The sequence below is a fragment of the Psittacula echo genome (genome assembly GCF_963264785.1).
Source record: "Psittacula echo genome assembly, chromosome: 6".
NCBI lineage: Eukaryota > Metazoa > Chordata > Aves > Psittaciformes > Psittacidae > Psittacula > Psittacula echo.
This window is the reverse complement of record NC_137743.1, coordinates 34587118-34659206: the sequence shown is the minus strand read 5'-3', so window position 1 is coordinate 34659206 and position 72089 is coordinate 34587118. Positions and strand designations below refer to the sequence as shown.

At 37.3% G+C, this 72089-nt stretch overlaps 1 protein-coding gene across 1 annotated transcript; it reads left to right on the top strand.

The window, feature by feature from the left end:
* Nucleotides 1-30660: 30660 nt before the first annotated feature.
* On the top strand, nucleotides 30661-70882 carry DARS1 (aspartyl-tRNA synthetase 1). The gene is made up of 16 exons (XM_080621255.1): nucleotides 30661-30811; nucleotides 31997-32054; nucleotides 38102-38194; nucleotides 43000-43102; nucleotides 50106-50208; nucleotides 51398-51478; nucleotides 51999-52058; nucleotides 60425-60536; nucleotides 62545-62679; nucleotides 63856-64003; nucleotides 64908-65054; nucleotides 66059-66101; nucleotides 66773-66853; nucleotides 67506-67617; nucleotides 68445-68516; nucleotides 70234-70882. The coding sequence occupies exons 1-16, from the start codon at nucleotides 30740-30742 to the stop codon at nucleotides 70323-70325; spliced, it is 1512 nt and encodes a 503-aa protein (XP_080477381.1). The 5' UTR covers nucleotides 30661-30739; the 3' UTR covers nucleotides 70326-70882.
* Nucleotides 70883-72089: the final 1207 nt, after the last annotated feature.

Genomic DNA, 72089 nt, shown 5'->3' with positions numbered 1-72089 from the left:
AAAAAGGTGGCATTCAAAGTCTACAGCAGGAAGCAGTCCCCCAGCTTTTCAAGTATATACTTTTGGAAGAAACTCAAGCAAAATAATCTTTTGATTTAACTGACAATAATGATTTACCCTGAACAAAAAAGGAATTTTGAGAGATTTTGCCAGGATGAAAGGTTGAGTAGGAACTAACATGGTTTAAATTTCTACCATTACTTCTGGAAGAAGTATAAGGCATAATTAATACTGTTGTTCATAAAAAGAAGTCAACAAGTTTGCAGCTCAAACAGGTCTCCCAACGAAGGATGTAAACCCATTTTATCTTCACATTCAGAATCCACAACCAGAATATTAGGAACATTGGGATTACAGGAAGGAAGAACACAGACTATTAATCTTTTAGGAAGACACATGGCAGAAAAAGCTGCCAGAAAACCAACTAATGGAGATTCTTTCAGTTTTTCAAATTCAGAAAATCATCTACAATTATGTTGCCCAGAGTCCTTGGCTAAGACTGGACCTGGCTAAACCCCATACAGAGAACACAGCATTCTGGGAATATAGATGTCTATTAGATATCCTTCATAACAGCTGAAAGGAGTCCAGGTCCTACCAGAGAAGAACCAGCATGCAAAAAATGTAAGATCAATTGGCATACGACCTTAAGGTGCAGGTGGAGATAGTGTGAAGGCAAGTCTGGAAACTAAGGTAAGGTTTTGCATGCCTCCTTGAAGATCTGGGAAAAAATCAGGAATAGAATAGTTTTGGCCAACCCTAGCTTATTGTAGTTAGTTTGTTTGCATTGTGCTTTATCTTCCAGATGATCATCACACAGAGCTGAAGATCTGAGATACTTTCCCCCTCAGCAGCTGGAATATGCATAATAAGAAACCAAAAGACAGTCCAAGTCTGCCAAAGAAAGAATGGCTTTTCTTTTAGGAGGGAAAGGAGAAGGGAAGGAGATCACTTTCAAGTAACCCACAAATCCTGGAAGAAGACTTTGAGAATTGTTCCACAGCTCTCATTTGCAATTCATCAGATTTCAGCAGCACAGGTTGCACGGTGAGGTGTCTAAGATTCTTGAAAGAATAGTCAAGGCATCCTGGTATTGAACAAGTCAGTTTCAATGTCAAAACATTTACAGGCAGAGAAAAGGGGATCCCAAGCTATTTTTGCATGTTAATCAAAATGTGTCAGTGGTACTATCTGTTGTTACTATTATAACTCCTCATAAAAAGGTGAAAAGTATTACAAATTTCATAGTAAACCTCTATTGTAGACTGCTATGCTCAGGGAAGACCTTGTGTCAATAGACTGTCCAAATGCCAGAGCCAAGAGAAGTGTACATAGCTGATGACCTAGGCAGTGACTGAAGATAACAAAACATTCCTTTGCTAACAGTGTGTGGTTTTCCACTACCTAATGAAAAATATTGACTCCTAGCAATGTTGTGTTCATCATGTCCACTGGAGGTGCACAGTTCAAAGTCATATTTATACGCTTGGAATGAAAACTTTCAAGTGAAGGGAATGGTTCCCAAAGCTTAGTATGTCTTCTGTGACATGAAAGAACAAGCCTCCACCTTTTGAAGGATAGATCCCAACATTTGGAATTGATTCCAGGCACATAAGATCTGGTAGAAATAAAATCAAAATGGGTTGCAGACCACATCATGGTCTGCACTTCGGAAGAGACTGATATATGTTGACCATGAGTCTTAAAGAGTTCTGAAGTGCAAAATAGACTGTGGAGTCTGTAAAACATTTCACTTGCCAGCTACCAAGTTAAGGATAGAAAATAACTTAGTATGAGCAACTGCCACTGCAAGAACCTCTGATACTGACTGTCAAGGTAGTAGAAATACTGAACTGCACAATCCTGTGCAAGCAGTGATACTGGACTGCAACAAAGTGAAGACATTTCTTATTAAATGGGTTACAATGTGGAAATAAATTAAGAGAGAAAAGTGAGTTAACCCTTTGAAATAATATTATTATCATTACTGTTCTGAGCATGAATTTGATAACAGCATTCAACAAAAATCTGAGATGGCTCCCTAACCTCTTTTCCTCTTTTGATTCTAGAAAATAAATACTGTATATTTACTATATATATATCTTTGATATAAAAAAGAAGACATTCTGTGACTCCTAGACTATATGAGCAGCTACCTTATTTGGAGGATTTACTGTGAAGGCAACAACTGTGGAGCATACAGATTCAAGTAAATACGGTGGAAAAACAGGCTATATTTTACATATCTTACATGAGATAGTGGAAGAAGTTACAACATTTGAGAATCAGATTATAAATGTATCCCTTCAAAATTCCATAAATGTATTTTTGAGAATTTGATCTGCCATGGGATTGTCCAAATAAAAGCAGTCTGGCATGGGAAACTGTGTGGGTAGAGCAATATAGGGAAGGTAAAAAACGAAACATTTTAGCATGAAGCTACAATTAAAAAAATGAAAACAACTGGAATTGCCGAAAAGGGAAACATCAGTATCACAGCAAACAGAATAGGGACAAAAAAAAAACCAAAAACCAAAACAACCTAGTATCACTGTTTTTTTCTTTACTTTTTATTATGCCCTTAGAAAAGATTACCCAAGCACTTTTTCTGCTGACAGTCAAGCATTATATAATTAGACATAGTCAAGTAAATCTGATATGTGAAAATACAATGAGATTTTCTTCCTCTTTCAGCAACTTATTCCAGCCAACTGAATACCCACATTGAGGAAGGAACACTGCATATTGCTAATATGCACAGATTTCAGGTCTGAGTGTCTATTTCAGTCACTAATTTAGAACTGTGAAGAGACCTGCATTTCTCTAACTCCAAATCTGGACTTGTAATGCCATGTAAGTCATAACATGCTATTTTATTTTTTGCAGTAGATAGTTAAATAAATTATTTTAAATAAAAGCAGAACCAATATGTTGATTTCTTTTACATAGCTTTCAAATATAGCATTCTACAGAACAGAAATAGAAAATTAATATACGAGTAATAATTAGCTGGTCAGCAAATGAAGGAATATTCATATTATCAGTATTCAGAATTGAACTCTTCTTGCAACATCTTTGTTACAATGGCCATTTGCCGATGTTAGAGAAACAGTTCTTGTTTCACAGTACAACCTTGTGATGAGTTGCATTTGGCAAAATTTACAACTACGGAATTAAGAAAAATGAGCACTTCTTGCTTGAGAGAAATCTTAGTGAGCATGACAAAATTAATAGTTTCAGCTAAATTATCAGGTGAAATATAACAAGCTAAAACCACTATGAATACCACAAACCAATTTATATTCACTAAGATTTTGTCTACAGTCTGTTCTGTAGCTGAGACTAACAGGTTTTCTAGACTTTTTTGGCAATGAAAACAACGTCTGTATGGCAGATGTCTGGTGAAAGAGAGACAAAAGCAATGTGATAGAAGTAATCATATGCCAGATGTCCAGAGCAAGCAATTATCCAAAATAAAGTTGAGTGGAGATCCAAATCTTGAGACACTGGTTACCCTTAGCCGCTTATACCCTATCAATACTGACAGAGGTGAGACTAGTATGAATTTTAAAATTACAACCTTCTATGTAGGTCAGTAGCTTTCCTCTCATAAGAAGTATCCTACGGCAATCACTCCAAAGGTTGCTGTCGTTCAGTGGCAGCTGATCAAAATACATTTCTGTACAGAAACTTTCAGATTTTTCCTCAAAAGGTCAAACTCTTTTACATAAGGAAAAAGTAATTTTATGCTCAAAATCCAGTATTATATAATACAGTGCAGGAAAAAAAAATTAATAATTCCTTACTGAAAATGTAGTGCTTAAGGACTGTCAGTTGGTTTAGTGCTTAGTTTCTTGATGAGAACAAATAGAAATACAGGAAATTCCATTTAACCATAAAAAAGAAACATTTTTCACTGTGAATGTGGTAACAAAGTGGAACAGGCTGCACAGGGAAGTATCACAGGCTTCATCCTTGGAGATATTCAAAACCCAACTGAACACAGCCCTGGGCAGCCTGCTGTATCTGACACTGTTTGAGCAGGGACTTTGGATTAGAAAATCTCCAGAGGTCCCTTCCAGCATGAACCATTTTGTGATTCTGTGAATACAGAAAATACCAGTGTTTAGGAGTTTTCTTTAATTTCCATTTATTATCAGTTCTTTTTCAACAGCATCAGATATCTAAGTGTCATCTCCATATCTTTTTCAGAATTATGGTAGTTTTGATTTCCAAAGTTTTCTGTTTACTACTTATGAAGCCATTCTGTAATTTTAATCTTACTTACACTCTCACTGTTCTGTCCTCTTTTTTCCTTTCCCTCCTTAAATTAACAGAGCACGTAACTGTTCTAATTTATAGTATCTTCAATCTGGAATGATCCCTTCCCTTCCAAATTGCTAAGACAACTTTTTATTTCACCAATCTTTTTGTAAAACTTTACCACATATTTTCTCATAAGCACTTCTTTATATCCTACTTTAGAACACAGTTGCTTACAGAAGTGTATGCTTCAGTTTAAAATCACAGATTATTACTTTAGTATATCTTATACTTTGCTGCTATTATTAAGGAACTGGTGGTTCATGCATCACATGATCCAGAAGAATCCAGTTTGTTCAGAAGAAAACATCTTTTAAAAAATAATGCTTAAACTTCCATTAGCAAAAATCTTAGCTTTCTATCTTTGAATGCCTACTGTAAACTAAGTACATTCAATATGCAATGTTAGGAGTCCATTAGATATACAACCCTTTTATTTTCACAGAAACACTTTTTTCAGAAATGCTTAATGAATTAACACAACACAAGTACAGAATCACAGAATCCCGAGGGTTGGAAGGGACCTCAAAAGATCATCTAGTCCAACCCCCCTGCAAGAGCAGGGTAACCTAGAGTACATCACACAGGAACTTGTCCAGCCGGGCCTTGAATATCTTCAACGTAGGAGTCTCCACAACCCCCCTGGGCAACCTGTTCCAGTGCTCTGTCACTCTCACAGTAAGGAAGTTTTTCCTGATGTTCACATGGAACCTCTTATGCTCCAGTTTACACCCATTACCCCTTGTCCTATCACTGAACATCATTGAGAAAAGCCTAGCTCCATCACCCTGACACTCACCCTTTACATATTTGTAAACACTGATGAGGTCACCCCTCAGTCTCCTCTTCTCCAAGCTAAAGAGACCCAGCTCCCTTAGCCTCTCCTCATAAGGGAGATGTTCCACTCCCTTAATCATCTTAGTTGCCCTGCGCTGGACTCTCTCCAGCAGGTCCCTGTCCTTCTTGAACTGAGGGGCCCAGAACTGGACACAATATTCCAGATGCGGCCTCACCAAGGCAGAGTAGAGGGGGAGGAGAACCTCTCTTGACCTACTAACCACCCCCCTTCTAATGCACCCTAGGATGCCATTGGCCTTCTTGGCCACAAGGGCACATTGCTGGCTCATGGTCTTCCTCCTATCCAGCAGGACCCCCAGGTCCCTCTCCCCTACACTACTCTCTAACAGGTCGTTCCCCAACCTATATTGGAACCTGGGGTTGTTCCTCCCCAGATGCAAGACTCTACACTTGCCCTTGTTGAATTTCATCAAGTTTCTCCCTGCCCAGCTCTCCAGCCGATCCAGGTCTCGCTGGATGGCAGCACAGCCTTCTGGCGTGTCAGCCACTCCTCCCAGCTTAGCGTCATCAGCGAACTTGCTGAGGGTACATTCAGTTCCCTCATCCAGGTCTTACTGTTCTCACCTTCTGCTGATATTAGAAGTTCTGAGCTACAAGAGGAATTGTCCTTTCAAATTATCTACTTTCATATTTACATATTAGACCTGTTCTGCAGGTACAGGTTTGATTAGAATACGTAAATTTCTGGGTTTGTGTATGCAATTATGCTGTGTACAAATGCTAGCATTCACAAATGATTACAAGTGCCATTTTGAAAACTGATTTAGGTATTTGGTTCTTCGTTATGATGTATATTGCCAATCAGACCAGTATCGGTCATTCTATCAATTTCACAATAAAAAATGTATAGTATTAGTAATGTGAGATATAATTTCTTAGTAGATTTTCTGTGGGATTTTTGCCGTAACAAGTGACCAATGCTGATTGTAAGTCTTGTTCTCTGTTTCACAGCAAAATTGTAATTCCATTTTGATAGAACACTTCACAGGCAAAAAGAGAAGCTTTGTAAACACTGACATTCATCATTACTAAAAATAAATTGTACACACTAACAAAGACATTTAATAGTCAGGACTTGCTTGAGAATCGTATTGTTACAGGAAGCACTTCAGTAGGACTCCAATCACATCTTCTTTTGAAATTTTATAAGATCTCTTCTTTTGAAAGCATTTCAGACAAATTTGTTCTGGAAGAAGTATTGATAATACCAAACAACAAACTTTCTACAAAGTTTTATATAATAGTCTTCAAAAAAATAGAGCATGTACCTTTCATATGATATGAAAATCACTGACTTTTTTTGGATGATGTTGCAAATGCAATCAAAGCACATTTAGTTTCATTTTGGTTTGTTAGAACTGCAAAAGAAGAAGGAAGAAACAGCAAATGCAAGGAGATAGAAAACAAGGCAATATAAATAGAAAAAACAGTAACACTTAATGAGATTTGCTTTCATTGAACTGCTGCTGGGTTTCACTTTCAAACTACAGAGTTATCTACTTTCATTTGATTAGAGACAATGCTATGCAATCTGAGTTGCTTTGATTCTCTCACCAAATAAAAGAACAAGCGTGTCACACTTAAAGAGAGAAAATATTCAATTTAAGGAAATGAAAGAACAAAGAAAGAACCTAGTTACTTTAAATACAAACACAAAGATAATTATATGAAATTACAGTCTAGCAAAGATGCTGGTGGAGAATTTCTGTTCTGACACAAGCCCACAAGGAATTACTGAAATTCACAGGATTACTTTAGAAGAGCATAGTTGTGGTTTTGTTTATAGTAAACTCTCTACCTCAATAGATTATGTATTTTTCTTTTTTGCTTCTAAACTTCCCCTTTATTGTGGTTTTCCATCATCACCCTTCAGTCTCCCAGTGACTAATGACTCTTCCATCGCTCTCTGTGCCACAGCAGCATTTGCTAGCTTTTTTCCTTCAAACTGTTCGACAAAATTAGGTAATTTAAATTATCAAAGCAATTATTCACAAACAGAACACAGCTTGACATTTGCTGCTTCTACTCCATGTCTCTTTCTGTCGTTCATTCTCAAAAGCTTATAAATTTCTCCAGCTGAAAACTGCTATAAGATTTTGCCTCTTCCTAGAAGCCTGGCCTGGCTTGTACTTCTGTACTCTCAGATTACTATAGCTACAGCACTGCTACCAATTATGGATATGCTAGAACCATTCCTCTGTCGCATCACGCTATTACATCTTTAAATATGCATTCCTTCACCACCTAGTTATTAATTATGTCTAAGGAAAACTTTCACCTCCAATTCAAGTCTTTAAAAACTGTATACTACAGTTACCTTGCTTTAAATATCTTAGTAAGCAATGACAAAATCTAAAGTGTCCCTACACAGTTAACCAGGACGCAAAAACTGTAGACAGCATGTTCCCACTAGATTTCATGATTCAACATAACTGCTCATTGAGCCTAAACAAAGGAGTCAATTCTCCATCTGAAATGATTGCCAGGGTATGCCATAAACCTATCACATATCTTAGATATGTACAGAAGTAAAATATAAGAACTTACTAAGGACTTCAGAGCAGAATTCAAAATACCAAATATTAATTACAATTGTTTTCCCTGCATGAAGACTACAAATTGTGACCTAGAACTGTGTCGAGTTATTCAGGGTTCAGCCTTGGAGGATAAATGTTCAACTGTAGACTACAGAAGCAGAGTCTTCAGGACCACTCTCTAGCAAACACTGTGGCCACAAATTTGAAACATATCTCATGGAATCGGGTGGTAACTCCATGCAAGCAGCATCTAAGGATCTCTATCTCAAAGCATACCACTTCTAACTGGGATTGCACCATATCTGGCACTACTACTGAATCTGCACTGTGTGTGTCTGAGTTCCCTCCCAAAAAGCAAAAGAATCACTTTGTGAGGCAGAATGAAGCTAACTAGGAAAAAAAAAAGATAATTTCATAAATATGTTTCTAGTAGCAATAATGCTGCAAATAGGATACTCTGTGCATAGAAATTATTTAAGTTGTATAGGGATAGTTCATGGTTTTACTAGACAAAATAACATATTCAGTAGATGCTTTACTTCAGGCCTATATAGGAGTTTATACCCCAGGAAGTCCAGGTGTTATTTCACTAAAGTAATTTGTCTAGTAAAAGATATTACTTCTTTATAAAAGCCTTGACTTACTTCATGTTCTCTTATTTGCTCTTTCCAACTGTTGTAAATTAACCGAGTTCACAATGTGAAGTCTGTGGCTACTTTTAATGCACTAAAGGATAGGTTGTTGACTTCATCTTTCATTTTACTTTTGAATACATTATCTTTTACTGTACCTTTTTCTTTTTTAGTATTTCTACTACTTGAATAGTTCAAGCTCTTTCCTTTGCTAAGCCTATTATCAGTGCTAACATGTTAATTCAAGTATATGTTTTAACGGGACTCCCAGGCCCTAACAACCATTACTTCCTGCATTCATAATAAAATCAGTGTGAGATGGCTATGTTCTCACATATCAAACAAAGCTTCAGGACAGCACAGTTAAATGATTTGCCAACATACAATTTGATACAGCACTAACATTTTCCAAGTCTTTCTCGATTATCCACATAGCTGTTCAGGACATACCAGGTTAAATGCTTATCAGCACTACTAGTGTTTAATTTAAATAACTTGTTCCACATTTTGAAATAACTTTAGTATTTAACTTAAAATAAGAGGTTGAATGATAGAAAGTGTTTTTTTAAACAGTTTACCAAACATTAATGTGTTTCTTTACAACAACATATGGTATAGTCATTGTTTAAAGGCAGGTTCTTAGCAGTACACATCTTTCACTATAGGGATTGAAACTTGGAACCCATCTGCTCATATCTATTACATTCTCAACACAATTTCAAACATTTGCTGAACTGATGACACTTTCAAATATGATACATTTTTTTAACACAGGTGAATAACAAGAACATGATTTCACTTTAACCAAAATAATCTTAAACTGTTGTTGGAGAAAAGAAAAAAGGGAATAAACAGCTGCAGTACTGAATCACATTAAACACAATGACAGGGCTGTGTAATACAGGCTCCATGTTATAAAGCTTTCTTTTTTCCTTTAAACTAAGGAATGTGTAAATGGTAGTCACACTAGCTCAACAGAAAAGCACTTTATAGCACAAGCAAAAATGTGGAGGTGATCTCTTTTATTGGGGAGCTAAAAATATAAAGAAGAGGTCTTTGAGAAATTTTATTTTAATTTATTTTATCAGAGCTTGTAAGCAGTAAAAAATAAAATCAAAGGGTTGCCTGTGTGGTGCCTCTTGGTAAAATAATCAGCTTTGAAGTTATTCTTTGGATAACACAAGACACTGGGTTAAGCAAGGGGCACCTCCTTAGGATTTACTTCCATTTGACACAGCATTGCCAAACATATGTAAATTTTATACCAAACTAAATGTGAAAACATATTATACTAAACAACCTTATAAGCACTATAATTGTTCCCTAAATAACTGTGTGGCTGAGAAAAATACAGAGGAAAACACAGGAGAGTAAAATCAAGGAAAATCTAGGGGGGAAAATATAAAATGAAAGAAAAATGAAATCATTGATCCATCAATACTCTTACACCGGCCAGTCCCCAGCTGGAGTAACAAATTACAGCTCAACAAGTCATCAGCTATGACAACTTAGACAGTAAAGGATCTGTATGCATAATCAGATAATCAGATGTGTTCTAATCTGATAGCCACCATATTTTGATAGTTCATTATGCTCATTTAAAGAAACACATCCCAATTCACAATAACAAAAATGCTCACTATGACCAAAAATCTGTTAACATTTTACCTTTTTATGTTTATTTTCTGTTAATTTACTGATGTTATTGTCTAACATGAGGAAGAAAAAATTTAAAACAGTTGGAAAAAGAAAAAGAAACAAACAGAGAAAAAGAACAACCATAAAATGAGAAAAAATACAGACCTCCTCACGGCAGCAGTATCTTGAGTATGGGATTATAAATATACATACAAACTCAGTCTTTCTACAGAATTTTTAAACTGAATATATTCTACCTGGTACCATAGCTTCCCATAGCAACTTGCAATAAAAACCTGAATATACTGGAATGGCACCTTGATAAAAGCTAAGGCCTTGCCTAAACTTCCTCATAGAAATAAGATATATGTTCAAAGCAGAACAATTACTTAAAAAATCCAGAAATACAAACTCTCTATGTATAAACATTCCAGAATAAACCTACCCAAGAGTGGCAGTAGCAATCCAATCCTCAGAAATTGTTTTAATACAGTTAATAGTTTGTCTCCTGCATAGAATCATAGAATCATAGAATAGTTAGGGTTGGAAAGGACCTTGAGATCATCTAGTTCCAACCCCCCTGCCATGGGCAGGGACAACTCACACTAAACCATGTCACCCAAGGCCTCATCCAACCTGGCCTTGAACACCGCCAAGGATGAAGCATTCACAACTTCCCTGGGCAGCCCATTCCAGTGCCTCACCACCCTCACAGGAAAGAATTTCTTCCTTATATCCAATCTAAACTTCCCCTGTTTAAGATTTAACCCGTTACCCCTTGTCCTATCACTACAGTCCCTAATGAAGGGTCCATCCCCAGCATCCCTATAGGCCCCCTTCAGATACTGGAAAGCTGCTATGAGGTCTCCATGCAGCCTTCTCTTCTCCAGGCTGAACAGCCCCAACTTTCTCAGCCTGTCTTCATATGGGAGGTGCTCCAGTCCCCTGATCATCCTCGTGGCCCTCCCCTGGACTTGTTCCAACAGTTCCATGTCCTTTTTCTGTTGAGGACACCAGACCTGCACACAATACTCCAAGTGAGGTCTCACGAGAGCAGAGTAGAGGGGCAGGATCACCTCCTTTGACCTGCTGGTCAAGCTCCTCTTGATGCAGCCCAGGATACGGTTGGCTTTCTGGGCTGCGAGCGCACACTGCTGGCTCACGTTCATTTTCTCATCTACCAACACCCCCAAGTCCTTCTCTGCAGGGCTGCTCTGAATCTCTTCTCTGCCCAACCTGTAGCCGTGCCTGGGATTGCTCCGACCCAGGCGTAGGACCTTGCACTTGGCTTGGTTAAACTTCATCAGGTTGGCATCAGCCCACCTCACAAGCGTGTCAAGGTCCCTCTGGATGGCATCCCTTCCCTCCGGCGTATCAACCGAACCACACAGCTTGGTGCCATCGGCAAACTTGCTGAGGGTGCACTCAATCCCCCTGTCCATGTCACCAACAAAGATGTTTAACAAGACCAGTCCCAACACCAATCCCTGAGGGACACCACTCGTTACTGGTCTCCAGCCAGACATCGAGCCATTGACCACAATTCTTTGAATGCGGCCATCCAGCCAGTTCTTCAATTCATGGAATTCAATCATGGAATTCAATTCATGGAATTCAGTCATGGAATTCAATTCATGGAATTCAATCATGGAACATTTTGGATTCAAAGGGACCTTAAAGATCATCCAGTTCCAATCTCCCTACCATAAGCATGGATACCTTCCACTGGACCAGGTTGCTCAAAGCCCTGTCCAACCTGGCCTTGAACACTTCCAGGGAAGGGACATCCACAACTTCCCAGGGCAACCTGTTCCTGTACCCCACCATGCTCACAGTGGATTTCTTTCTAATCTAAATCTACCCTCTTTCAGTTTAAAGTAATCCCCCCTTGTGAGGGTCTCACGAGAGCAAAGTGCTCCCTCAGCCTGCTGGCCACTCTCGTTTTTGATGCAGCCCAGCATAGAATTGGCTTTTTGGGCTGCAAGCGCACAATGCCAGATCATGCTGAGCTTCTCATCAACCAACACCCCCAAGTCCTTCTCCTCAGGGCTGTCCTCAATCCATTCTCTACCCTGCCTGCATTTGTGTTTGGAATTACCCCAATCCACATGCAGGACCTTGCGCTTTGCCTTGTTGAACTTTATAGGGTTCACACAGACCCACCTCTCCAGCCTGTCAAGACCCCCCCTGGATGGCATCTCTTCCCTCCAGCAGGCCGACTGCACCACATAACTTAGTGTTGTTGGCAAACTTCCTGAGGATGCACTCAACCCCAATGTCCATGTCACCAAGAAAGATATTTAACAGCACTGGTCCCAGTGCTGACCCCTGAGGAACACCACTCGTCACTGGTCTCCACTTGGACCACGAGCTGTTGACCATAACTCCTTGAGTGTAAACATCCAGTCAATTCCAATTCACCAAGTTGTCCATCTGTCAAATTTATGCCTCCCCAGTTTAGAGACCAGGATGTAATGCAGCACAGTGTCAATGCTTTGCACAGGCACAGGTATATGACCTGAGCTGCCATTTCTTTATCCATCAGTGCTGTAACCCCAGTGTATAAAGCCACCAAATTTGTCAAGCACGATTTGCCCTTAATGAAGCCATGTTGACTGTCACCTCCTTATTTTCCATGTGCCTTAGCACAGTTTCCAGGAGGATCTACTCCATGATCTTGCCAAGCACCAATATGAGACTGATCAGACTATAGTTCCCCAAGTCTTTCTTTTCCCCTTTTTAAAAATGGGTGTTATGTTTCCAGTCAGTGGGAATATCATTGGGCTGCCACAACTTCTCAAACATGATGGTCAGTTGCTTAGCCATTTTCATGTCAGTTCCCTCAGGACCCACAGATGCACTTCATCAGGTCCCATGTACCTGTGCATCTCAAGGTTCCTTAGTGGCCTCGAACCTGATCTCCTACAGCGGGCAGTTCTTCATTCTAGTCCCTGCCTTTGTGACTTGGGTGGTGTGGCTGGAGCACTTGCCAGCAAAGACCAAGGCAAAATGGTCATTGAGTACCTCAGCCTCTTCTGTGTCTCAGTTAACCAGGTCTCCCGTATGTGTGAACCTTCTGAAAAAAAATTACAGCTTCTCCTACACTGTTCAGGTAGCTCAACAAACACCATCTGTTTTTGTTCATTGTTCATTTGGAGGCACTGAACATTTGCAAAAGGTGTGACTTTTTGATGCTGATATGGTCATTATAGTTCCTCCCAATACTTCCATACTATCTCATTACTGAAATTAACAAAACGTAGTTTTTGCTTGCCATGTCTTTATTACCAGTTGACTCTATTTATCATCACAATATAATTACTGGGTGATTATATTAAATTAATTGAAAAATTCTGTTTCTTGATAGCAAATACCAGAGGAAAAAATATATGGAAAATTATTATTTATATTTCTGATGATATTTTGCCACTGGAATATGGTATAGTAGTTCAAATACACCATGGATTTCCAGTAAAGTAATCTCAGAATAAAACAGCATGAAATTCTTCAAATTAATCTAGATGATTTTTAAATGCTATGTAGGAATAATACCATGCCAAAACAAAGGCAAGCATAAGAGGGAGTCAATAAAAAAAAAAAATCTAGGTGTCAAATCATACTTGTGGAATCTGTGGAAACCTCATCAAAATGAAAAAGAGATGTATCAAAAGCATTTTTTGTGATGTCCAAGTGAAATTGAGTAAATGTGCTTGGAAATCTATGGCTTGACAAAACTAAATAGCTCAGTGTGGGTCTGTAGAAGTTAGACTAAAAATTGATAGCACAACCTCCAAAACTCCAGCTGGCAGTTCAGAGCTTAAAAGACATAACAGACCAATCAGAGGAGATTTGTAAAAGATGGAGAGTTTCAGAATTGAACACAGGCTCTCAGCTTTGAATGTTGTCTCTAGACATTGAAGAAGAAAACCACTGATGCACAAAAATATACAGCAGTAAGTATTGCAACTAATCTATTGCAGTAACATTTCCTTCATTTTGATAGTGGATGGGATTATCGAGCTGGGGCAGATCACTGAAGAATTATTTTGTACAATAAAGATCATATGCAATAGAAAAAAATTCAGAATACTTTCAGTCCTCTGCCACAGACCCTTCATCTTTTGATAACATTCAGCTTGTTGAGTGAAGATTTTAATGAAAATAGTATTTCAGAACTTCCTTCCTATGTGAGTATATGTCCTCACCTTAACCTTATTTTAACATTGTTTTTTGTGTGGGCGTTTATTGTATTGTAGAGTATGGCAAATCTGATAAGAGAAAGGCAAAGACTGAGCCCAGTCTTATTGTAGCAGAATGGCTGAAATAATTACATATCCTGGAAAACCTGGGAATTTCTGATCCCACTTTAGACACAGAATGGATACACAGTTTTTGATTACAGAAAATTCTCTTGCAGTCACACACAAAGCCAAACTTCAGTTGTATTCTCTGATGAACAATCAACATGGCTCATTTCCTGGGCTTTGGGAGAAAAACTGTTTCTTGCCCAACCCAGGGAACTGAGAATAACAGGAATGACATGCTTGATGACAGCAGCAACACAGAATCTAAAAACTAACCCAGAAGACTGCACTTTTGAATTAAAGTATCAATGTCTTAGGGACAGCTTACAGGATGTTTGATCCCAAAAGATTAGCTTCTTTCAGTGCCCTATAAGCTACAACTGTAACTGTCACAATTACCCATTACCTGGATAGTTAATTCTCTCCAGACATTCTAACTTGTTTCCAAAAAGATCATTACAGTTATTAAAAGATAACAAAACCTCACTAATTTACGTTCTGGTTTCCAAAGGAAACAAAATTATTTTCTTTACCTATTTTACCATTTTACTATAGCTCTTCTTCATGCCTTATAATGCAAAAAACCCAAAAAAGTCTAACTGTCTGGGTTTGTTATCTCATAGGACAGAATTTGTCAGATATAATGAAAATACTACTCCCAGTTCTTTGAGTATTTTTTGCAAATAAAGTTTCCTCTGCACTCACCATAAAACATCGATCAATTACACAACTGAGAAAAGATATGTGCTGCTTCCAGCTCAGTCGTTCATATCATTCCTGAAATTTAGAAGTGGTTGGCTGCTGCAGAACAGTGGCCTTCACACAAAAGGACTGTATAACAGCATATCCATATTCTTGGAGGGTACATTCAATCCCTAACATCTCATCATTCTCAGGTACAATAATAACTGTCCAATTAATTTGGATATATTAAGCACATTCATACTACTATTCCTAAACATACCTAGAGGACAACCAAAGAAGATTGAACAACTTAGTGTGAGCAGAGTCCCTGGCAGCTTGCACCATAGAAATTGTTCACTGTAGAAAAGTAATTCAAATTTATAATAGATGCATTTGTCTTTCGGAACTTACAGCTCTCCAGAGTTCTTATAATGACCGATCATACTCACATATATTTTCTTTAACCTTTACATTTAAAAAAATAGTCCTATCATCAATAGATTACAGTTTGAAAGAGACTCCCTTTACAGGCAATCTTTTAAAAAATTATTCATAATATACTTTCCTGTGCTTCTGGTAACCGTCAAAAATTGGCTTCATATCAGATGGAACATTGGTCTGATTTAATACAGCATTTCCTGTTTGGGTATTTACCTAATTCCAGTATCTTCTCCAGGGCTTGAGTTTTCACTAAGAAAGCATACTGCAATAGCCTCCAGTGAAGCCTGTTTCAGCACTCATTTCCTGCATCTGATCTTGACTTCTGAGAGAATTAACCATTTAGTTTCATGAGATGCTAACACTTAAAGTGGTCAAGATATCAGTTTCACAACTATTTACTTCGCCTCTCTGATGATAGAATTTAGTTAGAATAATCTGTAAGCTTGTTCCATAAAAGCAAGGACTCCAAATTTCCAAACTGTTACTAATTGAAATTTCTGATAAATATTCCTGCATGTAAAATATGAATACTCCACAGCTATAAATGAGGAGGGAAAGAGACTTGGACAACAAACAATACATTTAAGCTCCTTTAGAAACAGCAAGGCTTCTTAGACTCAGCTCATTAATTTTCCCTGGGAGATATGCAATTGAAATTCAGTGAGAGTTAAACACTTGATTCCCTTAAGTTTTTTAAAATCCCAGATGAAGTGATATTTAACTAATTCCCACACTAATAGAAATCAGTCATTTGGCAAAATGATGCAATCTAATTGTTGGTCACTATAATAGATTCAGCCCCCAGCACGGCATTTAATAGTGTCATTACAGGAGTTCACACGTCCTGTCCTGCGAGGCTAATAGCAACTGAGTTTACTGGCCTGAAAGCCCAGCCACTTGGAACTGAACACAAGGGAAGGAGTTGCAGTGGAGGATGCCTCTCCTTACCTGCAGTTAGGTTGTGTATGCTCATTCAGCTTTCCACAAAGCACTTTTTGCTTTTAGAAGCATACATATTCTACATATTAGAAGTAACATATTCTTTGGGTGTGACCAACCTCACATGTTCTATAAAATCCGTGAAATTAAATCCCTCTCTGACATGTATGAAATAAAATTAGACATCTCTGGAGAGATCTACTCTTGAATAGCAGGAGTTTTTCTCCCCTCTCCTAGTTTGTTTTTCCTCTTTCATTCTTGGCGTCCTCGCTTTCCTGCCAGAAACTTCCAAGCTGCTGAGCTCACTCTGCCCCCTCCTCCTCCCTGTCTGCTTTCTCTCCCAGTCTCTGCCGTGCCGGGTGTCAATGGGCTCTCGCAGCCACTCGGGCGGACAGCATTCCGTTGCCGGGCAACTACCTGAAAAGAAGCACATGCTGCTGCTACACAGACAGAGCTTGCCCGTCTGCTCCAGTGATGCTGTGGCCTAGTTTCTACTTCTCCTGGGTTAGATACAAAAGGGAACATCTCCAGAGTAGAGGGTTAGGGAGTACTGAATTATCTGCACTTTTTTGTTGTTTGTTTTTTCCCCAGTCTCCTGTTTGAGTGCATCCCTTTCCACCTCAGGGCCCCCAGAAGTCATGCGTGTCTAATGCATGTGTTTGGGACTTTTTACTGGGCTTTGCAGAACTCTGACAATTTTCTGTTAGCTTTTGGCTGACTTAATAGTACTTACACAGATCTGTTAAGCTTTCCTGTAGCTCTCCAATAAGGGCAGTTTTGCATGTAAATTCTCAAGGCCATTCATCTTTTCCTACCTGACTTTTTACTCCCTGGGTGTTTGGTTTATGGGGTTTTTTTTAAAGCCTCTTTAGGAATGCAAACATAGCCTCTCTTATTTTCCCTCCTTTCACTTGTGGTTTCCTGAGAACAAAGAACAGCAAACTTAAGAAATTCCTTTGGTTTTTATACAGCCTGAAGAAAGATCACTGCTTTATCCATGGATTTAGTTTTGGAGTGCCTAATCTTCTCAAAAGGCAGGCCCATATGGATTCAGATTTTGTGGTTTGAACTTAGCTCTGCAACCACAATCCTTCACTGTCTATTACAGACAGAATTGTCATTAGGCAAAAAAACAGCAGTCAGAATTAGAAGCAAGCTTCCTTGCTTTTCTTTCTAGCTTCCTTAAATTCATTGTTAGCATGCTTTTAATATGAAGGTTGCTTATGTCAGTTGCCTTCTGTCAGTTCTGGTACCAACTCAGAAGCTCATTCAGCCTGCAAGCAAGCTGGAACCTCAGGGAAAAGCTGCACTGTATTCAGCCTGACAGAGTCTAATATTGCTGTGGTGCTCTGGGTATTCCACTGATCCTCCTCGCACTTCTGGACCAAGTCTGGAGTCCCAGTCCTAATCTACAAATCCCTAATTTGGTTAGTATTCCTCTACTTTAAAGGCAGCCAAGAATCTTCATTCACTGATCCCTAGAGTCAGCACTACATTACAAATTCCTGTCAGCATAGCTATGTCAATACAAACTGTGAAAAACATGCAACTTCCAGCTGACACTGTACCAGTAAATGCCTGATTCAGCTTCCTTTATGCCATCATGCCACCAGGACAGCATATTGGTCAGCTTAGCTTGTGCTTTCAGTAATGTGCTATAATTAAACAGGCAAAATACACAGCGGCATTGGACAAACATGGAAATCACAGACGCTCTGTAACAGGTAAGACCAGGTCCAATGTCTGTGGACACATTATATTAAAGACTTTGCAAGACACAAAAGACCCATAGCTCTGTAGAAGAAAGGTGCCAGCTCAAATGTTTCAATTCTTCCCAATGGCACAGTATGTAGGAGATTTTTTTGCTTATCTCCTACACAAAGGATCAGAACTGTTCAAATGTGTGGTAGCCATAGATCTGCAACACTAAACACAAATGTGGTGAAGTCCCATCCTTTTGGAGCAAAAGGATATTTGGGTCCTTGTGTGTTTCATGTGCTAGGCAATCACCACATTACTTGCAAAACATTTTGAGACCTTCTGTAAAGAAAGGTGCTCTATATGGGCAGAACAACAGTTAGTACTTGCACGAGTCACATATATATACAACTTTCAGTATTATACAACTCCTCAAACATTCCTCCTCCCCAAACACACCCTGTGTAAGATGAAACATGTGGGAATTTCCTCCCTCAAAACCACAACTTAATAACACTTAAAAAGCAGCAAAATGTCTTAGCATTGCATTAAAAATTCACACTCTTATTTGAAGTCAGTTTAAAAGGGAAAATAAGGCCCCATAACTGCTTATGGCCATGGCAAAGCTAATGGAAAAAAAAATAAATTAGGTGATCGGTTGCCAAACAGGTAAAGAACTGATGAATAACAACACGAGACAATTCACCATATGGATACCAATTTCTTCCTGTCCAGAGGCAGTCTATGTGTTTATGTGGTTTTGGATCTTGCATCAATTCAAGATGAAACTATAGTTTGGCCTGTAGCCAGAAAGTGGCAAGTGAAATAATGTTGCAGTACTTGCACTGTGAACAGACAGCTGGCTTCAAAGGGAAATGGACTAATCCTACTTCATTTCCCTTCTTCAGTATGTGTTTAAAGAGCTTTGGTGCACTGAAAGAAATTGAACAGAATTCATCAGTTCCCTTCTAATTCAGCTCATTGCTATTGGGAAGGGAAACAGGTTGGGATTGCAGGATCCTACTCAATTTCCTTTTGAAGCAGTCTTGAAGCCAATTCTGCTCTCACTTGAACACACAGATCTTCACTAATGACGCATGTATTTAAATGCCGTATCTCTACAAGCTGACTAAAGCATAAAGACTATGAAGGTAAGAAGAAATATTAAATAACATATATATATATTTTTTAAAGATACTCTATTTGACTTCGTACCATTGAGCATTTTTGCCTGACAGCATTCCCAAGAAACAAGCTCAGAAAATCAAGCAGGGAACTTCTAGAAAGAGACACAGGAGAAAAGGAAGAAGGAAAAAACCCAAATGAGGAAAGATCACAATGAAGGAAAAGAATAATTTTGTAAATAGATCAAAACGATTTTCTGCTATTCAATGAAAAATTACAGCAAACTAAAACACTGATTGCAATAGCTAAAGCAAGTCCTAGGGATCATTTTTATCTTATTTGGAGGTGGTTTTGGAAATGGAGACATGAAGCTTAATAACTTGTTCTGGACAGAAAATTTTTCTTCCCATGCATAATCACATCTCTCCATTTCTCTCTCCAGAGCTCATGACACATTTTTATGAGCCCTTTCAAGGTTACTGGAAGCAACAGGATCTCAACAATTCCAGGCAATACTCTGTTCAGTTTAAGACCACTGTTTTTGAGACAACAAGCCAGAACCAACACTCTTTCAAAGCAAACCTACAATTAACCACCTAAGCAGAAAGTGGCTTGTGACAAAGCAAGCAAGCAAGTAGAACAGAAGAAAGCTACAGGATTCATGGTGGGACCATGGCTTTGCTTGAATCGAATAAGCACAACATGTAAAAATCACTTTTTCATGCTGTATTGAAGATAAGGAAGTATTATTGCTGTAATGAACTGTCTTTTAAGTTTTAACTGTGATACCTTAAATGGTGAACAGCTTTACGAATGTGGTTTCCATACTAATTACAAATCCACAAGCTTGAAGCAGTATACTGGGTAGAAAATGTGTCATTAAGTTGGAATCAATAAAAAGCCTTTAAAATAGCAACACTCCCTGGAAAACAAAAAACAAAACAAAACAAAACAAAAAAACCATGGGCAATTCCAAACCCCTTTTGTTTTAGAATGTTTTATTGTCTGAAGTTGTAGAGGTGACTGAGAAGTTCTATGGGACATTCTTAAAATTTCATTCCTCACCAGTTAACTGCAGAAATCTAGTACAGACACAATTTATATCCTGCACTAATAGCTTCTCAGCACAAGAAAATGAAGGACAATTAGCCAGCAAGTAATGGCTCAGAGATTCTACAGAGCACAGGACCACCTACAGAGCAAGTTAAAATGAGATCATTTTCCTTTACTCTTCTACCGTCAACTTCAGTTTACAGCTTTAACTTTTATCACTAGACCATAATTTGAAATGTTATTCAATGTAATCTAGAAAAAGTTATACGACATTTAAAACTTCCAAAGGCTGACAGCTTCATACAGAAGCACTGGGATAGACATAGCAATAATAGAGATAATCTGTTCTCTTTGCATGTTCAATTTATTTTCTCACTCCAAAGACAAAGGTTGAATGTCCCATCACTCCTTAGCTGTAGTGAATGGATATTGTACAGGAAGAAATCAGTCACCGCTTGTAGATAACATCACAAAAAAATAAATTCATGAAATGAAGGCATTTCACAGCTCAAATGTTCAAAGTCAAACTAGTTTACTAGACATTTTTCTAATTTTTGTTGTTTAATGTTCTTCAGTTTCAAAGTGCAAGACCATACAAAGATCATACAAAGGCAACTTTAACCCAATCAGTTCAGCAAGTGTAACTACATTTTTTAATCCTTTCCTGTTTGCCACATTTAAGTCTCTGTTATTATTATTCATTTGCTAGTCTGATTACACAAAACGCTTTTCTTTCCTATTCCCTTTACAAAATCTGCATTCTCGTTCTTCCTACCTGCACAGTTTTGCTCTCTTAAAGAACCTTTTCCTTTTTTTCATGCTGTGCATAAATATGACTTAAACTTCACTTTTGTGTCACCTCAGGATTCAAATTTCCCTCCAATTTGATATAAATTATTCTGGATAAAACTATATTCTAAATGTATCCAAGCCTTTCACAGAGAAGAGAATTCTGATTTTCCTGTCAGAAACATTTCAGCTTGCAAAACGTATTTCAGCAAAACCTTCCCTTGATTCTTAATGTAAAGAGCCATAGGTTGCTTTTCTGAAAATAAAGATGAAGTGCAGAATGAGAAGTGTAGTTCAACAACCTAACCAACCATGGAGATAGAGTTACTATTTACAAATGGGAGTTAATGTATGCAAGGAGAATTGTGCTTTTGAAGACATAACAGGAAAATAAAACATCCTTTGATTTACATTACAGGTGTCTCTTGGACTTCAAATGAGAGTGTGAAATACTGAGGAAGAGAGATTAAATACTGTGGCAAGAGGCAGTACACAGTGACAGAGGAACACATGCCCTTACTGCCATTCTTCGACAGGTACAAAATGACCACTTTTGTCTTCAAGCAAGATTTAATACACTGTGGAGACCAACACAGGCTGCCCAGTGGAGGAATGAAAGGGAAAGGAAAGTGATCAGTGAACCAGGAAATACCAAGTCCTTCCACTATGCACTGCACATACTGCAAATGTTGTGCAGACCACCCTGGACAATAAAGGCACTAATATTGTTTGAACAACTCATCCTGCTACTGACGCACCATTACAAAAGGAGAGATAGGGATCATGGATGCCACATAATCTTACGGTGACCTTGGTAATAGGTAGTCTGGAAATACATGATGGTTATTTCAAATTAGAGACAGAGATATACCACCTGTGCTCACCAAGCATACCTCCTAGTCCCAACACCTTTTTTAGACATCACAAGCTAAGAAGAGTTAGATTTTACATGTGCAAATTTATTCTAAGACATTTAACCTTTTGCTTTTCAATATTATCCCATCTCTTTGATTCTTCAAATATAGAATATCACAAGCCGCAAGCAATTCAACATTCCCTCTAATACAGCCTCCTAAGCATGAGGTTCAGAATCCTGACATTACATAAAAAACACACATATTTCTTAGTTCACTGAAAAATATACTTGCCATAGAAATTGTGCCCAACCAGGAAAAATGAGAACACTTCTTTAACAGAAGCCCAGCAGCTAAATTCTAAGCGAAAAAAGGATGTGTCAAAAGCTTCTTCTTCTGTTCAACCTTGTATTAAGCAGTCATCTATTTACCAGGGATTTAGAAAGACTACAGATAGAATATGGCTTATTATTATGCATTGAAAAGTGAACTTTCTGTATGAGAATGTCCTCACTTGCCTCACTGTACCAACTTAAAATATGTGACGTGTAGCTACTGAGAAATCAGGAGAAATCAATCCACTGCAACTATTAGAAAATGTTGTGTTTAACCAGTCCAGCTGGCTGGCTTCTTTGCTTTCTCAACAGTCTTTGTGTAGCTTCCTTGAGTTGTTTTCTAAGGTCTTCCTTTGGCCAGTCATGTTTACAGCACTAGGAAAGGAAGAAACAAAGCAACTGTAAAGCTTGTTAAGAAGTCGTTCATGTGCTATTAAAGGTGATCTTCCCAATTCCAGTTCTATTTGTTATTCTTCCTCTCTGAAGTGGGCCAAATCTTCCAATTTAAAATCTGAGCACTCTTCAACAGTCAGATCTCTGAGAAAAGCATTCAAAGCTAAGTCCTGAGATGTTCTGAACTTCTGTAAAGCTTATTGCCACATTCTAAGAAAGTGACAAAGGATGACTTCTATAGCAGGTTAAAATCCACCAATATATTACAATACAACACAAGTCTAAACAGCCTTCATGCTGGATAAAAAACTGTTAAGTCATAGCAGTGCAGTAAGTATAGTGGTCTCCAGATGGAGAAAACCCAAGACAGACCTCTTCTCATAGTGATTCACAATATAGACAAACATGCCTTCGAAAACAGCTGTACCATACTGCCCAGTGCATCTTCCCCAAATACTCATCAAGGAAAACATTAATCCTTGTCTATGCAGTCTGTCTAGAGAGCATTTCCTATTGTATTTCAAGTAAAGTCAGGCAGAGCTCAGCTAACCTGGATGACTTTGCCTGAAATGGACAGGGGTGTAGTTCAGGGAGTAGTTCAGTCTGAGGGTGTAGCTTCACTCTCAACTTAATTTGTGTAAATGCAGGTTACTGCAGAAGCTAACCTTTAAGACAGTACTGAGGACAGCCAGTCTCTACTAGCTCACTGGTAGAAAAGACCATTGTCCCTGGCTTGCTGTTACATATTCATTGTGAAAAATTTGCAGATTCTCAGATTCTTCATCCACATGATCTTCCCTATTTTTTTTTTTTCTGTACCTTGATCCTTCAAGCAGTAAAACCTTGCACCCAGTTCTTGAATCTAATACTCAGCTTTGCCAACTCTACCTCCTGAAAGAAGGCAGCAGAGGCACTGGCCTTGTGCTAGTGTCTGTCTTCAGTTGACAACTAAAAAAAAGGGCATGCCAGTCTTTATTAGCAGAATACCTACAACGAAGGCAAAACCAATGAAAACCTAGATAACTGATACAGCAAATTGAAAGATATACCTTTTAAGTGTATTTTGCAAGGTATAACATAGCATCTTTCATGTCTTATTTTCCAGTTAGACAGGTTCAAGTCTACAGTTCATGGAATCTGGAATGTAACAACAAAAATATGAAAAACTAACAGACAGACCTGGACAGTCACATAGTTAAATTATATACAGCAGCCAAGCAAAATTAACAGGAATGCCCTCAACAATAAAAAAAAAGAGTAATGTATAAGGGTGTGAGAAAAAGAATCTTCAGAAAAAAAAACACAAACCACCCTGCTGTCCAGTAATGTATTTAGTCATTCTGAATGAAGGACAGTTAAAGCAAAAACCTGTATCATGTAGATTTGCATTTTCATTTGTAAAAAGGAGATGGGATATGCCAGGTTAATCACCCTGTTTATCCGTTTCTCTGGTTCCAGCTGTGAGCCATATACTCATCTTTTTAAGTCTCAAAAAACCAGCAAACTGTAGAGGGGAAACTCCCACAGCAGGATAATGAACTAAAGTAACAGTTGCACTCCCCACAATCTTGAACACCATAAAGTTTATAAATGCCTACAAATTTTGCTCAACAGACAAAAGGAGAAAGGAAGTACAACACTGAAAACTAGCTGCAGTTTGCATAGCATGCAGGTCATACTGGTGTCCCCAGAAGGGTACTGGGCTGTAAGTATGCATGTCATTTAATCACACTAGTTGCTCAGAGTTGAAAATTGGCATCAAATGCTCCCTGATCCCTCTAGAAGAAACTAATAAAACACATTTCTAGAACTCGAGACTGAATCACATCAAAACATGACATGTTAGGTTAAGCAAGGTTAAGTGAGGTGTTCAGAATGAAGGCCCACATCTTAGAAAGACATGATAAACCTGGCATAGTATGTAATGCCACTACCCGAAAATTAAAGAAAACTTAATTTCTAGGTATTTAGGTCTGTAGAAACTAAGTAACTTCAACCCAAAATGCTATATTTATTAATCTGTTTCTGATCAGTTTTAAGATACTATTTCTTACTGACATGTGGGAGCCATCCATAAAGGACCATCAATACAGACATTTAAATTATAAAAGCGTGCTTTGATTTTTTCCCCAAAATGAAAATGACCATCCTCCTCCTGTCCAAAATTCAGGAAAAATACATATAAGCTCAGAACAAATATAAGCAAAGAAAAAAGCCTCTCCAAATGAAATCTTAACAACGAAAATAAAATTAGAAAAAAGGAGTACAATCTTTATAACAGAATTTGCTGAATATCTTTGTTGAAATCCCCAACAAAATAACATTTGATTTTTTCCTATGATGGTGAAAGCAAAGGCTGAAGTCATACCTAATTCAAATCACACCCATCTAGTGAGATGGAACTATCAGTTTACAAGAGAGGTTTGATCCTAACAGTGTTTGCCCAGTAGACCTGGTAGAGAAAAGCTTATGCTATAAAGATGGTGAATGCAGGATGACATCCATTACCTTTTGGCTAAGTACGACTATAACAATGTTTTATTAGTTTATCATTTTTATATGGTAGTGATGACTTTTTTTCTTAGACACAAGGAATTATGTTTTTTATCACTGGCTCATGTCAAATCCAAGTCCTTAAAAGAAATCAGCCCAAAGCAGGTGCACAGATCTGTCAGACCTTGAAATTTGTTTTGAAACCAACCACCTGTTAGTGTAATTGTGTAGCTGTTTTTCCTGGCTTATGGGATTTTAGTTCAGCTGTTGTTCTCATGCTAACGCTTATTTCCTCTAGGAATCAGTCTGTCCATTTTTACTAAGCTACAAATTTCTATGTGACTGTCTTCACCATCTGATTCAAGGTATACATTCAGAATGTCTTGTGTAGCACCCTTAATTAATAACACACTTTGTTTACAAAATAGCTCATCATTGCTGTAGAAAAATGTGTGAAAAATAGTATTTAACATCTGCTGTGTCACATTTAATCATTTTGATGACTCATCTCTGTTTCTTGTTTCAGAGAGCAACAAAGAACATTTACTCTTAGAGGACAGTCTCAAAGATCAGATTTACTGTTGGTGCCTGAGTCACATTCTACTGATAACAGAGCACTGTTCCTCTTGCTGAAGTAAACTGAGTCAGGGTTCCCATTAAAACCTTCTGTTTCTAAAGTTTTATAACTTCACCAGAAGTTGACTGTGGGTTAGAGGTTAGCAAAGATACTCTCAGTTCACAGGAATCTTTACATGAAAGATCTGAAAGAAAAAATCTGTCTACACATGAGATAAAAGTGTAAAAGTTATACTCAGAAGGACAATGGCTTAAGATGCTTTTTGTAAATGAGAAATGGCATGTAAGAAATAACAATGCACTTGCGCTTCAGGGGCCAGCCAGAACTACAGTCTCTTTAATCTCCAGGTTGCTGGTTTTGCACCCTTTGGACATAAGCCACCCCAGAAAAAGAACTGGACACTTGGGTGAGAACAATAGTTGAGCTGTTCACAAAACGTCTCCTGCAACAGTCAGTCCACATCATCCTGCAGCTCCACACTGCCCTCCAGGGAGGCCTGTCAACAAAGTTACAATGTTTCCCTCAGTTTACCTCTGACAGGAGATAATTCCTTAGGAGTAAACACACAAAGTGAGTAAGAAAAATATAGCTGATATAAACATGAAAATATTCATCAGACATTTCATGACATAAAACCAGTAAAAGATAAATTATAAAGATTAAATATTCCATGTGTTCTTATTCATCCAGAGATAACTGCTATCCAAATGACTTTTTCAAGCATCACATAAGGGAAACAATAAACAATTTATGGGTAATAGTTCATAAATATACGCAGCAGTGTATGTCCAATGTGCACAGATATTTCATTGTGTAAGACACGATTACTAGATTTATGCCCGATATGAAATGTGAGTTGTTTGCAGGTATTTAAAATCATTTTGGGACACAATACACGACAAGATATATCCTATTTAAATGTATTGCCCATCCTTGACTGTAAAGCATGTGGTCCTGAGGTTATCAGAAGGAACACTTCTAAAATGCACTGAAAAACTCAGTTGTTATCATTGTTATAACTTAAAAAGACTACACCTTTGTACAGAGATCTGTTAAAAGAAATCCTGCTGCTTATCATAAGCACGTACCAAAGTTCCTGTTTTTTTAGAAGTTTTATTAATTGCAAATGTTGTTTACTAGAGGAAAACTGTGACTGAAGCTCTGAAACAAAGAGAATAGTTGTAACTTTAATCCTTTCAATAAGCCTTTGTTTCCCATTGACTAAAAACTTCCTAAAGGAAGTAGAGCTGCGAAAATCCAGGAAGGAATTAGATTTGCCAAATTCTGTTCCTACTTGGATTTAGATGCAAAGGCTTTGTTACTCATTATACAAATGTTTGAGTAAAAAAAAAAAAAAGAAGGATTAAAAAAATGCATTTTTGCCAAGGTTGAGAATTATTAGTTGAAGAGTATTCCTTATCAAAGAATGCACATTATGAACTTACATAACTTAAAAAAATAAATAATATATTCATCTTTTGGCTGCTGCTTTTTGTTCAGTGGTGTTTCTTTTTTCTCTTTTTCTTATCTGAGGGGAACTTGGATACCAGGCTGATGATTGTACAAAAAAACTAGGTAAGTAAACAAATATGGAAAGAAAAAACCAAACACAACATCTTACTTAAGTTAAGCATGCTTTGCAGCATCCAAAATAAGGGACTTCAAAGTTCAGAGTCCCTCATGACAATGAGTAATTGCACACTGGAAAGTGTACTATTGTGGCAATAAAGCTGAATTCCCTGAAGACCTTTCAGAGACACTACCAGGTTGTTTTGTATTTTTTTCCATATGCTCCTTTCCACTCTGTACCACTTCATGCTCTCCAGGTTTTCACTAGCCAGACATGTGGAGACTAGGTAAACATATTCTTACTTATTCCTTAGGCCTTTTAATTTCTTATCCTAAAATACCTTAAAGGCAATTGCCATCTCCTTCCTACCAACACTGTATAATTTAACCATTCATTTCTTCATCAACAGCACATTAGAAGATTGAAGAATATTTGAGCCACGATTTTTGTAAGGTGCTACATAAGGATAGATAACGGATGGTGATGACTGCTTTCAACAGCTCATGGTTTCAGTGGAAGTGTTGTTTAGCATGTTGTGGCACTCAGCTGTTAAGTAAAACCAGCACTGTAATTTAACAAATGTCAAAGATTTGGCCTAGCTTAGCTGGGCCACTGAGTTGGAAAGGGTATGTTCTGAGTTCCAGTAGCCAACAGCAGGCAATAAAATGGTGTGGTAACATCATATTCAGTCCATATACTGCTAGCTCAAACCATCCAGAAAAGAGGCTGACTGGGAGCGATCTTCAGCCAAAGCACAAGCAAATGCCTCTGGATTCCTAACAACACATATTTACTACTCTGCTGTGGAAATGCCCATGTAGTGTTTGTAATACAAGTAGACATATGACCAAATTTTGGAATAGCTTCGGTTTTCGGATATTACAGGTGCTAATGTCTCAGCTTCAAGGATATACAGATATCATTATTCACAGCGACTTAAAACTTCCCCTAAGATTTTCCTGTTAATAGAGATACATGTAGTACATCTCCAAAATCACTAAAGAGTGTTTTGATTAGATTACAAGAGGAGAAAGGAGAAGAGAGGGAGAGGGAAAGGGAAAGGAGACACCCTCCTCCCCCCCCCCCCCCCCAAGATTTCTGCATTCTACTTTTGTTCACAACTGACAACCCCCTCCCTCCCTTTAAGATGAAAAAGCCAGTTTTAATTTAAATTACAAACTGTTGACCAGGCCTCAGCTTGGCTTTGCAATTCACTATATGCCTGAGGGATAAATTATTTAGCATTAGCACATGGTATGTCATGTCTTGTTACTTAAGTGGAATATGGCTTCCATCCAGCTGTACCCCCGGGGCCCCCCGATTGGCTGCGGGTGATGTCATTTCCATTTGGTAATCCTTCGGGAAGGCCCAGGGGACAGCGCTGGCTGCCCCCTCCCCCAGCAGGTCCCCCAGTCCCTCTGCCTCCTACCCAGGCTCAGTGCTGGCTTTGCTCATACTTACCACTCTAAGGTTCACTGCAGGTACTGCCCCAATTACACGATTATCAATAATAGTGCAATGAAACAGAAGGTGCAGCAGATGAGCTACATCATCTGCACACAGTATTTTGTTTTCTTAACAGAAGATTTGTAATAATCTTTGTGAGATGGATATAGGAAAAAGACTTTTTTTCTGCAGTCTCAAATTAAATGGAAACTTTTGAGAGGTTTATGTAACCAAATATGAAATAACCCGTCAGTAATTCTTTCTACAATTAATTTTTCAATTTTTAATGTATTGCAGAATTTTGTTCAAAAAACCTGTTTCTGCACTGCAAGACAAAGGGATACTGGACAAATGACCTTAGAGCATGAACGCTGGAAAATTCCTCTTCTGAAAGTTTGGCAATGGAATAATTAGCTACATTGGCATTTAAACGGCCATATTTTGTTTTCAGTTAACACCCTCATTATATTAAAAGGGTTTTTCCTGCAGAACCACCTTCAGGTCATTTGCCCCCGAGGAAAGTCATTATGCTACTCACAATGGAAGGCTCCCAGCATAAAAATAGGGGTTACCGGGTTGGTTTGTTTTGATTGAATTTCACAGCAAAGTCAGCGAAATGCCGAGAATTACAGGGCACTCTGTTGTACAGATGGTACTGTCTACTCCGTGGTGAGGCACAAGATTTGCATCTGCCTGCTAGATAAGGTTCAGCAGTGGTTCTGGTCAGCCTTGCGTTCTAAATGACAGGTAACAGAGAAGACTTAACTGACACACTGTACGAAACCCACGTGTTTTATTAGTTACATTACCAATTAAGTATGTTGCATGACACCCGACTGTCAGAAATTTGTTTCATGTGGTGAGGAGGTATGAAAACTGACTGTGATTTCCTTTCTCTGTTACTGGATCTTAGTTCTTTGCAATAGTGTTTTGCATGAGAAAAAAGAATTTTGTGAGAGCTATGTGGTCTTACAGTGAAGCACACAATTCTCTGAGACAGGCACAGAAGGGGAACTTTGCAAGGGGATTCCCACGAGAAGAGATGCTGAACAAATACAGTACAAAGTGCAGCAAAATAAACAACTGTAAGACAGGAAATTAAGAACTCTAATTGGTACCACAAACGGGATTAGTCAAATGTGAAAATTCAAAACTGCTGTTTAAATCAGGACAGCTAACTCCTTCTCATCCTGCACAAAATAAACAATTTACAGTTATAGGACTCAACAGCTGCTTGCAACTTTGATTTCTGCCATTTGAATGCTAGCACCTGCAGTAAGCCCAGACCTCGATACTGTAGCATTGATTTAAACACCCAGCTGGAGGGAAACACCTGGATTTGCACTAACATTCGTTTTCTGCCAGCTACCAGCTCTACTCTGGGTTTTAGCTAATAATAAACACTGGAACTGGCAGTGGTACAGGAGACTAAACCGCTATCAGGCTGAAGACTGGCAAGCCAGATTTGCCAATAAAATAGAACAAAAGTGCACTCTGATTCAGCTACCAAGCTATGCCGAACACATTAGTTAGCCACTTCACAGTCCAGCATGTTAGTTCGGGCCGTTAACATGCCAGACTTCGAAGCAGGGCTAGCGAAGACCGCACTGCCCAGTCTCAGAGCCGCGGCCCAAGGCCAGCACATCTCCACTTTTCCCTTCAGCATTAGAGCAGGACTGGAGTCGCTGAGGCCATCAGGGCGGCTATACTTCCGTGGGAAAAGCCATTTCGAGTGCCTCCCGCCTTCAAAGCAGAAGGGGCGGGTCAACAAGCAGCAGCCCTCCCCACCACAGGGAGGGACGGAGGTAAGCAACCGACATCTCCCGACCCTGAGGCACTTCGCGCCACGCCCAGCACCACTGCCTCAGAGACACGCCCGAAACGAAGGTTCAACTCTCGCGATAGGCGGCGCGGGGAAGGCCCGGTGTTCTCACGCTGCTGCTTCCAACTCTCGCGGGAGTTTGGTGCGCGGAAGCGGTGTGGCGCACGGGCTTATGCCGTGTCGTGCCGTGCTTTGCTGTGCTTGAAAGTCCGTGCCGTCTGCAGCAGGATGCCAAGTGCCGCTGGTCGCGGCCAGGGCCAGGACCAGCGCCCGGAGAGCGACGAGTCGTCGTCGGCTGATGTGCGTCTCCGCAGGGAGGGGGCGGGCGCGGCGTTGAGGCTGTGCGCCCCGAGAGGGAAGGGGTAGGGTCCGACCTAGCGTGGGGCTGAGGCCGGCGCGGAGGCAGCAGACAGCAGCGTCCCCTGCGGGGTGAGGAGGCCAGGCCTTGGGGTGCCTGGCCCGGCCCCAGGGCAGAGCTGCCTTTTGCTTTTGCCCTCCTGTCCGCCTTCCCCTTCGCAGGTCCCAGCCAGTTAGTGATCTGCTGAAGTGTTCTGCCTCTCTCCGTCACACGGCGTTTGCAGAGTCTTGCTGGAATCTTGTTTCCGCGTGTGCGGGTGGAGGAGGCCCCGCCTGAGCGCTAAGAAGCAGCACAGCCCTGTCCCTGTGCCCTTCCTACTACGGGACTGTGCTGCTGCTCCATAGCAGGCTACTGTTGCATGTGCACCGGTGGCGCCTGTTGGCCTCGCAGGTGTTTCTGTCTTGCGCTTGAAGATCGCGGATCAGTACTGAAAAAAACCCCAAGCATCAGTTCATTTTGTTTCGATTTTGCTTGCTGTTGAAAGGCCAAAAATTGCATCAGCAGTAAGGAATTCTGAGTAAAGATGGCTTCTGTAAAATTATACATGGGCTGTAATTCAACAAAAGCAGAGAAGTGAAGACCGCCTAAAATATTTAGAATTACCTTAGGTTCATATATTGAATAGAATAAAATAAATAAACTATAGCGTCTTTTGTTTTAAATGAGCGTGCTTAGTTGGAAAACGAAAAAAGTGGTCTTTTGATGAAAAGGCTGCATCCCTCCCCCACCCTGTGTCTAGCAGATTTTGTTAGCAGTCAGTCGAGCTTGCTTTGCCTGTCATAATGACGTGATCTGCTGGGTTTCTTAGTGTGCCTGGGTATGGGAAGGAAATACTTAGCAATGGACCTGCTTCTGTAGGACTTGAATTTTTTTCAGGGGGTAGGCTCTATATAGGACTATTCACAGTAACTTCTGTGTAGCAAATCACGATCTTAATGTTTGCTGTTGTTGGAAATTTTTTTTCTTACATGGCACAATTCTGTTGCTTATCTCAGAGTCTAAAGCACAATTTCTAGACTTTATTGTTATGGCTAATTGTTTTGTATTGTCTCAGTTAGCTTTGTAATGATTTTCTTTCATCTTTTTGTGTATGCTTCTTTGATATATGTTTCTCACCTCCATTTTAGGATTATGCTAAGGAAAGATATGGAGTGTCCTCAATGATACAATCTCAAGAGAAACCAGGTCAGTTAAAAAACAAGAAAAGTTTTTTAAAAAGGGGGGAGGAGAGAAGGAAAGTTATGTACTTGGTATCTTCCGTACTTGTTTGATAAATAATTTATCATACGTTTTCATTCAAATCTTGCTGCCATTTCCTTTATTTGAATGCATTTGGCACATGTGAGGCTGTCTTTGGAGTGCTATGTCCAGTTTTGGGCTCTCTGGTGCCGGGAAAATGTGAACATTTTGGAACCAGTCCAGTCAAGAGCTACCAGATTGTGCAGGGGACTAGGGCACAGGATCTCTGAGGTGAGGCTGAGGGAACTGGGCTTGTTCAGCCTGAAGAAGAGGAGGCTGTGGAGTGATCTTATTACTGTTTAAAGATACTTAATGGAGGGTGTAGAGAAGACAAAGCCAGACTCTTTGAAGTTGTGTGGTAACTGGACAGGAGGTGATGGGCACAGGCGGGAACACAGGAAATTCCAGTTACGTAGAAGGAAAAAAAATTTGAGTGTGGTTGGATATTGAATCTGGGTCCAGAGAGGTTACAGACTCTCAGTCTTTGCTATGCCTGGAACATGCCCTACGCAGCTTGTCAGCTATTGTCTCTGTCCATTACTGCAGGCTTGACTCTTCTTGCCTTAGATGATAATTATTTGTAATGTACCAAGTCTGAGAAGTAATTTTTTTTCTTTGGTTGGGGTAAGTTCTGCTATGGCTTGCTGCAACCATGCTCTGAGTAGGATAGCTGTCTGCTTATGTCACCTTCATTAGTCCTGCATATGAGCACCTAACTATTCTATGATTCTATGATTATTCACACCACTATGGATTCAGGAAATCCTTATTTTCTACTAATGGGGAATTGGGATTCAGAAAGACTTGTTAGATAGAGAACATTCTCATCCCAAGAAATACTAATCTTCTTATTATTCAGTGTATGAAACAGGCGAGGGAAGGTCATAGATTGGCTTCTTGTAACTTCTTCATAATGAAATGTAAAAAATGAGCATCATCTGTGATTGGGTTTTGTTTTTGTTTTTTTTTTTTCTCTCTTCTCTCTGAATTGTTGTTTTGCTTGACCTTCCTTAGGAAGGGAATTGCAGAATGTAGGGAAGAGGAGGAGACACAAAAGCTATCATAGGTGGAAACCAACTGAAGGAGAACATTATGTCAGGAGTGTAACAGGACAAGAAGATCACTAGAGACTGTATTAATAGTCATTATTGAATAAAATACATATTAGCTATGAAAGAAAGGGAACTAAAGTTGAAATCGCAATGTAAGCCAGCCAAACTGCTGGCGTCTGTGGTCTCGCTGGTGCTGGGTCTTCTGCTGATCTGTGTCAACATGCCAATAATGACAGTTTGTTTAGCCAGCCTAGCAAAGTGAAAGAGGCTGGCTGGGGGTATGATGACTGCTGGAAGGGGGCAGGAATACAGCCATCCGTAGTTACATGCAACCACATAACAGTCCATAAATTGGTGTGCAGTTGCAACCTAAAAGGTATACTATTAAGGAAAATTGATAACTCCAAGTTGGCATCTGACTGGTTAACCTGCATTGCTGACTGCAGGCTGAAAAATTGTCCTGTTGGATCTCTGTTCCCTGCACTCTTCTGTGATAGCGTTTGGATCACCAGAGTTTCAGCAAGCTGTTTCCTCTGCCACTTTCACACCCTGTAGCAGACAACTATGTGAGAGACCAAAGCTGGCAGATTGAGATGATGGATCAAATCCTAGTCTCATGGAGAAAGTGCCCCTCCAGTTGTCTCACAGTCAAAAGAAACATTCAAAAATACCGTGGAGAAAAAAAGAATATGTTGAGAAGGAAAATTGGTGAAAGCTACAGAAAATTATATGAGAATGGCAGAGTGCTGTGTTCAGATCTGTTGTCCTCTTGACACTAGATCCTTGTTTAAGAAAAAAAAAAAAGTCTTAGCCAGTGTATGGGTAAGATTGAATAGGTTTTTCATTAAAATACAACTTAAAACACTCTTGCTATTCCATTTTTTAGAAGATTATTATCTAGAACACCGGAATTAGGTAACATTGAACACCAAAATACTTCTAACGAAGAAGTTCAGGATCAGGCTAGTCCCTTTCTTGATACTAATGCTCTCTTAGTTAAAGATTCAGTAGTTCCTGCCAGGGAGAGCTCTTATCAAAAGGCTCACGGGAGGATGAAGTCATCACTCATCATTAGTAGTGTGTATATGCTTTTCCCCAAAGTATTCTGCTTGCATTGAGTGTCTTGGAGGAACTACTGCCTGGGGCAGGAGGTTGCAGGGGAGCACAAATGTGAGTGTTCACACCTGTACTGTGTTTATTTTGTTTGTTTCTGAAGACTGGGGGTACACGCCATTTCTAAGTCAGAATAATGAATTGTGGTATGACACATGCGGCTCCACATACTGTCTGGTAACTGGAGCCAACAGACAATACCACACAGTCGTGGGTCGGAGCTCAGTTGTACCTCTACAGCACTGTTGCTTTTAGGCTTGCTGTGGTAACTGCACTCTCCTGAGGACACTGACGGGACATGGGAAGTTGAAAAGCGTGGAGTGTTCAGAGAAAATTACTCTCTTTCCATGGATAGGCTTATTGTCATTCCACCGTACTCATAGATTCTTGTTCTTCTGCAAGCAAATTAAAACCCTTCACATGTTCACAGAGTTGTTGCATAGATGCTCCACCTTGCTCTACTGATCTCACGCATACTTGTGCCTTCATTCTTCATCTACTTCAGCCTTTCTTCTGCTGATGTTGGCTGCACTATGTGACGTTCTCACTTCCTGTTACGTCATGTCTTTAAATCCTTCCTGCATGCTTGAGGCTATGATTGCTAGTAAAACTTCATTTGCCTTGCCCTTTTTCTCCCTTCAGCCCCATTACTTTCATCTCCTCTACCTGGAAGCTGCTTTCATCTTACACTGCTTTTGGCTTTCAGGACTTTTTATTAGATTTATATTCTCTTTTTCAAATTTATCCAACATTGTAAGGATGCTGGCACTTCACAGAGACAGCAGAAATATTGATCATACTGTTCAAAACTCTGTGATGGAAGCTAAATGAGCAAACTGGGGTATGAGTCTGGGGATGGAAAAGTGATTGTCTTGTATAACCCACACAGCTTTTTGGAGTTTTAGCATCTTCTCTCATGTTTAGAAGAGGTTAAAGTTCTGAAATTTGGATAGAGGAGATTGTGCTATACATGAAGGAAATAAAAAAAATGAAGTTTCCCCATAAACATGATTCAAACTGGCAATGAAGGTGAGGTAGCATGAATGTTGAATTGGGGCTGGAAGTATAATTTCAGACTTAAGAGTGTTTTGTTTGAACTTTGTTTAAAGTCTTTGTTCTCTTGTCTTCATGGCAACTATAGTATGGTTTAAACATCTATTTTTGCATTATTTAGTTGTCTGTGTTTATGTGGCAAGAAAATGTAAGTATAGCTTGCATTTGTCAAAGAACATGTAGGTGACAGCCTGAAGAGTATGCTTTTAATAGGACCTTAAAAGTGAGAGCAAGAAGCTCTCACTTTTTCATGGAAGAAATTTTTTTTCATGGGAGAAATTAACTGGAAGGAGTACCAGGTGAATTAATACGTGAGAGTAAAGAAGGAAGATTTGAGCTACAGCATGTTGGTTGGACAATAGGAAAAACAAACAATTGCTTACCCTAAGAAATGCAGACATTATCATGAACTGCTGGCATTTTAGAAATGAGAGGAAAAGCAGAGTGGGAAGTGTTGAAGAAGGGAAACAAAGTGACGTAACAGTTGCTACATCTAGCTGTTTTCAGTGAGGCCCAGTGGCAGGACCAGAGATGGGCACAAACAGAAACAGAGAAAGTTCTCTTTGAACATAGAATCATAGAATCATGAGGGAACATTTTTTACTATGAGGGTGATCAAGCACTGGCATAGGTTGCCCAGGGTGATTGTGGAGTCTCCCTCCATGAAGATACAAAAAACCATCAGAATGCAGCCTTGGACTACTGACTCTAGGTGGCCCTGCTTGGACAGGGGGTTGGACCAGGTGACCTCCAGAGATCCCTCCCAACTTCAGCCATGCCGTGATTCTGCAATCTGCTGTTGGAAAAAATGATTTTATGATATCTCTTTTGATACTGTTTTATTACCTGTATTATGAAAGGTGAAATAGTTTTTAATAATTCATACCAGATACAATTTTTTGTGTTAAAGGTGTCTTTTTTAGTCTCGATGAAACATGAACCATTATGTATACAAAAGACTTAAAAAATATTTATCTAGTGCAGATGGTTCCTGAAACACTAAGGATCCTTAAAAAAAGTAGCACCTCATTCTGTTTTTATGCTTGTGCCTGGAAAATGTTTCTAACAATACAGTTTTTTAAGTTGACTGAGGTAATTTTAACTGAATATCAAACTCTTAGATACACTAAAGTGTATGGGTTGTACTGGTTGCATGTTTCCTATAAAACTGTGCTGTTAAAGTTTAAATGTCAGAAGTTGCTGGCAAGTAATAACATCTTTATTCCCTTTTCTCCCTTCCCCACTGCACTGGTGCGCGCGCACACACACACACACATTATTAATATATTTGAATCAGTTTCCCATCACATTTCTCTGTGCACTTCCATTCTATTCTTGTTTTGATGTTTGCCTGTGAAGAAGAAACTGCACTGCTCTCAGCATAAGTTAATAAGCATTTTCAACCCCCTAAAATTTCTAGTGCAGAATAATAGGCTTGGAGGGGAAGCTGTGACTGGTATTCAGAAACAGAGGGAAGGAGTCCAGAACAACAGATGGTATCCTAACGTAGGCAAACTTTGGAAAAGTTCTGGCGGGAAAAGTCTAGAGTGTAAGTGTCTTGGTAAATTTGATGTTACGGAGAAGTCTGTGATAAAATGAGAGTGAATTTGCTTGTGTTACATATCATAGACTCATAGAATAATAGAATACCTCAAGTTGAAAGAGACCCATAAAGATCAATATCTCCCTTAGAGATTTTTTTTTTGTCTAATAAGCAGTGTTTTTACCACATGCGAACTGTAAATGAGTAAGTGAAGCTGTTAGAAATATTCTGTGTATACCCTCTAACTCATTTGTAGCTACTGTAAGAAATAAGTGTTTGAGACCATGCAAAAATACATTTGGCTGGAAAAAAATACAATTAAACAAGTACTTCTCAAGGAGTAGTGTCATGCAGCTAGCATATTGGCAGTTCATTAATTGCCCTGATTTATTTAAAAATATTTTCCTTCATAACTTATTTTTTCTTTGCTATCCAAAATCCGACCTTTCCAGTCCATGCATTCCTATTGTTATTTAGCTTTCTTGGGTATATAGAATTTAGAGGGTTCTTTCTGGCTTGTACAATGATAGTAGTGCTTGATCAGGTTGTCAAAGAGATTCTCTCTGAAAATAAATTTTACTGGTTTTACACAGTTATACTCTTGTTGCTCCAAAACATTATTGTTTTTATCAAAATAAATATTTTCATTTCTAATTCACATTTATTTATAGTTTCTTTCTCTTACTTCTAAACAGTAATTACTTTACTGTGATTTCACCTTTCTACTTACTAGATACAGAGAATAGTCATGTCACCTCTGAGCCTTTGTTTTGCTGTGTTCAACATACCAACTTTCACATTGCACAGTGAAGTCGGGCAGGCATCACTTAGCTAGCAGAAGTTCAGATTAATAACTGCAGACAGTACAGTTGCAGTACAGAGAAATCCTATCAAAAATACTGTAGTCAGGCTGGGTTCTTCCATCCATGAGCTACATACAGTAAGCCTTGCTTTTGTTTTAGTGCAGTTTGACCCTGCTGTATAAGTCAAACCATAAACTTGAGCCAATTTAAAACTACTTGATCAAGTACAATACACTAAGAAAGGAAATACCATCTTGTGTGTTTTCAGTGAGTCTATTATCCTGTAGATACGAAAAATAATATTTTCAATTTATTGTGTATATTAGCAATGATGAAAAATATCTTTGGAATTTAAAGTGAAAGATGTTTTGCTTAAAATTTATTTTAAATGGTTTTTAAGATTGTGGTGTTTGTTTTTCTGTAATTCAGATAGAGTTTTGATTCGAATAAAAGACTTGACAGTGGAGAAGGCTGATGAAGTGGTTTGGGTTCGTGGCAGAGTTCATACAAGCAGAGCTAAAGGTGAGAAGCCTTCAGGCTTTTATTTCCTCATATTTTGGCTGAATGTTTATTTTATTGTCATGACCTGTTAGTTATGTCATGCATACCAGAAAATTTTACCACCTGGTTACTCAGTGTTCACTTTGATTGGTTATTTTCTTTTTTTTCCACCTATCTTTTCCCAATAGGGGAAAAGGAAATTTTGTTTTCAGCTGAGTGGAAGTAGGGTATTTTGGTAAAAGTGAATTTTAGTTTTATCATATTGCTAAATAATGTGTAGGCGATTATAAAAGGAATTTTAAAATATTCTAGTCATTCTCCTTTGGGTGTTAACAGTTGTGAGATAAAACAGTTGCAAACTTCTACTGTAAAATGTACTTTTATTGTAAATGTATCAGTTGTCAGGCCATATTTATCCTGCTGCGTATGAGTATTTTCATTATACCTTTTCTTTGACAGGAAGCAAAAATCTGTGTTAAAATTTCAGAATTTTTACTTTCAGTTACCAGTACCTGGTTATACCTGTTTGAACTTCAAATAAGAAACATCATCTTTACAAGACAAAGGGAAAATCCTTTTATAGGTTCTGAGTGGTGTGGGCTGTCGTACTTGGCTCTTTGACAACCATATTTCTTCCCTGGAATCAGAAGTTCTCTCTGGAGATCAGTTTGCCATATGCAAACTTTAAATAGGCTTTGGCCTTTTCAGTTGACATCAGATGCTGACAACTGTTGTACTAGTTTCAGTTACGTTTGGCAGTTCTATAATGAGATATAAATACCTTGTCTTCCCAAGAGTTGAAAGAAAAGAGCATAAAGAAATTTTCTTCACAAGTGAAACTTAATGATAGTCTCAGAATTGAAAATAAAGCAAACTGGGGGCAAGAATCCATTACAGAATATTGTCACAGATACCAGATTAATTTTTATTTTTGAGGCTTCATTAAAAAAAAGATAAGTCCCTCTTAATGTGTCTGTACTGCAGCCAGTTAAGGACCTGCATGTAAATATATACATATAATGCAAATTTTAGTTTGTATGAGAATCTTTATATTAGGAAGTCTTCTGTGATTTCCTCAATAGTTCTGTAGTGGGTCTTACATGGAAGTGTCTCTGCTATTTATAGAACCTGTCAACCCTAAAAGGTGTGAAAGCCTTGGTCATTACAACTTTAAGTTGTTCAGACAGGAGATACTCTCTAATTTTAATATCAACATCGGTATATGAATAAGGGTATCCTTATGGCTTTTTCTTTTGTGGCTGTAGGAAGACTATTAACAGAATTTAGTATCATTAAACACAGGTGTCGTGTCTGTGCAGACCTTTAAAAAAAATGCAAAGCTCAGTAGTTGTTAATTACTCTCTCCATATTGCGTTTATATACGGTATCATTTTTCATGAAATAAGTGCTTAATTTCAAAACTCTTTTCACACAGCCTGATGAGTGAAAGCAAAGGTGTTGATTATGGGCATGAAGTGTTCTCAATTTATTGATTGTGTTTCTTGTTCCCTCTTGGTCTGACAACACAGAACAATTCTGACATTCAGGGAATGCCATACCCTTGTTTACATAATCTTTGGGGGAAAGAGTCTTTCAAGAAAAGCAAATGTTTAAGAGGAAAAAGTAGTATTAGGCTTTCCCACACACATCATGGTGCTATTCCTACCATTATGGAAAGTCTTGCAGGAAGCAGGAAAATCTTATGCAAAAATAGCTTTAGTTTATCTCAGAAGCTCGAATTTGACTCCTAAATAACCAACATATCCTTTATTTAATTCTGTCCAGTTCTGACCAATAAAGCAAAAACATTGAATTTGAACAACTGCAGCATCCAGCTGTCTCATATAGCAAGCCACTCATGAAATCTGATGGAAATGAACTGAAGGATGTGTAAAGAATGGAGTGTTGGGAATTTCTGTGGGTTGTACTGAAATTAAAGTGCTTGAGGCCCTGTGGTTTTTATCATAAATTGAATAAATGTTATTTCTGGCTTCATTTTAAAGCCAGCCTAAGCTACTGTTTGCTTTTATCATTGAAAAGCAGTTGGGAAATCAGCCTGGGTTCTGCCAGGCAGATGGGACTTGAGCAGGATGTTAGTCTGGAACTTGGTTCTGGTTTATGAATGCAGAGGTTTATAAAACATTGAAGTAGTATGTCTGAAAATAAGAATACCACCAAGAGCAAATTTTATAATAAACCATATACCTTTTTCTCTTTGCTGGCAGATGTCTGTAACTAGCAGTGTATTAATTTGTATGCCCAAACATTTTCTACTCTTTATACAAATTCCTTCCTTACATCCTTTTCTCTTAAAAGGTCTTGTGTCATTTGGTACTCCCATACAAGGAAGGAAATGGATTCCTTTTTGGTTTTATGTCTTTCTTTTGGCGGGATTCTCTGTGTGGGGTTTTCTCGTATTTGTTCAGTGACTAAAAGCTCCTTGCATTAGACTGAGTCAGACCTTTTTAAGCAAATTTCTTTTGAAGCTTTTAATCTTTTTGAGCAGTCTTGTGGCACAGTGTTGGTTTGTTTTATAGAAACTTAGGGTAGTTTACTGTTTAATGTGAGTAAATTTGGTCTTACACTTTTCACTTAAATGCCACATAAATATTCTGAAATACATGGGAGAAGATCCCATAATCCCTCTTCTTTTTTTCCCCCTCCCTCACTCTGTGCTTTTTTTTCATCTCTTGATCTGAAAAGGCATCTAATCATAAAGTAGATTTATGGCTTGCCTTTTTGATACTTTATTTTGCGTGCCTTTGGATCTTTTGGGAAAAGTTCTGTTTCCTCCTATAATCTTTGTAACTGTGATATTTTCAGTACCTCTATCAGTGAGTGTTTGATCATTTATCTTCTGTTTGATTAGAAATAGTTATATTCTACAAAACATCCTTTTTCTTCATGGAAACAACTACTGTTACTCATGACAGAAAGATTTGAGTCCTTTTATTATGCAGATACTGATCAGACTTCTGGCTTTTGGGATTAAGTACAACTTCCAAACTTTTGCTTCTGATTATAGTATGATAGCAAGTCCCTCCCTTTATTTCACTGTCTTCTCCTTAAATATTTACTAATTGAATGACATTGTAGCTGTCTGCAGCTGCATATTTTTATTTGAACACCTAACACATCATTGCTGAAACTTACATTTTTGGTAAATTATTTGTGACAAAAATCATGGAGACAGATTTTTTTTTTCTAGGAAATACTGTATCAAACTACATTGTAAGGAAGAAACACTGAAGTGTCACTGATGTGAGATATGACTAGCTTAACCAAAGAAACATAGTGTATTGTGTCCTATGGAAGAATTGTGTTTGATTTGTTGACTTGCTGGATCTGAAACACAGCCTGTGCTTTTCTAATTTAGATCTGTGGTTTAACGTTTGCCTGCAAGAAATATGTACATCCATACCATATTAGCTTCTTTACTTAGATATTGTAGCCTCTGGATTACAGAAATAGCTGTACTCTGTTTTCTGAAAATAAGGAATTATTTTTTTTGCATTTCTGAAATCACAGTCATAGGAAAAGGTTAGTTATTTCCAATACTTATAATCTTGGGCTTTAATAATATTTTGTACTAGTTTTATATGTTTGCTTTTATTTCCGTCAGATTGTTTGCCAAATGTTCTGCATTTTATCTTCTGATACTCTTCAAATTCTCTACAGCTATGTGTCAAGAATGGTGATCTACATAATTATAAATGAAAACTGCAACTGGCTTTTCAGTTTCATTGTCCAAGTTAGATACATGTTGATTTTAATGTTTGATAATCTAAGTCAACAATAACTGGGAAATAGCTGTTTATAACAAAGCTTCTGGGTTCTTCCTATTTTACCATTTAATGGAAATGTTATACTGTTATGAATCAGAACATGGAATTAAAATTACATTGATACATTTTATCAGATACTGGTACAACAATGAAGTGTTTGTTGTTGATTTCTCTCTCTGAGGAAGAAGCATTTAAAATCACTGCATTTCCTTAAATCTATGTTAAAGAGTAAATGGTTATTAGAGATGTGAGGAGTAATATGAAATGATTGTAACTGTCAGCTAAACAGATTAGAAAGAGGTTTGTTGACTTGGAAATACACATTTTAGAAGTCAACAAAGTGTAATATGTTCTTTGTAAATTATTATTAATTCCTATTAACTTCTTTTTCCCTGAGATGTTCATGAATAAATTGCTTTTACAAGAATTTTTAATTGGATCTTTTAGGTTCTTGTCATTCACCGGAATCAATACTCCTTTTGTTCCCTTCATTCTGAATGTGCAGTGTATTACAGAATGAACATTGTTGGTTTAGTCTCTGTGGTGCAAAATCAAGCCTATTTCTCTCAGAGGGTCTTTGTAAAGTGATCTCTACGGCTTTAAATTGGGAAGATGAGAAAAAAAATTCTTTTAAAATCATGTTGAGTTGAAGTAGCTGTGAGCAAAGCAAAAAGGAAAAGTATGGTTTACTTCTTGCAGTTAAAGAACAATGGATATTTTAAAAGTCATGATTTCTAGTTTTTGTTTTGCCTAGATATTGTTTCTCTTGGAAAGTTTGTTATTTTTAGAAAATGTCCATTCACATATTTATAGATGTAAGGCAGAATTATTTGATTTATATCAATATTTGGGGGGTGTGTGTACACACACTGACTAGTTTGATGTAGCTATTGGGGGGGGGGCAGTGATGAGGGGATAGACAAAAACCCCTACTTAAATTTTCAGCTTACTGGTAAGGTAGTAAAGCATTTTTTTTCTCATTCACAAAGACTTCGAGTAACTTGTCCTTAATACACCTGCGTTGTTTTTCTTTGTATTCAGGGAAGCAGTGTTTCTTAGTCCTGCGTCAGCAGCAGTTTAATATCCAGGCTCTTGTGGCTGTGGGACAGCATGCAAGCAAGCAGATGGTAAAGTTTGCTGCCAAGTAAGTAAGCAATTATATCCTGTTGTCAGAGTAAACAATGGTGGGAACCAGGACTCCCAGGGGTTGGGACCATTTTCACACATTAACATCAATGCTTCGTTTGTTTTAAAATGTAGTTATTTAAATTGTCAGCTCTCTACTGCATTGAATACATTACACTGACAAAAGATAAAATAGAGAACAGGCTTGAAATTCATTCTGAACTGCTGAAGCAGCATTCTTTCACCATAGACAACCTACATTTACTTTCAAGCCAGCTAACAAAAAGTCTGGCGAATTGAGCTTAGTGGGACACTTCATTCTGTGCGTGGTGCTTGTGTATGTCTGCACATGTTCAGGGTTTTTCTTCTACGAGACATGCAGTGTAGTAGTAAGTTTTATAGCTAGAACTGACATGGAGAAGTTCCATATTGCAAATTGAAGAACGAAGAGTAGCTTCTGTGCACTGAATTAATCTTATTTACACCTTATTTTTTGGCACTAGAATGTTTAAGGAGAGATATAATTTATTTATTTAAATATTGGGGGAGGGTAATAGGTAGGCTTGCCAGTTAAAGAAGTGTTTGTTGCTGTAATTTGAATTCAGTTATTTGATTTATTTTGCTCTTAAAGATAAAAAATTACCTTCCCCTAATGATTGCCTCATGATTGTGCTTTCAGGTTGTTCAGTACTGAATATGCTAGCATGATAAAGGTGTTCTTATAGTAGGGATTTTAATCATGTATGTCTGCTTGTTCACAAATAAAAATGTGGATCAGTTCAGTGCAGTAATATGTTTAACATGTGGCACTTGAGTTGCTTCTGTGTAGTTCTTGGCATTACTCTCATGTCTGGGAAGGGAGCCCCCACTAATTAGCTGCAAAAGTGCTACAGCTTTCAACCTTCAATATGTCAGGGAGAGGAGGGATTCATTATAGTACAGACTTCCAGAAGCCAAGTTAAAGAGGTTAGGATAATGCTTCTGCTGTTGAGGTTCAAGGCAATGGGAAAACAGAACCAGCAGTGTTTGTTGTTTGGCGATGCCTAGCATTGGCAGTGCCAGTGTGGAGCATGCTGTTTACAGGTGTTTGTGAGCCAAAGTGAAGTGTTTTGTTTCTTCATGAAATGTTTGTTCTCTCCAGTGCTTAGAATCTTTGAAAAGAATTAAGTGTATAATCTACTTGTTCCCTAATTCATCTCCCTCTAACCTACCAACAGTCTGCCTGTACTCTCTCAACAAAGTTGTGCTACCAAACAGTGAAACAACTATTATAGTTCTGATGCTCACTCTCCTATTATCTACTTCTCTCCAACATCTCTCTTTTTCAGTTTTCTTTGCAGTTCTTTCCTCTACAGCTGAATTTCTTCATGAGTGGCAGAGCTCAGTGGTTAGGAGCGCATGAAAGGGAAGAGTTGTAAGAGTTGTAAGAGTTCCATGGAACTTGTAAGAGTTCCATGATTTTTTTTTTTTTTTTGTCTGTGTGGATCAACTTATCTTGTTTTACTCCATTTTCTGTCAGGTTAGTGATTAAAAGTAGGTTATGGAGGTCCAGAGCTAACAAGGAGTGGTAAATGGTGGAGAAGGGTATCTGGAAAGAGTAGAGGGCAAAGCTCCTTTCTCTTCTGGCAGCAGTGAGCTGTTAAATCAGATGGAACCTCATCCTTTGGTTCTTTCCAATTTGCTGTCATCTCCCCACTTTTCTTGACAGACCTGAGTAGGCAGATTTGCGTTTGTGCTGTATTTTGACTTTTCATTCTACGCCTTTTTGTGACATCATTTGCTAGCTAAATCCTGATACTTCAGCCTCTCTAATTTATAGCATGCATGTTTTACAAATTATTTGTGCTTTTGAAATGCTTATATGTTTATCATCACATTCTTTGAATGATAGACCATTCTCTGCTACAGCCCTCTGGGTTTTCTTTTGGGAGTTTGCTTTTGTTTTGACACCATTAGTGCAATCATTTATCATTTATGCAACAAACATATTTCATTAATATCCTGCCATGCTGTTACTTTTTCCAGTGTTTTAACTTCTACAATTTTGTCTGATGTTGCCAATGGAGCTGCCTTGTGTCCTTCAGAGGCTGATGCTGTTCCCTGACTTGTGCACTTGTGGTCTCTGTGCCAGTAACACCTGAAGCACAGCAACAGTACAAGCTTTGTCTTCAGGCACTTTCCTGCTAGTTTTCACCTGCTGTAGAATAAAGCCAGTTACTAGTAGATGAGGCTGGTCTTAGATGTCTAAAAATAACTGTACTGTTTCTCTGCCTTTCTCAGTGTCTTTTTTCATCCTCTCTTGTTTGTTTCCTATACATTAAATGAGGATACACACATTTATTGATGAAAACATTTAACTTAAAAACTTTACATTTCATTAAATTTTTTAAACTAAACTTTTTCACTGGTAGTCCATAAATTTTATTTTTCATGTGCTACTTTATCATATTTTGATACTGGGTCCAAAATGTTCTTTAAAATGCTTTGTGAAATTCTGAATATTGAATTTTTAATGAGAACTGATTAAATCATGAACATTTTTTCTACAAACTTTCATAAATAATAAACAAACCAGTTCCTCTTTTAGATATTGGCACATGGAAACCAAGAACTTTCATAACCTTCTGTGGTCTAGCAACATTCTTATACTAGTTATCTCCATTGTCATAAGAATGTGAGTTCTTTTTAGTAAAACATTCTTAATACTGGTTTAACTCAGTTTTAGAAAGAAATTTCTGTGAGTTAATCTATGAAAATTTTCTAGTTGAACTTCTAGAACATGCGTAGTCAACAACATAGAGCCACTGGAGATACTGGTTTGGCAGTTATGGAGTCTTTCGTCAGAAAAAAAACCCCAGCCTAGTCCTGCAATGGATGCTGTATAAGAGAAAGAGTTGTCTCTGTCAGCTAGTAGAGGTGACAAGTGATGCAATTAGTAATTTATCAACCTGCTTTTTTCTGCAATGTATTGGGTGTGGTTGGATTTAGTTTTCTTTACCTTTTTTTTTTTTTTTTTAGATCAGCATTAAGCCTCCTCCTTTATCCCCTCCATAGCCATGTCATATGATTTAGCAGTTGGGAGAGGTGGTTAACAGATTCTAATGTAGCTGCCCAAACATCATGTGCGCACTCAGGAAGTAAGTTGATGGCTCTTTATATAGGCTAGAGAATGGAAATTCAGAAGAGAGATTAAAAAGCGGGGGCAGGGGAGGAGAGGAAAGATGGGTAAGCATTTATGAAAATACTTCATAGTGTAGAAAAATACACATAAGTTCATCAGCTAGATAAATTTGTAATACTAGGAAAACTGCTGCAGAAATATTCCTTTATCCATTTCTGTTTAACTTTTATATCAGTGATCTGGGAGAAAATGTTAATTCGCAGCTGTTAACCCAACTGGCAACACAGAAATTGGAATGGTAAAGTAGGGGCTAAGAGTATATAGTAACCAGGATTCATTTAGAATAATTGCTTTGTCACTCCTCAGTGTGCATTCTGTATCTTTGTGATCATTAGTTCAAATTCTGTGTATGTTCAGGATTAATGCATAGGAAAGTAAGTGATGAGAAATGTAAGATAACTGACTTAACAGGAGTCCACGTGGTTCTCTCACCTACTATACTAGGAGATTTGAGTTTTGAAAAAAAGGACTAAAATGCCATTAATGCAATATATGCCAGTTATTAGACTATTTCTGAAATATTTTGGCCACTTTTGTTATCTTGTATTGGAATATATGTCAAATTGGGAAAGGTTGATGGTGAAGCTGCAAGATGAAATGATATGCAGTCAGGCAGATCTGCCTTCCTGTGAGACTAAAGAAAACTTCCTATTCTATTGAAGGGATTTTAGTGATGTAAATTGCAGTCTGATGGTATCTATGCAAGAAGATTTTCTGCCCATGGAGGGTTCTTTACTTGCAGATACAAAGGTATGACAAGATGCAGTGAACAGATGGTGAAGCTAGGTAGGGAAAGGGAAATAAAGTGCCTTTTTTTTTTCATTTTCCCCTCAATACAAATGATTAAAAATGTGTAGTGAATTTTGCTACTTAAGATCTTTAAAAGAAGATAGATTTTACAGTTGCTCTTAACTGAGTTGAGTATAAAATGTTTATACTTTCAATTATTTACAAAATGAACTAATTTTTCCAAAGTAAACTCTATTGCCTTCAACTTTCACTGACATTCAGATAAAGAATAATTGATTATTGTTTTATGACAATTGTTTTAATGTTTTTAGGTTTAATGATGTATAAATAGAATAATTTGTGTAATCTGCTTACAGAAACACAGTGTTAAAGAAAAAAAACAAACAAGAAAATTTCTGAACAAGTATAGATGCTTCCAATAAGTAAACCATTTTCTATGTAAAGTCTATAAATAGCCAAGTTTTTTTCAGTTCTTCAGACTTCTGATCAAGAAAATGTGGGTTGTGATTCACTTAGGGAGGCCCACATGGAGTTCAGCTTGCAACATGAAGCTGTTGATGAAAGATGTTGTCATACAGACTACAATAATGCAATCCTGTGGTTAAAAGAGAAAGTCTTGGCTAATAGACCTGCAGATAATTAAGAGGGACATAAGGCATCTAGCGGACATTTTAGTAACTATAGTCTTGATTTTTTTTGAAAGAAACATTACATTTAAAGTAGCAGTTTGCTATACAGAAGAATCTTTTAGCATCAGACTTTATTACTAAAATAGCTTTGAGGATTAGAAAATGTAAACATCATCTGTCTTAGTGCATCATGCATCTAATTTAGTTGCTAGTCCTTTGTAATATTAATTACAGTTAGAAATACTGTTGTCTTGAATGGAAATGGTGATAGCTTTGGCATGCTTTTCTGCTACTTGTTCACTTTTTGTTTGTTTGGGGATTTTTGTTAGCCAGGGGATTTTCATCAGAAAATCACCTAGATTACTTAGTCTGCTGCTGTGGAGAACAGTTTGCTATAGTTACTAGCAGTCAATTAAAGCATCTTGTTTCTTCTTGTAACTTGAACTGAAATTACCATTTCAGTATAATTCTTGGAATTCTCTGTTGGGATCAAAGCAGCACCTTCTAGTTTTCTGTAGTTTATGTGGTGCACGAGCTTTTACTTCCATACCAGATTAAATACGTAGTCTGAAGAGGAAAGGCATATTTTCTAATTATCAAGTGAAAGTCCAGAGTAGATGATGAACATTTGTAAAAACAAAGATGCCCATGTGCAGCAGTAAACTTGGTAGTGCTTTTATGTGCCCAGGCTGTATGCATACTGGGATACAGGGATCTACATAGGTAGGAATTGAGTTCAAATACATCTTTAAGATTATGTCAAATTTAATGACTAAGGGTTGTTACAGTTTTAAAGTGTGCTCCAGATGAAGATGCATACTGTTTTAAGTTCAACTCCAGCTTAGAGACAGAAAAAGCACATTTAATCACAAGTGAAAAGTTTAAGGTTCTGCTGTGCAAGTTTGCAAAGCAATATTACAGTTACAATGATGTGAAAGTCAGTTTCTGCCTGTATTTTTAAACCAGTACCGTTTTACATGTCTTGAATTCCATGTGTGTTCTGATCAAAGCTCTGTAATGACTTCACAAACACCAATTCTTAGTCACGGGATTGATAATCTGATGATGAATCCATCATACAACATAATTCAACTATTTATTTTCTATTTCGTGGTGCAGAGAATTTGCTTCAGTAAGTTTAAAAGTTTTTTTTATTTGCTATTACTAGTGATAGGATTTTTATTCAGCGGATTGGAAACTTTTCAGTGAAGACACTACTATTCATGTCATTAGTAGTCTTTTCTGGGCATTTGCCAAAATGCCAACATGAAAAAGGAGGTGGGGAAAATAGAGGAGAATTGTTTAGGGGAAAAAAGTTAGCGTAAGAGTAAAGCTTTCATTCTTTTAAACATCACCACAAGGCCACAAGGATGATCAGGGGTCTGGTGCATCTCTTATGAGGAGACATTGCAAGAGCTGAGTCTGTTTAGTCTAGGGAAGACTGAGAGGGGATCTCATGAATGCATGTAAATACCTCAAAGGCGAGTGCCAGGAGGATGGTGCCAGACTCTACAGTGTTGCCAAGCAACAGGATGAGGAGCAATGGCCATAAACCAAAACACAAGAAGTTTCACCTCAACATGAGGAAGAACTTTTGTTGAGGGTGGCAGAGCACTGGAAGAGGCTGGCTAGGGAGGTTGTAGTCTCCGTCTCTGGAGACATTCAGTGATATATTCTCTGTGCGTTTCTTGTCATCACGTTCTCTTGCCTCCAAAGCATTGTATTGCTGCCTTGGTCATTTTAAGGAGGTTTTAATAATCATTTGCAATAGAGTGTACTTCTAAGCACTGAGTGCCATTTCTCCTTGTCTTTTTTGACTTTGTTGCCTAAATAAAATCTGCTTATCCAAGTTATTTTCTCACCTATGACTCTTGAGACTTTTGTTATTGTTTGCTTATAGCACACTAACTTTATACCATATTTTTGGAAGACATTCAACAAGTAGTATAGTGTTTTAATATACTATTAGTGACTGTTAGCAGAGAGCAATTAAGACGTCCCCTGAAATGAGAGAAATGACTTACAAGCATCTTACATCTTTCAGTAACAAGTCCTGTATTTTAAACAAGCTTAGACTTCCTTTCAGTTTGTTGTTCTGGTGGCTAAGACATCTTTCAGATAATTGCATCAGCTGACACATAGAAGAATGTATGTGACCTAGAAAGAAGAACTATGCAACTCGTCAGTTTGTGTATATACATGCAAAAACTGAGTGAGCACTAAGCTTAATCATAATTCTTTCACTCCCAAGTTTTTTATCCTAGTTTGAATTTATCATGGCTGGGAGTATTTTAGCAAAGTCCTTAATTACTCAGTTATTATATATATAATAAGTAACTTTTCTTAAATCCTTAATTCTGTTTTGCTGTTCCAGCAGTCCAGAGAGTACATGAACTTAGTACTGAGTCTGGTGCAATGTGCAGTGAAATTTAGTAAGCCTCCTATCCTATCTTTATTGACAGCATCAACAAAGAGAGCATTGTGGATGTAGAAGGCGTTGTGAGGAAAGCACATCAGAAAATTGGAGGTTGTACTCAGCAAGATGTTGAGCTTCACGTTCAAAGGGTAAATTTTTGAGCAAGTGGGGCACTGGTTAATTGTTTGAGAAATTATCTGTCTAGGTTGTCAGTCTGCAGTCCCATACCAGAGAAAGAAAACCGCTTTAAACTACAAATTCAGGTGTATCATATATAAACAGGAAACATTTCTGGGTTTAAGAGATTTGACTTTTAGAATTTTCTATTTTTATCTGCCATTTGAATTACAGTACAAAGTAAAATAAAGTATCTCACTGGAACAATTTGGGTGAGAATGCTTGTAATTCTGGATTTTCATTCATAACTGCAGCAGATAGTGTAATAAAAAGTCTGATTATTTTTAAATGCAAGTCAGAAGTTTCTTCTTCATCAGATAGTTACAATCTTTCCCTTAGTACAATACAATGGAATACATATCTCAGCAAAAGTAGAGCACTGGCTTAACAGTGTGGAAGCTCTTGAAATCTGAAATTCCTGTAGCTTGTGTTGTAGGGCTGGAGGAAGTGCAACTTCGTAATTTGTTTAAATAGAAAGTGTATTTAAACCTTTATGTAATATCCTTTCCTTCTAAAGGCTTTCAACCAAACTCTATGCCTACAATACAGCTGAAAACAGTCACCTTAAGACAATGTACAATGACTATTACAGTTACAGCAGTAAGGGAAATTTTAGGTAACAGTGTTGGGGAAAATCTGCAGATTTTGAAGAAACGTGTTTTAATATATGTGCAGATTATCATATGCTTGATTTTTCTGAAAGAATATCAAATTCACTGCACTGTGACTACACTGTAAGGCAAGGTGGTTTTCATTCTCTGATTGTATTTTAGGTATTTCATGAACTTTCAGTGTGAAATGGCTCTTTCAGATATCTTTCAGATGATCTTGCTGGAATCAGAACCTCGCTGTGAGATCTAATAGTTTCAGACCTGGCATTCATGCCAATAGGCTTGCCCTCAGGCTGCGTGTACTTGCTCAACTCAGTGCTTCCCAGAAGAAAAAAAAAATATTTTTAATCTTTCAACAGGAAAGCAACTAAGCACTTCCAGTATTGTCATGAGAATGCACCCATGTGTCTCAAGTATTTGAATAAAATCACTGTGTTACAGTTAACAGCCTATGCAAACACTGTTTCAAGTCTGTGCCAGAAATATTCTTCTGGAAATCACACCTTTTGAGCTGATTCTTATGCTATTTCTGTTCCTGTCTCAATTTCAGATCTATGTGATCAGTTTAGCTGAACCCCGACTGCCCTTACAGCTGGATGATGCTGTTCGGCCAGAAGTGGAAGGAGAGGAGGTGAAACTTTGTATCCTCAGATACTTTTATTGTCTTTGAAATTAAACAACATCATGAAATCCAGGCAACTTCCTTAATGCAGGGATTTGGGGGTTTTGTAAGGCTTACATTTTAATTACTTTTTGTTACGCAGAACTGGGTTAGAAATCTCTATAGCCTTGATACCTGCTGAACTGCAGAAGGTCAAAACCAGAGGGTTTGTAGTCTTCTGTGTGTGTCTTCTGTGACCCCACACACAGAGAACTCATAGCTGGGTTCTGCCTGTGACCTCTGGAAGAAGTTAGACCTTAAGCTTTGCTGCCAGTTTCTAGAATGATCTAGAAATTCTACTGAACTTAGAAGTAGCCCTTGTTTTTTAGCCAAAGGATATTTTTCCGTTTATTTTGTTTTATTGTTCTTGATTTTGCTTTTGGGCTTGGGATTTTGGTTTGGGTTTGGTTTGGTTGTTTTTTTTTTTTTGGGTTGGTTGGTTTTTTTTGAGGTGTGTGTATTCATTATGTATTTTTTCACAACTGTTCAGGATGGAAGAGCTACTGTAAACCAAGATACAAGACTAGACAACAGAGTTATTGATCTGAGGGTAAGAAATGTGCTGTGTTGCATGCTTGCCTGCAAGTGTTTATTCTTCATATTTCTAATCTGTGAAGCAGTAAAAGTCATGGATTTGATGGAAGTGTATTGTTGGCCAGAGGAAAAATAAACAACATGTTTTTGTATTTGTGAGTGACTTTGTGAAAACACAGGTTTTTTTAATCCTAAATGTTCACCTTTTGTGACATTAATCAAAGAACACATATCAGTAGTTTAAAGGTGAACATTTAGGATTTGGCATGTGACCGTGTACGTCTGGGCTTTTATATTTACAAAAGTTAAGGGTGATTGAATAGGGACAGTTTAGAAACGCTTTTTTCTCAGATATACCTAAAAACTGTAGTAAGAGCTCAGTTTTGGAGTATAAGATGGAAGGTTTTAATTCAGTGTTTAATAGAGATGCTGTAGCGCATGTCTCACAAGTAAAATTGTACCAGGCTGTGATACCAATCTCATTCTCTTTGTTTCTTCCTTATGTTTTGCTTTTTTCTTTTCTGAAACACCTTTCTTCATTCAGGTCATAGAGACACAACGTTGTGTGAATTCACATACCTCCCAAATATTTACTCTTTCAGATCAGTAGCAAAAAACTGTACACTAAATCACTTACATAACTTTTTTTTTTTTTTTAAATTGCAGCTAATACTAAGCATGTAAGTAAGAAACCATTCTTGCTGACATGAGGCTTTCTGGTCTTTTCCCTATTGGCTCTCCACAGTAAAGTTTTTATTAACTTTTCATTGAATAAAGAACTTCGCTCATTTTTATGGCGTATCTAGTAGTGCATTCAAAGTTCTGCTAATGAACTCAGTATATCAGTAGTAGTTCTCATTACTCCAGTCTGTGAACCTGGGAAATAAAAGTAATTTATTTACTGGAGAATTTATTTATCTGGAAAAATTGACACTAAGATGCTTAAAGCATTTGAAAGTCTGATCTCCAAATTTCAGCAACTAAAACTACATGTGCAATTTGTTTTACCTGGACCAAAGTTAATTGCTTTTCACTTGACCTTACGTATAATACTGAGCAACTTCAATTTGTGATAACTTTGCAGGGTACTCAGTATCTCATCATACTGGTCTCTTCATCTGTGTCTTAAATTAAGCCTTTGATGAAAAGAATTCTATATTAATGGTTGAAAGTGAAAATCATTTAAAGGATCAGCAGCTTATGGTAGTGGTAAGACAGGGTACTAAATTGAAGGGAGAACTCTAGGATGCTCAGAAATGAAAGTTTTAGTTGAACTTCTGGTGATGAAGAAATACTCAACAGCGCTCCAGAGAAACTTAAGAAAATCCATTAAATGAATGGTATACCTATATAATAAACTGTAAAGAGCCATGAACCCCAAAGAGAACAGAGAAATACTACAAAGGGAATGACTGTTAAAAAAATACTAGCTGAAAATAATGGCATGAAAGTATCTGTGGCTGTAATTAAGATGAGGGCACCTGCACAGTAAAACCTAAGAAGGCGTATAGTAATGGAAAAAGAAGTAAGACTGTAATGCCATAATAAACACAAGAGATGGAACAAAATAGATGGGCTAAAATTCTTCTGTCCTCTACACAGTCAGTAGTCCAGCATGACTCTCTCAGTACTTCTTACAAATCTCTGCTGGTACAGTAATAGAAGATTAGTTAATCAGTATTCTGCCTGGAGGGTGCAGCTGGTGAGCTAAGTGGGTGCTGCTATGACCTTTTATAACTTGTATGTCCCAACCAGTGTCAGTACACCATTTATTCAGTAGTATTTGGCACCTTGTTTTGAGGTCTGAACCTTAATTCTGCCTTCTGCAGAAGCTATTTTTCTCCTTAGCTCCAACAGCTGCTGCAGTGTGGTGCAAAACAGCTACTTCATGCAGAACAGGAATTCACGTTAACTTTTTATGAAACTGAATGAAGGATGAAGTGTCAAATCTCAGTATTTAAGTGCTTTATGTCTCCTCCTCTGCATGCACCTGTGGCTGGGTGTAATCTGGCCACAGCTTTCCCTAGATTAGGTTTAGGTATCTATCTTAACTTCCTCCTATGTACAGGAAAAGTTTCTGTCTCTGACTGAGGAACATTTCTGCATGTTTGTTTCACATTTCATTATTTGTTTCAGACCAAAAGCAGATTATTTTGGATCAGTAGGCTTATGCCTATTCATGTTTGCTTTGGCTTTTTTTCTGCAGAAGCTTTGCTTGTGCAAAAGAAGATTCTAAATAATAATGTGTTACTTTGACCTGTGCTTTTAAAAGGGAGATCTGAATTAGTAGACAAAGTATTTAATGAAGAAAGGGGAAATTCCAGTGAGAGCATATGCTTATATATATGTACACATCCTAAGTACTGTATGCAGTGGAATCACAGGAGCAGGGACACAAAGGCAGTTTGTCTTTCAAAATAACTGAACACCACCACCCCCCCCCCCAAAAAAAAAAAAAACAACAAACCAGAAACAAACAAACAAACAAACCAAACAAAAACCAAAAAAATGAAACAACAAAAAAGAAGTAATTGATTTTCAGTGATTTGGTTGGATAGACTGGAGCTGTATTTCAGAAACGGGAGTTCAGAGAACCACTAATGTTTCAAGTGCACTGCATGACCTAAGGCATGATCTAAGGAGGATTAGAAGACACATTGTTTTAAAAGCTCAGAGATATCTGAAACCATTGGTAGCCACTGCTGTCCCATACCTCTTCCTTCCAGGAAAACCTAATCATGGGCAGATGGGAAGAAATGTTAACAGAGTGGTTCTGACATAGATACTGAAATGATCTGTTCCTGCAAGTGCGGGAGGAAGTCCAGCCACAGGTACATGTACCATCTAGTTCTGGTTTCCTCAGTGCCCCAGTTTTTTAAGGAAGAAGGAGGTCATCGAACATCAAAAATAGAGATACTTTTTTGTATGTTTGTTTTGGGGTTTTTTTTTTAGAAAAATTTAACAAACTATAAATGCATAGATCTTGGCTAGACTTAGACTAAAAAAAGGTCTTTAAATGGAACTGAAATTATTGTCCATTTAAGCACAGTATTTAAAGTAGTTAAGTAGTTTAACTATTTTAAGTAGTTACAATGAGTTCATTAGATAGGGCTAAATCATGATAAAGTGGAGCTGTGAAACTCAGTTATTGCATCACTGAAAGGGACTGGATTTCAAAAAACAGCATTACTCCATCCAGCTATGATGTATAAAAAGGAGAGTGCAATTATGATGCAAAAGGAGTGCAATTAATAATAAGGAAATTGCATTAATGTATATTTAATATGCAGAGTATTCTGCAAAGATTGCAAGACTTTCATGGTTGTGTACATGTGAAAATAGACCAAGTTGTGCCCTGTATTTTTAACAATCTTGCATTTTGTTGCTGACAAAGATCTCCCAGAGGTGCCTGATAATTTTCTTTGAGGTTAAGGATGGGAAGTACTTAAATGCCAAGATCCCAAGCTATTGCTGTAGTTGTTATTCTGATGGTGAGGAAAAACGGTGATTATTTAAGGTGGAAGGGTTTAAAAATCCTTTCCAAAGAATGATGACTGAGAAGGAATGAATTTGTTCCTGATGGGGTAACTCATAAAATACAGATCACAAACTTGTGGAGTAAAAAAATCAGGGGTGTAGAGACAGGAGAGCTGGTAAGAAGAAAGAGTCGTTGTATAGACCAGATTTTCTTTCAAATAACCACAAGTGACCCATGAGGAAGCCACTGTTGACCTAAGCATCTGTTTTTTGTGATAGCTTAATAAAAGTCAAACTGGTTGATTCAAGAGCTGTTTGATTTACCATTCCTTTACTGGAACAATTAAAAAAAGCAAATTGGAACACTGATTGTGTTTTTAGATATTTCCTTCTATGATTCTGCTGTTCTTAACTGAAGTATTCGTTTCATGAAGATCTGTGGTAGGTAAAAAACAAGAAAAGATGAAAAGTGAAACACTGATTTTTGGGCTTTGCTTCTTAGTTTGTCTTCATCTGAAATAAAAATCAATTCAGGTTCATCCAGTTTTAACAACGGACCTGACTGATTTCCTTACTCTATCTTACTTTTTATGTCCAGTAGGGTTTTTATCTTAACAGTATCAGTCCAGATTTGATTTGAATTATGCACATTATGCAGTCCTGATTCTGTAATTGCGCCTGCTAATGCACAGCTCATTGAGACCAAAGCATGGTGTTTATAGGTCAACATTATCCTATTTAAACTGCATAAAGTATAAACGTTAAACTCTATCTCTAGTTGTTACATGATAATCCAGCTGTACACTGATCTTAATGCAATTTTGCCTTTTTTTTTTTCCCCAAAATACTTGATTACTTAAAGCTTGATTTCATTGTGTTGAATTCAGCTTACTAATTGCAAAAGCTGTGTTTTTCCTGACTGAATTCAAGCTGTAATGAACAAGCAGATGTACAGTTTATTTTATTGTGGGTAGTGATTTGGTAGTGGAGACATAACACAGTCCCAGTCATTTAGACAACAAACTTCATGTTCATATCTTCTTCTTATACTATAAGTAATATTGAAATTTGAATAAAGGTTTACTTCAGTCACTTTGGGGTTAAAAAAAATGTTGCTTAACAGAAACCTGTTTCCTAGCAAAACCTTCTTTTCTCATACATAGTAGAGGAATTGCAAAAATATTTACATTATTTAAAACAATGTGTATTACTTAAAAGAATATAGCTTATATTATTTTCCCTTTTTATTTAGCCTACTTAATGTATTTAGTGATTATTCATGGTAGAAGATAGCTAGTTAACAGCAGGCACACAGAAAAGCAAAACTGAGGTGAGAGTGGAACAGTCTACAGCTAACATGAGAGTAAAAAGAAAAGTTCACAACTTTGCACGTATGTGCCTCAGTCTCATCTCTTTGAGATAGGATCACATAAGGTGTTAACTGTCCTCAATTCTGTTGAGCACATTTGTTGGTCTCTGGCAGCTTACATGGCTATTATTCTAACACTGCAGCTTGTGCCAAATGAAATGCGGTAGTTGTTTTTATAATCTTGATTTTAGTGTTAAAATACACTCTGTTATACTATTATCAATATTTTCCTGTGTGATATTTAAATAACAAACACACCGGTGAAACTGGAGTGAGATTATAACCAAAACTCCTATTTAAGCTTTGTTAATTACACAATTTTTAATAATCGCAACAATGGCGATTATTAAAAATAGTGAGTTTTCCTGTAAAATCATCTTCAGTTACGTGACATAAGTTTATTTCTGTTTCTGCTTAACTCTTGAAGGAATGTTTACTGTACTTGCCATAGTCTCAGATGAGATGGTTTGTCAATATGTGTGTGGAAGAGTTCATATTGGAGTAAACACTACAGGAAAAGAATGTCATGGCAAAATCTTTTTAAGGCAAAGGTAAAAATTGATTCATTTTGACAACTGTCTCTGTCTTACAACACAGTTTGCTGAGTTGTACCCAAGTGTGGTAGCTGACATGGTAATGGTGTTACCTACCATGGTACAAAACTTTGTTAACACGCATACCAGCATCTCATTTAAAGAGATGCTGGATAGACAAGGTAACAGCTTGAATTATTTTCTTCAGATAAATTCACTCTCTTTTTCCAAAACATTCTACCAGCGCAAATGATCTAATTAAAATTTTGCTTCATGTGTAGATACAGAGCCATCTTTGGCGAGTTGTAATGGCACGTGAAACTTCTGAGGTCATGCATTTGGCTCCAGTGCACACTGAGTTACAGTTCTTCAGGAGCTTGTTTCAAATGTCTTATTGGTGTGTTTCTTATCAGGAGACTGCAGTAGAATCATAGAATCAACTAGGCTGGAAAAGACCTTTAAGATAATCAAGTCCAACCAGGACTGCCAAGCCCACCACTAAACCGTATCACTTAGGGCCTCATCTACACATTTTTTGAACGCTTCCAGGAATGGTGATTCTACTACTACCCTGGGCAGCCTGTTCCAATATGTGATCACCTTCTCTGTGAATAAATTCTTCCTACTATCCAATCTAAAAATCCCCTGGTACAGCTTGAGGCCATTACCTCTTGTCCTGTCACTTGTTATGTGGGAGAAGAGATTGACATCCACCTCACTACAGCTTCCTTTCTGTAGTTGTAGAGTGTGATAAGGTCCCCCCTGAGCCTTCTTTTTCTCCAGACTGAACAATTCTCTTAGCTGTTCCTTATAAGACTTGTTCTCCAGGCCCTTCACCAGCATCACAAATTCTCAAGTTGCCCTTGTCAGTCTCTGAAGGAACAGACACTGAAACTCAGCTACCTTGGGTAAGAAGCAGAGTGGTCTTGTCAGGTCTAGTTTGAGGTATGAAGAATTGCTGCTTGTTCTTTACTTATAGTTAGATGAAAGCTTCAGCGTCCAGATCTGTGAATTTGTCTGCTTTCATAAATACTATTTTTTAAGCATAATATATCATTATAGATGGAATTAGGAAGACAGTCTTTGCTCTGCATTCTCACTAAGTCAGGAGGAATTAACTGTCTGACAAACTACTGTTAGTGGAGAACTGTGTTCGTTATTGACTGGCTGACTGACTGTGCACAGTTTCAGGTCAGACCAAGTAATTGCTTTCAGATTTGGTACAGCAACCATTTTTTCTTTTCCCTAGGACTGTATGATTTAGGACTGCATTCTTACCTGCTCTGGCGTGAAACTTGGTGTTGGTTTGTCAAAAGGGGAGAGAAGAAAATGTTACTATCCTGCTTTAAATAAACGTGACACCATCTCTCTCTTAGCATTTTTTGAAATTTATCTGATTTATCAAAACCTGTATTGGTAAACCCAAACAAGTTGTCATCTCTTGGAAAATGTCTTTCATCTTCTAAGTAGGAGATGGTTAAGAAAAAAAAAATTAAAATACCCAAATAACCCTTTGAATCATCCCAGTGCTTCCATGTAATACTAGCAAATTATGCTCAGAACTCAGGCAGTCTTAGCATATGTCTGATTCTGGGAGAACCATGTAGAAAAGGTGAAAAAGTTTGAGGGTACTTCTGTAACTGCTGCTCAAAACCTCATTGCCTTCATTTTGAAAGTAGTAGGAGTAGTGGCTGTGGTTAGTGCTATCAGACAGTGAGAGCTGGTAGCTGTTATTTACTAGTCTGAACCACTTATACTCCTGAGATATTTTATCAGTCAGCTAAAAGTGCAAATACCTCCAAATTACTGCAGATCTGCAGCATTATTACAGTTTTCTCTTTTGTTTTTCCAGTGAAGCACTATCTTTATCTTGCAGAGACGACAGATGTAGCTTTATTTCAACGTATCTGCTGACTGGCTGTCTAAATTTGGATGCTTATATAATTTGTTTTGGTTGGGGGTTTTTTGTTTTGTGGTTTTGTAGGAGTCATGTGAAAAAGCCCACAAGGCTCTTCTTACGCTAACTGAAAAGTCAGGTATCTTTCAGAAAGGAGAAGTAAACAGTGCTATGACGCAGATTGTCGTAAAGAACTGCTCATAGTTGTTTGCAAGAATTCAGTAGGTTTTATATATGCTGCTAGGTTGCTAACTGTCAGGTCTTAAAAGCTGCAAACACAAAATCAGATACGGGTTCAGTGTTGACATATTGCAGTGGTTTCAGCATTCATTAAGGGCTTTTTTTTTTTCTTCACGCTAAAGCCCAAGAACATTACAGGAACATTTAGTGTGGGTATTTACTAATGAGATAAGTAGCTTAACTGTCATATACATAAACAAAAAGATGATGATCAGTTCAGCTAAATCTACCTTTTTTTTTTTTTTTTCCAGCTAAATGTACTTTGGGAGTAAATTCTGAAAAGACAGAACTGCAGTTCACATGATCAGGTGTTTTGTGGACTGCTTTAAATGCTGAGAGTTTAGACCTTGGATTTGGAATGGTTTTGTGGAAGTGTTGTACATGGTTAACATGTGGCTGTGTTTTTACATGCAAAACGTTGTATTTGATAGGCTTTAATAGACACAAATGTTTCTACTTCATGTAAGTTACTGATGGCTTTGCCTTTATCGTATGCTGTATATTACTGCAGCTGCTCTAGTTCAGTGTGCTTGAAAGCTTTTTAATAGGTTTAGTGGTTTTGTTCAATTTTTTACTATAAAATCTTTATTTGCAGAAGCATATAATAAGTGATTAGTTAAATGTAAAACTGTCCGTAGTGTCTCCTTTATAACTGAGTATGCCATAAATTGAAATGAGGGGTTTCTCTTGTTTCCTTTACTGTTTCTTTTTGTGTAATGAACAATTATCCATTTGCATTTCTCTCTGTTTAGCAAATACAACAATCAAGTGTTCCTAAGACAAGAGATTCCTCCTCTTTCTAGCTCTCCAGAAAAATTGTCAGGAAAAACTAACTTAGGATTCATTACTTTATCTTCTTCTTATAGACCTCTACCAGTCAGGCAATCTTCTGCGTTCAGTCTGGAATTTGTCAGCTTTTCCGAGAAACTCTTATTCGCAAGGGATTTGTGGAAATTCAGACTCCCAAAATCATTTCAGGTAATGTATATGTGATCCAGCAGCTACAGGTCATCTTCTTTTAGAGTTGCTTAGCGTACCTGTCAAAAATTTAGTAAGTTTTTATGTAAAAACCGTAAAGTTCTATTTCTAATTTAGATGCAACATAGCTTCTCCTAATAGGTATCAAAGTTGTTGTTTACATTTCTGCTGACTTCAGATGTTAAAGGAATGACAAGACAAATATATATACCTGATTTATATACCTTGCAGTGCATTTAAAGTTTTAATTTGATTAAATACAGATGCCTGATCATATGCATTGTTCTTCAAATCGGTGATCTCAATGTTGAACGCTGCCAGTTCCATACCCAGTATAAAAAAAAAAAAAACGCTCCACTCTAATTTAGATAAAAAGTAGCTTCCATCATGAAGAAGTTACAACAAACATATCATGGTATAAAAGATGATACTATACAATATGTCACTTCTTTAGCAATGAGTATATGGCTAAATAGAAGGTGGTGGATTATTTTTCTGAAAGTGTGGCATAACAGCTTCAGCCCGACTTAAAGTCTGGAAATGTAGATTCTGCTTCTGTTTCTAGTTCTAGAAATGTAGATTCTGCTTCTAGTTCTAGAAATGTAGATTCTGTTTCTAGGTGATCTGCTGTATTGTTTTAAAAAGTTAAATTACTTGATTTACTGATGGATTCTTTTTCCCATCTTATTGGTCTTCTTTGAGGTTTTGTTGATGTTGCTAAGACATGCATGGAAAATGTAGGGGAGAATATTTGTGGTTTTGTATGTGCATTCATTCTATGCATACATTTTGGTTACTGAATTTTATACTTCATCTATCTTTTTGAAGACAGCTCTTAATTGAGGTAAAAAAAAGGGCTTTTTAACAAAATATATGTAAGCAAGTATTCTTTCAATCTGGAAAGTATCATTGAACTATAAGATAACTTTTTTCCTGCAGACAGTTGAAACAGCATGAAATACTAAAGACTCCCAAGTAGTTTATTTACATAGGATCTTTGAGGAAGTGTGCTATTCTTACTGTGCAGTGTACCATTGAAAGCAGGCAGGCAAGCATCCTATTGTTTGTATGAGGTCATGTTTTGTAAAAATAACTAAGTTAAGTTGGTGCAATCCTTACTAAACTTCCAATTTAAATATCATAGAAACATTTGTTCTAAGATTCAATATTTTAAAAGTCACTTCTATTCAAATATAGCTGTAAATATTCACTGAAACCATTTCAGTGGGAGTAGTGGTAATGACAGAAGCAGCATTAATCTCGATTGAATGGTTAGTAATAATAATTACTACTTTACTTAGAGTTACCTTAACATTAGAACTTGCAAAGATATTGGTAGCAAGTTAGGCAAGTATAACTCTTGTATTGCACACTGGGAAATGGAAACATAAAGTGACTCAGCTGATAGTTTGGGTAGGCAGTTTGCAGTAAGGGATTCAAATGTGTGTATTCTTGGTTCCTGTTCTCTAAAGGTAACCTTCTAGGAAAACTGCCTCATACTGAGAAAAAGCTTTATACCTTTGGCAGGTGTCCTCTGGTAAATCTAGTTCTGGGTCTGAGAGATATTTATGCCTTCAGCTAGAGAGGATGGTCCTGGTAAAACAGGATATGCACTTTCATCTCGGCATTTGCAGCTAACCCCTGGAAGTCTACATCACTGGTTTCCACAGAAATGTTGGGCTGCAAGTAGATGTATTGTACAAGCATGCATTCTCTGCTGTTCTCATTCTAAGATGAAGGACAGCTGGGAATAGTAATATTTTAAACTACATTTACGTTTTACTACATTTTAATCTAAATTTACAGTTTTGCAAGACAATGTGTGACAGTCCTGAGCTGCAAAACTTTCTTAGAATTAATGAGTGCACATATATCTTTTTCCTCTACTACACTTTGGGGAAAAATCTCCTTCTGATCTCTAAATGTAAGACCAATAGTCAATCAGTCTACCTCAGATACATTTTGTACATTTTTATTTTAATAATTACTGCAAGCATTTGCTTTTCAGCTGCCAGTGAAGGAGGAGCCAATGTGTTTACTGTATCGTACTTCAAAAGCAGTGCCTACCTGGCTCAGTCCCCACAGCTGTACAAGCAGATGTGTATATGTGCTGACTTTGAAAAGGTTTTTTGCGTTGGGCCAGGTAAGAAAAGCATTGGTTTATCTGAAGTGTGAAGTGTGCAGTGATGGCTTTTAGCAGCTGTGGTACAAATAAGATAACACACATGCTGAAAGCTTTGAATGGTTTCACTTGATACAGTTTCACTTGTAAACATAAACTCAGCTGGGGCACCTAATAAAAGCAAAGTTGATAGAGAAGTTGCTGAAACAAAACTAAAATACTGGAGTAAAGGTAGAGAACTCTTATCCGATGCCTGCTGTTCTGTGAGGATAAAGACTATAGAGTTGCATTGGAAACTGATAATAGTAAAACATGGAACAACACTGTGATTATTGAAGCCATAGTTTGCTATTAGTCATGCCCAGTAGTAGCCTAGTTGGCTTTAGTTGCCCAGTAGTAAGCAGTTAAAAAAAGCAAGCTAGGTTTTATGTGCTTTAGGTTGCATATTGACATATACTTATCCCTTGCTATTGTATATGTTCCAAACAACTTTATTTAGAAAACATATTCTTTATCTGGACTGTCAGTAAATAATTAGAAAATCAATAATAGGTTCTCTCTTTCTCGAAAGCTGGTAGGACTTGGCATTTTTAGGTGGTAATACAGCCTTTAAAATTATTTATTTATTTTTCCTAAGACCTCAAAGACCACTTCAGAGATATGTAAGCAGGAAATTCTGGAAAACAAATCAATAATAACAGTTTATGCAATTTAAAAAAAAAAAAAAAGTAATTTGGAAGATCTTAAATTTCTTGCTAATTGCTAACAAATGAGTCATGGTTTATAGGAAGACATGTTTATATTAGACTCATACGTCTGGGAAAACCAAAACAAAACCAGAACACGTGTACAACTCCATTTCCTCTGAAAAAGACAGTTTTCAAGTCTGAAAGTCCTTCTGTACCTGAAAGCTTGTCTGTTTTTACCACTTCTGTCTGTTTGTCTAACAAGAGATACTGCCTGTCTACCAGTCTTGTCTGTCCTGTATCCTTTGAGCACCACAGCTACAATAATGTTGTTACAAATGGTGCTCCGAGGCAGCTAGTTTTCTTGTTGATTTTCAGTGAGAATTGTCATGTCTAGAGACAGCATTGCCTGTCTAATCCAAATGCTGATGTAATTGATTGTCAATGTTATTTTTTCAAAATGGAATGATAATTTCAGGTCAATTAGAATTTCCATTGTTTAATTTTACAGTATTTAGAGCTGAGGACTCCAATACACACAGACACCTGACTGAGTTTGTTGGTCTGGATATTGAAATGGCTTTTAACTATCACTATCATGAAGTGGTAGATGAGATTGCAGATGCCTTGGTGCAGATATTCAAGGGACTTCAGGAAAGGTAATGAAAGTATTTCAATTTCATGAGCAACTTTGTGATCTCTTGCATTGTGGTATGAAATGGGTGAGTTTTATTCTAAGCTTGTCACATAATCAGTGGTAACCTGATTTACAACAGAACTTCAAAACATTTTTCTTTACTCTTAACTAATTGTTTGTGCCTTATTTAAAGTTCACTCAAACCATAGGGCAGTAAACTATTTTTAGCCCAAGTTGCATCTCCTAGAATATGCTAACATGCACTAAGAAAACTTGTTCACTGTTGATGGACTTCCTAACAGAATTGACCCATCGTTAATTTAAAAGATCCTTCTTTTTGTGCCACTACAGGTAAACTGATTGTTAGATTCTTAATTAATATTTGCTGTCTAAGAAAGTTTTTCTGATTTAAATTTATTATAACAGCTTGCATCTCTTCCATGAAAGCAGCAAAGATTATTTTCCATTATTCACAGTCTAACTCATTGAAAAGTCAGGTCAGAAGTTTAGGAGGTGGTTTTCATTTGCTTACAAATTAGCCTATCTTGCAAGCAGAAGTGCATATCTTTTCATCTGTGTAGAAGGAATTCTCTTTTTTTTTATATTTAAAATAGGATATTACTTAAAAGAGGACTTTACTGGGAAAATTTGACCTAGTCAGTTATTTCTTACAAATGGTATAAAACGGAAGTAGTGGTAAAATATTAACGTGTATATGATTGCAATAGATGCATTAATTTACATGAAACATTTCATTAGAAATGTACAGTTTCTCCAGAAGTGACTTTAAAACAGTTTTTTATGTTGCAAGAGGGACCTCTTGTGGCAAAATTGTATTGCCATTGCAAAATCACTATTGGATGCAAGGAGAGTACGTTTCTTGACTGTTTTGTATTTTGCTTCTGTTCTTGTTTCCTTCTATATAGATTCCAAACTGAAATTCAGACAGTGAACAAACAGTTCCCTTGTGAGCCATTTAAGTTTTTGGAGCCAACTCTGAGGCTGGAATACCGTGAAGCTGTGGCCATGCTTAGGGAGGCTGGTATTGAGATGGGTGATGAAGAAGATCTGAGGTACTTTGGCAGTACACAAATGTGTCAGTCTTGTGAAAGTGTCAATTTTGTACTGTTCAACTGACAGCCCTCAAGAAGGAACCACAAGCTTATAGAGGAATAAACAGTACTTGTACCCAACTCTCTTGACAAATAAATGAAAAGGATATGAAAATAGTCCTTCATTTTAACGTAGACTGTATGTACAAACTCTGAAACCCAAAATAAAGTAACTTAAAACATAAAGTGAGAGTAACTTGACCTTCTAAGGATAAGAAGCACTTGTTTTTCTAACAGTTGTGGTCCTTCGTGTGAATTGTCACGTCTTTGAATAGAATTAAACAAAATGATTCTTCAGGCTTAAGGTCTTTCTTATCAGTGACACATTCCCACTTCTTTCCACCTCTTAGGAAAAAGATTAAGCACGTATGATTGCATTCCCATTGGTTTAGCAGAAGATGGGTTTAACTAACTGATTATATACAAATTTTTAAAAAGAACTTAATAGATTAAAAGGTTTCTGTTCTTCTGTGTAATATATCCAGTATCATTAGGATAATGTACAATTTTACAGTTAAATGATCTGCATGTTGAAGAAGTTTCAATCATAAGAATTTGATAGAGCAAAATAATTTCTTCAGCAACTGCTTATGGTATTTCTCAATTAATTGTGCCTAAGAAGAAATGGCTGCACAAGGTATATGCCAATAGGAAACAGAGTACACAATTATTCAGTAATCAGAATATTGGTGATTAGGAAGCAGTCATATTAAGAGCAAGAATATCTTTAGGTATCAGTTAATTTAAGGGTTTTCTAGGACTAATACAAAATATTTAGGAACAAAAATAAATATCCTTTATTTCTGAAATTGTCTGCACAATCCAAAGCATTCAGAAACAAGTACTAGAGTTTCTAAAGGGTAGGGTGCATAAAATCTGTACCTTGAAATCTTTTTAGCTTTGTGGAGCATATAATCAGCACAAGTTTAAATCACTTAATTTTAATGGTGATAAATCTTTTTCAGCACACCTAATGAAAAGCTCCTGGGACGCCTGGTAAAGGAAAAGGTAACAATTACTTTAGATTAAATAAAGTTGTGATTGAATGTGAAACCTGACGTCATGGAGTCATTGGGTTGGGATAAATTTCTACGTCATGTAGAACAGCTCTTTACACACTTATCAAGAATACAGTATCTCAAAACATGTAGAAGTTGTGAAAAGTTTGTGATTAGCATAAACATTTTTTAATTGTTGACTCATTCCCATTTTGTTGCTGCTTATTTAATCTACAGACAGTTTTGTCTTTAACATAATAAGCTGTTTCAAACTATTTTCAGTCTTTTATATTTGTTTCTATCATCTGTTATACTGAGTACACCAAACAGGATAGTACGTTCCAAACCCAGATCTCAACATAATTAAAACCAACCAACCAAGCAAACCAGATTCTAACTAAATTTATAGGAGATGGATAAGTACCTGTTACTACAGAAAAACATTTTACTGCTAAACATTTGTAAATTTACACAAGTATATTGGAAATCTGAAAAATAATACATGACTTCTATTGATAAGTATTACCTTTTTAAGATAATAGTGTTAAATTCGTGGAAAGATATTGGAAGATCTTTTTGCTTCTCTTTCAAAGATTCACAACACTGGTTATGTCTTCCTCTTTTAATTTGTTCTTTACATAATTTTCTCTTGTACTAACTGTTTAAATTACCTTCTTTCAGTATGACACAGACTTCTATATTCTTGACAAATATCCTCTTGCTGTGAGGCCTTTTTATACAATGCCAGACCCAGTAAATCCTGTAAGTAAAATTATTTGTTGTTGTTGTTAGTGGATTTTTTTTTCAGTTTAAATTATTCTGTGTGGGGATAACTTGATGAAATTAAATAAAGTGTATTTCTGTGATCCACTGTTATAATTAAAATTCTGATAACAAGATATGATCAGTGTTACATGACGTGTAAAATATTTATAGTTACACTTCACTGGTGAAAACATACTGGAAAGAAACAAATCTAGCTAAAGCTAGGAGAACTCTATGGAGAGATCTCCATGACCAGAACACTGCTGCCATCACTGAAAAGAGGCAAAAACATTCTTCTAGGGTAATAGACACTTTAACAGAAAATATAGGTTTTTAAAATTGTTAGAAACTCCCCAGTTCATTCCTAAATCCAGCGTAAATATCTTTAGAGCATCTTCTGCTGGGATAACTACATGCAAATGTAGTATTTTTTCAGAGGGCATGTGCATGAACTTCAGTTTTTAAAATCAACTCTAGTTTAACAAGAGGAGCAAAAGGGATGTAATTCCTGACCAGACTCCAGATACATTGCAGTCTTACTGCACAACTTTGGATACTTCAGATAAGTGAAGTTGTTGAGAGGTGCACATTTGCCACGTAAGGATGGAGCAACTGTAGGTGGGAAATAAACTCATCTTTGTTTTTCCAGAAAAACTCTAACTCTTATGATATGTTCATGAGAGGGGAAGAGATCTTGTCTGGAGCGCAGAGAATTCACGATCCTCAGCTGCTGACAGAAAGAGCCCAGCATCACGGCATTGGTAAACAACATGAAGCTGAATTTAAAAGAGTATAAATCATGGTTGGATTTGTTTCCTTTAAAGGAAGAATTTGGGGCAGAATTTGTTACATGTTGGTAGTGCTAAAATCATCATGCTGTTTCATTCTTAATGTTAATGCATCTAGTTCTGTTTGACCATTTTAATCTAGAGTGAGGCTATTAAGAAAATGGTTAGTTTCCCACCAACACTTCGATGAAAAGGAATTGTTTCCAAGGACTTTATAGAGAATGTAATACAGGAAATATGTTCAACAGAATGAGGGTAGACAAGTCTCCTTTGGTCATGCCTCTCTCTACTGAACTGAGAGCAAATAAGCAAGTGTCCCTCGGTGAAATTTAAAAAAAAAAAAAAAATCTCAGCAGGGACAAGGCCAGCTAATAGTAGAAGGGTAAGAGTAAATCTGGTGATCACAAGAGTAAAATGTAGGTTAAAATTATGCTTTCAGTGAATGGCAAAAAATGAGTAGCTCCCCTTGTATCAAGGTGGAAAAATAGTTGCTAAATCTTTACTTTCTTACTGCAGTTTATTCAAGAAATCACCATTTTCTGTAAGTCACATGAACAGTTGGGCCTAGCTGTTACTCAGTTCTAGAATTTCTTCCCTAAGTTATTAACAGCATTATAAAATCAAAACTGTCATAATTTCTAAATAGTCCTGGATAATTTACATGTTTGATGAGTAAAACCACACTGTTAGTTTGTACGTTAACTGGTAAATTTTTTGTTGTGTTTGCAGTTCTCTAGTCACTTGTATGTTTGGCTTGGTGTTCATTAAGCAGGTGAGAAACATGTCTTTTTCCTCTCTAGATTTGGAGAAAATAAAGGCTTATATTGATTCCTTTCGTTTTGGTGCACCTCCACATGCAGGTGGTGGAATAGGTAAGTGTATGTATTTTATTTTTTATTATTTTTTTTTATTTATTTTCAATTTATTATTTATTTTATTATTTATTATTTATTTTTTATAAAAATGAGAATAGTAGCCTTATTAGGCAAATGCATGGGGCTGTTTATGATGGAGAATTTAAACTCATAATGGCACGGTCTGGCAAGTTTAGGTGATCACAAGAAAAAGTGTCCATTTGTTAGCCAGGCACATCACTTTCGAATTTGACCACTGAGGAGAATTTAAGGAAGCAAGAAAATACCACATTATGTATGGATTTGTCATTGCCTACTCATACAAGAAGCCACTGGTCTCTTAGTGCATTTGATGAAGCTGTTATATAGTGAGGAGAAATAAGTGGTTGCTTGTCATCTTCAGCGATTTGACTGAATATCAATGATCAGTTTGGCTCATGCTAATGGTTTTAGCAAAGGTACTGAGGCTTTGTGTCTTGGCTGTATTTTGCATATTAAAATTAGAAAAGATAGTGTTTAGGTATCTTAATTATAACAATTTACAGTTACGTACATTGCTTCCATTAGCAGGACGAAACTGTTCATGCATGTGGAAATAGGACACTTTGTAGGTCCTTATCAATAAACACAATTATTTATTTGATTCAGTCTTTCTGCATTTGCCTTATTTTTGTAAAGTATATTTAGTACATTCTCAGCATGTTCTCAGAACAACTAAGTTTGCCTTCAGTAAGTGCATTACATCTACAATACGCTATTGAGACAACTGTTTTGAAATACCTACAAGGTGATCGACATCTACCTGTATCTATGATTATGGAGTACTTGGGAGCCAGAAGAGATGCAGCATTTGCAGATGATCCAAAAGCATTTAGGCCAGTCAGAACTAACATCAAGGAGGCTGAAGCAACATCTCTTCTGCACAGTAAATGCTCCACATGGCGTATCCCAGAGGTCAATCCAAGTATCAGCCAAACAGGAGATGCTGAGAGAATTAAGGCTGGTTTCTAGCTGTTTCAAATGGAAACCTTAATACAGGAGGGCAGTGTGTGAAAACCAGTATGCATATGGGGATCATGGCTGGGATGCGTATGTAACCCCACAGATTAGGAAGTTTTTCCATGTTCCACAGTACACACACAATAACCTCTAAGATTTCAGGAAAGAAGAAGACAATCACTAGTGAAATATTTATTATTATAAAAGATATCACCAGAGAGTTACACAGATACATATTGCTGAATCTACATTTTTTTACTGTAGAGAGTTTGGAATAAGCTTCCCCAACTGTAGGTTTTTCCTGTTGTTGCTTATGGCAGTTGATGTCTCTTAGTCTGAAGCTGTTAAGACTTGTTTGGGCTATGCTGCTGTTTACTGTATTCAACATATGGTTCTCCCAGTTACCCACCTCCCATTTCAGTGTTCCATACCATCTTTCTTAAAAGTCCGAAGTGATTCAGAGCAGGGTTGAGTCTCTAGAGCCATTGCTTATTGATACATTTTCCAAACGAGGTCTACATCATGGTATGTAAAACGCCTGGCTTTGGTTCTGCTTTCTGTAGTTGAAGGTGCTGATGCATACATGCCAGTATTTGGTCACACTACTGTGTGGGGCTGACTGTAGGTATAGAGTACCAGATAGGAAGGGACCTCATCTGGTCCAAATACCTTTAGCTTTTTAAGAGTTTCAAACAAACAAATGACTATGCTGATGGGGGTTTTTCATTTGTTGTAGGGCTGGAAAGAGTAACCATGCTGTACCTAGGGCTGCATAATGTTCGTCAGACCTCCATGTTTCCACGGGATCCCAAACGACTGACACCATAACATGAGCTGCTTTGGAAAGTTTGAGATGATTTGCCCTGCAGATATGATACGATTGAAAGTATTTCCCCTGCTGCTGATGAACCTGTATTGACCTGAGTGTTGTAATACGCAATAAAGAAAAAAAAGAACATCTCATTTCCTGAAGTGCTACAAATTTTTTTTTTATCCTTACCTCTTTATTTAAAAGATAATATTTGAAGAGATCAGGACTTTTTGTATTGGAGACTGTGCATTGATTTGAGCATTTGATTTGACCATTGTAATATCCAATTAAAAAAAAAAATTTAAAAATCTCATTTCCTAAAGTGCCACAATATTTTATTTTTTTTTTATCCTTAGCTGTTTATTTGAAAGACAGTATTTTAACAGATCAGGACTCTTTTGTATTGGAAACTCCGCACATTTTTAATGAAAATGTGATACATTGAGTTAGTATTCTGGTGTCACATTAAATTGTATCATGTTTCTACATTTTAATAAATTATGCAATAAAAATTCTGCTGTTTTAACTTATGTCAGCAAAACTGAATATTCTGAAGTAAATTTCTAAATCAGGAGGCAAGCAGCCAGTTGTTAATTTACATGAGTGTTATGTAGAGAAGCAGATGAGAAAAGGAACATTCTTACAAAAAATACTCATATGAAATTATGAAAATCAATTGCAATAAATCTCTCAAAGTAAATTAGATGCAGTGTCTGTCTGTATGGCTTTTGCTCTGTATCCTCACAAGATAATAATGAGTTGATCAAGAGTCAGTTTGGGTTTTGTTTTTTTTTAGGCCTGTTCTTTATGTTACTATTTGAGAATGGACAGAAGGTTACACACACTCATAGAATACACAAGGATATGTAATACTCTCAGAAAATAAATGAAGGGTGAGTTTGAGAGCAGGTCAGCCTCTAGGGTAACAGACAAAACAAATCAGCAAAGATTTAATATATCTATTGCCAGTGAAAGAAAAGCAAATAATGTAAGCCAACCTATTGTAGGGTTTGTTTTTTTCACTTGTAAGTGCTGTGAACGGCCCAGTTGTTGTACATCTAGAGAACTGAGTGTTTCTGGAAGCCAGAGTACTTCCAAAATTCTTTCTGGACATCCTTTTTCTCAAATGAACCACTTACTTGAACCTCCTCAATTTTCAGTGATGTGCAAAGCTACTTCTCTTCCTCCTCCCAACCAGACGTATGTGCCCTGCATTTGGAGAGGAACCAGTGTCTGAACTTTCTTTTTATAGACCTCATCTGATAGTTGTTTTTCAAATTTAAAACGTTTTTGTAGGTGTGGCTGCCAAAGAGAAAAGGATTAAGCTGCTTACTTGGGCATTGCAATGGAGTTACTCTAATATTCATACATATTTGTAATTCCCGACCTAATTTTTGTTTAACATATTACACGATAAAAGTTTCATTAGGAAGTATGGTTTAGAAAGTCTGTTATTGTTGCTACCTTGATTTTTAAATGTCAGAGAAGTCACATATTGGTTATGCTACAAAAAGGTCAGCGAGGCTGTGTATAAATTGTGTAGAATTTCACAAAAGGGCAAATCATCTTTTGCAGCTGCCACTGAACAAGACTTAATTTTAATGTTTTGTGACAAGAGTTCTCCATTAGAAAACAATCATACTAAAGGTCAGTTAGGTAAAGTAATGGAAATGTCAAAGTTAAAAGTACTTTAGAAGTCACACAGCTCAAGGAATAAAACACTTTGCAGCTCTGCTTATGAGTCTGATGTAATTAATTTACCATGGAATATTCCCCAAATT

Coding starts and splice junctions, on each gene's coding strand:
- DARS1 (XM_080621255.1), top strand. CDS start 30,740: ATGCCAAGTGCCGCTGGTCGCGGCCAGGGCCAGGACCAGCGCCCGGAG. Junction 38,195..42,999: donor TCATACAAGCAGAGCTAAAG/GTGAGAAGCCTT, acceptor CTTTGTATTCAG/GGAAGCAGTGTTTCTTAGTC. Junction 66,854..67,505: donor TGCCAGACCCAGTAAATCCT/GTAAGTAAAATT, acceptor TTGTTTTTCCAG/AAAAACTCTAACTCTTATGA.